Source organism: Halichoerus grypus, chromosome 5 (genome assembly GCF_964656455.1).
Source record: "Halichoerus grypus chromosome 5, mHalGry1.hap1.1, whole genome shotgun sequence".
Taxonomy (NCBI): Eukaryota; Metazoa; Chordata; class Mammalia; order Carnivora; family Phocidae; genus Halichoerus; species Halichoerus grypus.
Genome location: NC_135716.1, coordinates 71,089,820 through 71,161,908, shown reverse-complemented (window position 1 = coordinate 71,161,908; position 72,089 = coordinate 71,089,820). Strand labels below are relative to the sequence as shown.

Genomic DNA, 72,089 nt, shown 5'->3' with positions numbered 1-72,089 from the left:
GAGGGTATATCCATTGTGTACACAAACCTTTAATAAATTCCCTATTTTTTGGTCCCACTTCTTACTCCTGACATCTCTCAGATCTGATGCAGAGCCCAAAGAATCATCTATGTTCCCAAGGTGGATTGGTGCTCATTTCAGTGGCAGCACCCTGGGAGCATATTCTTGATGGTTGGTCCCTCGGCCATGTTTCATCTGACAATACACTCTAACCACTTTACATGGCCCACCAATTCATTGAAACTTCTCATATGCTGTTGCTACTTCTCATGCTTTTTGATATTATAGGATTTTCTTTTTCTTTATTTCTCTAATTTTATTTCATTGTGTTCCAAGAGGAATAAAAAAGACTTTCTTTTCATAAGTGTTCAATGGCAGCCAGTTTCAGATTATGCTCTGTTAGAGACTCAATCATGTCCCCCCCAAAATTCATAGGTTAAAACTCTAGTCCTCAGTGCTACCAAATTTGGAGATACAGCCTTTAAGAAAACAGTAATTAAGGTTAAATAAAGTCATGAGTGTGGGGCCCTAATCCGATTGGACTGGTGTCCTTATAAGTTGTGGAAGAGATACCAGGAATGCATATGCACAGAGTAAAGACCATGTGAGTATACAGTGAGAAGTTGACTGCAAGCCAAGGAAAGAGGCCGTAGAAGAAATTAAACTGACAACACCTTGATCTTGGGCTTTCTGCCTCCAGAATAGTGAGCAATACATTTCTGTTTAAGCTGTCCAGCCTATGGTATATTGTTATGGCAGCCCAGACTGATTAATACATGCTCCAAGAAAAGTACCCATAGTACAGGGAGTCTATATTACCAGGTATATGCTGGGCTTTCTATTTCAGCTGACACATTCCCATGAAAGCGAGGAGTCTAAGAAGGATGGATGCTTTATGGGAGAGAAGGCCATTATATTTCTACATGGCAGCAGGCTGAGGAAATTCCTAAAGCTGACTTCAGATATTTCTTAGAAATAGTTTAGGCTGTATATGAATGTGTGTGTGTGTGTGTGAGTATGCACACATGTACATACATGTATGTATGTATGTACTAGTCATGGGAAGGCTTTTGTTTTCTTTTTTTAAGTTTTTATTTAAATTCCAGTTAGTTTACATATAGTGTAATATTAGTGATTCAGTACTTCCATACAACACCCAGTGCTCAACAAAATAAGAGCACTCCTTAATTCCCATCACTTATTTCATCCATCTCCCCACCCACCTGCCCTCTGGTAACCATCAGTTTGTTCTCTAGAGTTAAGATTCTGTTTCTTGGTTTGCCCCTCTCTCCTTTTTTTCCCTCCTTTGCTCATTTGTTTCGTTTCTTAAATTTCACATGAGTGAAATCACATGGTATTTATCTTTCTCTGACTGACTTATTTCACTTAACATTATACTCTCTAGCTCCATCCATGTCATTGCAAGATTTCATTCTTTTTTATGGCTGAGTAACATTCTATTATGTACATATATATACCAATCACAACTCCTTTATCCATTCATCAACTGATGGACGCTTGGGCTGTTTCCATAACGTGGCTATTGTAGATAATGTTGTTATAAACATTGGGGTGTGTGTATCCCTTTGAATTAGTACTTTTGTATTCTTTGAGTAAATACCTAGTAGTACAATTGCTAGATCACAGGATAGTTCTATTTTTAACATTTTGAGGAACCTCCACATTGTTTTCCAGAGTGGCTGCACCAGTTTGCAGTTAATGGGAAGGCTTTTCTAAGGATTATGCTGAAAGCAAAACCCATAATTGGAGAAACGTGATCAACATAATCACACAAAAAGGTAAAAGTTGGGGACACCTGGGTGCCTCAGTTGGTTAAGCATCTGACTCTTGATTTCAGCTCAGGTCATGACCTCAGGGTTGTGAGATGGAGCCCTCCACACTGAGCATGGAGGCTGCTTAAGATTCTCTCTCTCCTGCTCCCTTTGCCCCTCCCCCTCTAAAAAAAAAAAAAAGGTAAAAGTTCCTTCCAGAAAAAAATCTGTCTTAAACAAGCTTAAGAGGTGAAAAGGTAAGGAAAATATCTGAACAATACATTTAAGACACATGAGCTCAATGTTTTTAAAAATGAAAAAGTTAAATATAATAGAAAACTGGACCAGAGATAAGAACTAGCAACTCACGAATTAAACATACAAATGTCCAAAATAGCCTTAAAAAGTTTATCTGGTTTGGTATACCTGTACCCCAAATTATACCACCTGGAATGGAACTGATTATAATGCTACTCGTCTTAGGATTATTCCCCACTAGCTATTCGTATTTATAAAACAGTCACTGTCTATGGTACAATTTCAGCTAAAACAAACTGAGGGTTCTAGAGAGGAGGGTGGTAGGGGGATGGGTTAGCCTGGTGATGGGTATTAAAGAGGGCATGGATTGAATAGAGCACTGGGGTGTTATACACAAACAACGAATCATGGAACACTGCATCAAAAACTAATGATGTACTGTATGGTGATTAACATAACATAATAAAATAAAATTTTTAAAAAAAAGCTAGAAACAGAATGGATCATATACTCAGACATGAACTTGGGCATACTATGCTGAACTTTAAACCAGTGAGTGCTATGCCAAATTAAATATAGTCTGCTAAATGTGATATTTATTGCTTCCCTCTTTGTTTTGTGTTTGAAAATATTTTTATCTATAATCGCTGAAAAAGTGTTGAACTATTCAAAGAATCAAGATGGAGCATCCCTCTGAATATTAAAATGCCAACTGCACAGCAGTTGCTTAAAGTACCTTTCAGGAAATATTTGAGGATATAGAATGTGTAATAGTCAGCTTTTAGGATGGATGTATTCGTATACCGTAGCTGTTATTAAAAAAAAAGTACTACAAACTTGGTGGCTTAAAACAACAGAAACATATTTGTCTACCATACTGGAGGGCAGAAGTCTGAAATATATAACTAAGCCAAATCAAGGTGTTTACAAGGCCACACTTCCTTTGGAGGCGCTAGGGGAGAATCCATTCCTTGCCTTTCCCAGTTTCTGGTGTTTTTCAGCATTCTTTGGCTTGTGGCCATATTTCCAAATCTATGAAAGATCCCTCCACCACTCTAATAAGGACACTTGTGATGGCATTTAGTAATGTCATTCACCTGGAATGTGCAGAATTATTTCCCCATCTCAGATTCCTTAACTTATTCACATCTGCAAAGACTTTGCCATACAAAGTAACAATCACAGTTCCCAGGAATTAGGACTTGATAATTTTTGTTGGGGGTGGGGGTGGAAGGGGGGAGAAAGGTCTAAGATTCTGACACCAATTACAGCGTGTGTGTGTGTGTGTGTGTGTGCGTGCGCGCGTGTGTTTTCCATGCCATCAAGCAATTCTTGAACACCAGCTAGGTGTCCTTTAATTCAACTCAATTCTGACACTATCTACCTGGAGATAGGGTCAGATCCCATAGGTTAAGGGCTTAGTATACAAACTGTCTGCACCTCCCACTTCAGATGCTAACTGCAAGCCCAGTTTGTTCCCTGTGCTCTGACCAACTGGCTATGGATTAGAGGTTCCAACAAGCACCTCCCTGGGTTCAGTCAATTTGCTAGAGCAGCTTGCAGAACTCAGAGAAACATTTTACTTACTAGATTATAAGGGGTTATACTGGGGTATTATAAAAAGATACACAGTAATTCACAAAAAGCCATTGGGCAAGGTATGGGGAAAGGGGCAGGAGCTTCCATGCTTTCTGAGTGGGCTGTTCCCCCAAATCTCCACGCATTAATCAACCTAGAAGTTCTCCAAACCCTGTCCTCTTGGGTTTTTATGGAGGTTTCATTACATAGGCATGATTGATGAAATCATTGGCCATTGGTGATTGACTTCAATCTCCAGTCCCTGTCCCTTCCTCAGATGTGTGTGTGGGGTTGGTGGGACTAGAAATTCCAACCCTCTAAACACATGGTTGCTTTCTCTGTTGACCAGTCCCCATCTTTAGGTTACCTAGGGCTTTCCAAAAGTCGCCTCATTAACGTAAAAAAGACACCGTATGGCTGTCATTACTTAAGAAATTTTGGGGTTTTAGGAGCTCTGTGTCAGGAATGGGGAAAAGACCAAATATATAGTCTTATTATAAATCACAATATCATAGGGGTGCATGATTATGCCTGCCACAATGTCCCAATAATCCCTATCTCCTAGCATTTCTCCTAATCTTGTTTGATTGTCTCCCATATTGAACAGGGATTTGGTCTATGTGACCAATAGCATACAGCAGAAATGATGGTATGATGCTTCTTAGATAAGGTTATGAAAGACTGAAGCTTTCATTTTATGTGTTCTTTCTTTCTCTCATTACTTATCATTTTGGAGGAGTTCAGCTGCCATGTCTTTTTTTTTTTTTTAAGATTTTATTTATTTATTTGAGAGAGAGAGAGAGAGAGAGTGGGCATGAACAGGGGAGAGGGACAGAGGGAAAGGGAGAAGCAGACTCCCCGCTGAGCAGAGAGCCCAATGTGGGACTTAATCCCAGGACCCTGGGATCATGACCTGAGCAGTCAGATACTTAACTGACTGAGCCACTCAGGCATCCCAGCTGCCATGTCTTGGAGACAGTCAGACAGCCCTTGGAGAGGCCCATGTGGTGAGGGAATAAGACTTCCAGCCAACAGCCAGGGAGGAACTGAGGACTCCAGATAATAACTGTGAGTGAGCCTCCTTGGAAATGGATCTTTCAGCCCCAGTTAGGGCTTCAGACCACTGAGTCCCAAGCTGACAGCTTGACTAAAACTTCATGAGAGACCCTGAGTCAGAACCACCCAATAAAACAGCTTTTACATTCCTCACACTCAGAAACCATGAGATAATAAATGTTTTAAACCACTAATTTTTTAAAAGATTTTATTTATTTATTTGAGAGAGAGGGGGGGTGCAGGGGTGGGGAGGAGCAGAGGGGGAGGAAGAGGGAAGGGGAAAGAATCTCAAGCAGACTCCACCCTGAATGTGGAACCTGTGGTGGGGCTCGACCCCATGACCCTGAGATCATGACCTCAGCTGAAATCCAATGTGCCGCTCAACCAACTGAGCCACCCAAGCACCCCACTAATTGTTTTTTAAAGTAGGCTCCATGCCCAATGTGGGGTTTGAACTCATAACCCCAAGATCAAGAATCACATGCTCTACCAACTGAGCCAGCCGGGTGCCTCTAAACCACTAAATTTTGAGAGTAATTTGTCAAGCAGCAGTAGATAACTAATACAGAAAGAGTAGGTTAGTGTGCAGCTAGGGATTGGTAGAAATTCATTAATATTGTAAGGGGCCTCATAAATATCACTGTAGTCTGTATTATTGTCCAACCATATAAAAGATAGCTAGAAGAGTTGTTGTAGAAAACTTGTCATGATAATGTGATTTTAAGCAACAAAAAGAACAATTGCCAATATATGATGCTGGGACTACATTGTCAGAGGAACTGTGCTATGATAACTCTGTATTGTCCAATTTCATTTGTGCTCCTATTTTCTGGAAGGCATTTTTTTGAATGAGTATACATGTAACCTAAAAAATGAAAATACAAAGAAAAATGAGGTACCATGTTTTATCTTTTTAATTTGCAAAGGTGAAGAAAATTAACATTTGATCTTGATTGAATGAAATTTCTGGTGGGAGTACAAACTAATACACTATTTCTCCTGGGCAATTTGATAATATGTATTGAAAACCTAAAAATATGCTTAATCAACAATTATATTTGTATATATTTTTCTTAATAATCTTAAAAATTAGGATTCAACTTATTTAATATAGCATTGTTTGTGCTTGAAATAATTTAATAATAAAAATAATCCAAATATCTAAACAAAAGGACTTCATTAAATACATTGTAACATATTATATTTAATGCTATAAATTTCCCTCTAGGCACTGCTTTCACTACATCCCCCAAATTTTGGTATGTCATATTTTCATTTTCTTTAGTTCAAAATATTTTAACATTTGGTTGAGAAAAAACTCCCTTTGAGTCATAGGTAATTTGAAGTGTGCTGTTTATTTGGGGATTTTTTTAGCTATCTTTCTGTTATATATATCTAGCTTAATTCTATTGTGGTTTAAGAATATATTTGGTATGATTTTTATATTTTAACTTTGTTGAGGTGTGTTTTATGGCCAGCATGTGGTCTATCTTGCTGTATATCCCCTGTGAACTTGAGAAGAATGTGTATTTTGTAGTTGTTGGATGTCAATTAAAGTAATTTGATTGATGGTGCTATTCAGATCATCTATATCATTACTGATTTCTGCTTGCTTGGTTTATTAATTACTAACAGAGGGGTGTTGAAGTTTCCAACTATAGCAGTGTTTTTATCCATTTCTTCTCCATTTTTAAAATTAGTTTTGCCTTGGGCGCCTGGGTGGCTCAGTCGGTTAAACAACTGCCTTCGGCTCAGGTCATGATCCCAGGGTCCTGGGATTGATTCCCGCTTCAGGCTCCCTGCTCAGCGGGGAGTCTGTTTCTCCCTCTGACCCTCCCCCCTCTCCTGCTTTCCCTCTCTCTCCCAAATAAGTAAATAAAATCTTTAAAAAAAATAAAATTAGTTTTGCCTTATATATTTCAATACTCTGTTGTTAGGAGTATACATGTTTAAGATTATTATGTCTTCTTGGATAATTATGTAACCTTGGGTAATTATGTAGCATTATGTAATGCCTCTTTATATTCATGATAATTTTCTTTGTTCTTAAGTTTTGTGTTTGTTCTTTGTTTCCTTTCTCTCTCTTTTTCTGCCTTCTCAAGTGTTAATTAAATATTTTATATGATCCTATTTTATCTTCTCCCTCAGTATGTTATTATACAACTTTTTAAAATATATTTCTTTAAAAAAGATTTATTTATTCATTTGAGAGAGAGAGTGTGGGGACTCGGGGCAGAGGGAGAGGGAGAGAGAAACTCAAGCAGGATTCTTCACTGAGTGTACAGAGCCCAACATGGGCCTTGATCCCCTGACCACGAGATCACGACCTGAGCTGAAACCAAGAGTCAAGCGCTCAACCAACTGTGCCACCCAGGTACCCCTCTTTTTAAAATATTCGTAATGGTTATCTTAGAGTTTAAAATGTAGATTTTAAATTAATATGAGTCCACTTTCAAATAACACTATTCTGCTTCATGTGTGGTACAGGTATCTTAGGACAGAGAATTCCCAATTCACCTCCCATCCTTTTTGACTTTGCTATCATTCATTTCACTGATCCATTAGGCAGAATTACCCAATCATTGTTATCATCATTACTTTGAACAGTTATATTTTAGATCAATTAAGAAGAATGAAAAAGAAATATTTTATTTTGCTTTATTTATTCTTTCTCTAGCACTCTTCCTTTATTTATATCTAAGTTTCTTTCTTTCTTTCTTTCTTTCTTTCTTTCTTTCTTTCTTTCTTTCTTCTTTCTTTCTTTCTTTCTTTCTTTCTCTCTCTCTCTCTCTCTCTCTCTCTCTTTCTTTCTTTCTTTCTTCTTCTTTCTTTTCTAAAAGTAATCTCTACACCCAATGTGGGGCTCAAACTTCCCAGTTTCTGATCTATATCATTTTCTTTTTTTTTTTTTTAAGATTTATTTGACACAGAGAGAGAGACAGCTAGAGAGGGAACACAAGCAGGGGGAGTGGAAGAGGGAGAAGCAGGCTCCTGGCTGAGCAGGGAGCCTGACGCGGGGCTCGATCCCAGGACCCAGGGATCATGACCTGAGCTGAAGGCAGCCGCTTAACGACTGAGCCACCCAGGCGCCCCTATATCATTTTCTTTTAAAAGAAGTAAAACTTCTTTTAAAGAAGTAGAACTTTCTTTTAAAAGAAGTAGAACTTCTTTTAACATTTCTTGAAAGACAGGTCTTGCTAACAATGAAGTCTTTCAGTTTTTGTTTCTCTGAGGAAGTCTTTATTTCTCCTTCACTTCTGAAGGATAATTTCCCTAAATATGGAATTCTAGGTTGGTGGACTTTTTTTTCTTTCAATATTTTACTCCACTTTTTTTTTTGTTTGCATGGTGTCTGAGAAAAAGACTGACAATTCTTATCCTTCCTCCTCTATAGCCAAGCTGCTCCCCTCTCCCCACCAGCTTCTTTTAAGATTTTCTCTATTTTTAAAAAAGATTTCATTTATTTATTTGAAAAAGAGCGCATGTGAGACAGAGAGAGCAGGAGAGGGGAGAGGGATAGAAGAAGAGGGAGAAGCAGACACCCTGCTGAGCAGGGAGCCCAATGCAGGACTCCATCCCAGGACTCTGGAATCATGACCTGAGCCGAAGGTAGATGCTAAACTGACCGAGCCACCCAGGCACCCAAGATTTTCTCTGTTTTTTGACTTTCTGTAGTTTGAATATGATATTCAAACTGAGGTGTTTTTGTTTTTTGTTTTAGTATTTATCCTGCTTTGTGTTATCTGGACTTCCTGGATTTGTGGTTTGGTGTTGGTCAGTAATTTTAGAAATGTCCAGTCATTTTTACTTTAAATTTTTCTTCTGCTCCTTTTTCTCTGTCTTCTAGTGTTCTGTTTTGTGTATGTTGCAACCCTTGAAATTTTCTACAGTTCTTGGATGCTCTGTTCTGTTCTTTTTCTCTCTCTTTTTTCTTTTGAATTTCAGTTTGGGAAGTTCCTAGTGACCTATCTTCAAACTCACTGATTCTCTCTTCAGCCTTGTATACTAATGAATTCATCAAAAGCATTTGTTTCATTTCTGTTACAGTGTTCTTACTTTCTGGCATTTCCTTTTGCTTCTTTCTTAGAATTTCCATGTCTCTGTTTACAATACTCATCTGTTCTTGCATATTGTCCACTTTTTCCCCTAGAAATTTTAGCATATTATCTTATCTATTTAAATTTCCAGGTCTGATAATTCCAAAGTTTCTACCATATCTGAATTTGGTTCTGATGCTTACCTTCTCTCTTCAGACTGTGTTTTTTTTTTTCTTTTGCCTTTTAGCATGCCTTGTAATTTCTTATCAAAAGCTGGACATGATATACTGGATAGGAGGAACTGAGGTATATAGGCCTTTAGTGTGGGGATTTATGTTAATCTGGCTAGGAGTTGGATTGTGTTTTATGTCTGTTGGTATACATACCAGAAATTTCAAATTTCTCTAGCGTCCTAAATTTTGTCTTCTTTCTTGACTTTGGGTTTCCCTATGTACTCTTCCTTGAGACTCTGTGTCTTTCATCCCTTTTAGCGGTAATGCACTGTTAGTATACTCGGGCTATGTTGGTGTGTGGGGAGGAGTAGCATTTAGTTTTAGAATAGGCCCATTTCTTAAGGCTATGAACTTCACAAGTGTTTCTCTCATGATATACTTTGTCCCCTGCTTACTATTTCCTTACTTGCTGCAGTGTTCCCATCTATTTCCTTGAAGCCCTGCCTCCTGTTGATTATCTTTCCCTTTAGGTGAATAGGAAAGTTAGAACTAGAGTTGGGATATGCTTCTAGAAAAGGAGACATTTTTTTCAAGGAGGAGCAAGATGTTAGCATTTCTCATTCTGCTCACAGCTATTTGTTGCTGAGGTAAGTCCTGAGTTAGTGTGATTGAGAGGTAGGAGCTCCCTTCTGTTGTCTATCCTCCATCATGGAATGTAGGCTTTACCTTTTGTACAGCAAACTTTGAAGTCTGGGACACCAATCATCTTTAGCCCAGCTCATGAGATTATGGTTACATACTGGGAAAGGAAAGCCAAAAAGACCTTTGTCAGCCCCCTTCCTCCCCCTGCCCCAGTGCTCAGCTTCTATAGTGAATGTGTTTCTCAGAGAGAAGCTTGCCATTATCACTACCCTCAGTTCCAGAGCCCTGACTTAGAGATTTTTGTCTGGCATGGAGAGGCAAGCTATAAAACAAATAGCTTCTAATCTTTTCCCAAAGGAACTAACTCCTTTTGCAATAGAGTATGGAAAAAGTCAAGTCCAGGGATGACCTCAAAAATAGTGGAGGTTGTGATGAAAGACAGAGGAGATTCAAGATACAAACTAAACTATAGACTGGCTAGTTTGAAGAAGAGAATCAGGGAATAAGTCAGCTGGCAAAAAACCTCTCATTATGGACTGAATGTTCGTGTTCTCCGAAAATTCATATGTTGAAGCCCTAACCACCAGTGTGAGGAGCTTAGGCCTTTGGGAAGTAATTAGGTTTAAATGAGGTCATGAGAGTGGAGATCCCATGATGAGCTTAGTGCCCTTGTAAGAGGAACCACCAGAGTGCTTGCCTCCTCTTTCTCTCTCTGCCATATTTGGATATAGTAAGAAGGCAGTTATCTACAAGTCAGGAAGATGGCCCTCACCAGGAGGTGAATCTACCTATGCCTTGATCGTGGACTTCCCAGCCTCCAGAATGCAGAGAAATAAATGTCAGTTGTTTTAGCCACCCAGTTTATGGCATTTTGTCATAACAGCCTGATTCAACTAAGACTCCTCCTGATGTCAGAGTGAATATCAAACACAGACCTCAGAAACTATTCTGAGAACCCATAATTTGATTGGATTTGTTTTCAAAGCAGTTTATGACCCAGGGCATTGTTGAAAACAATTGAACAATCAGCTGACAATTGGTGGAGATTGTCATTTGGATGTGGTCAAGAAAAAAGAAAAAAAGCCCTACCACGTACAACCGCTGTCATCCCAGGGTGATTATGGACATGATCAAGTCTGTGCCTCCCTGAGGAGAAGCAACAGAAACTTATAATGTGTGAAGGAGGAAAAGATTTCTCTAAAATCATCCAGACAGTCACTAAACAAATAAAGAAGCAAGTAGCAACAACAAATCTGGTGGTGGGGTGTGGCTAGTACCCAGAGTTACTATAATATGTTATCTAAAATATCTAATTTGCAACAAAAAATTTCAAAGTATAAAAAGAAACAGAAAAGCATGACCCATATACTGGGGGAAAAAAACAGTGACAAAAATTTTCTGTGAGAGTAACTAGATGTTGGATTTAGCAGGAAAAGATTTCAAAATAGCCCTTATTTAAACATGTTCATAGAATCATAGGACATCATGACTAAAGAAGTAAAGGAAGATATGATGACACTATCACATCAAATAGAGAATAGCAATAACCAAATGGAAATTAAAAAAAGAGCTGCATGGAAATTATGAAGCTGAAAAATAAAATAACTGAAATAAAAAATTCACTAGAAGACATATGCTTCAGCAATTGTGCTCCTTAGTATTTACCCAAATGAGTTGAAAACTTATATCCACACACACCTGCACACAAATGTTTATAGCAGTTTTGTTCATAATTATTCATAATTCTGCTCACAGTTCTAAACTTGGAAGCAACCAAGATGTCTTTCGGTAGGTGAATGTTTGGGCAAACTATGATACCACCATATAATGGAATATTATTCGGCAATTAAAAAATATGAGCTGTCAAGTCATATAAAGACATAGAGGACCGTAAATGCATATTGCTAAGTGAAAGAAGCCAATTTGATATTCTATATGATATTCTACAAAGACAAAACTCTAGAGGTGGTGAAAGATGAATGGATGCTAAGGCTTCAGCAGGAAGGGGCAAATAGAAGGAACAAGGGGATTTTTAGGATAGTGAAATAATTCTATATGATACAGTAATGGTAGATACATTATACGTTTGTCAAAAATATGGAAGTGTACAGCACAAAGAATGAACTTTAATGTGCACTATGAACTTCAGTTAATAGTAATGTGTGAGTATTGACTCATCAATTGCAGTAAATCTGCCACACTAATTCAGCATGTTATAGTAGAGAAGACGACTGAGGGAGAAAGCACATTTGGGAACTCTCTGTACTTTCTGTTCAATTTCTCTGTAGACCTAAAAGTGTTCTTAAAATAAGTCTATTAATTAAAAAGTATTCATTAGAGGGCTCACCAGTACATTTGAAGTGGCAGAAGGAAGAATACATGAACTGGAAGATAGATTGATACAGATTATTTAAGCTAAAGAACAGAAAGAATAAGGAATGAAGAAAAATGAAGAGACCCCCAGAGAAATGTGACACAATAAACAGCACCAATTCATACAACATTGGAAAGGAGAGGAAGGAGAGAAAGAAGGAGAAAAATGTTCAAAGAAATGGCTGAAATCTCCCCAAATTTAATTAAAAATCAATAATCTCCATATCCAGGAAGCTGAATAGAAATAGAAATAGAAACTCCAAGTAGGATAAATTGAAAGTGATCTACTAAGAGACACATTACAGTAAAAATTCTGAAAGTCAAAGACAAGGGAAAAATCTTAAAATCAGCAGGAGAAAAAGGACTCATTATTTACAAGGGACCCCAATAAGACTAACAGTTGACTTCTCAACAGAAACAATGGGATAACGTATTAAAAGTGTCGAAAGGGAAAAACCACTATCAGCCAAGAATCCTATTTTCAGCAAAGCTATCTTCCAAATGTAAAATAAAGGTGAAAGTGAAATAAAGACTTTACAAGTAAACAAAACCTGAGAGATCTGACTTACAAGGAATATTAGAAGTAGTTCTTCAAGCTGAAAACAAGTTACTTCAGATGGTAATTTGAATCCTCTCCCACACCCCAATAAAGAACACTGGTAAAGATAATTATGTTACTATGGAAGACAGTATAAATGCATATTTCCCTCCTTTTTCCTGTTAACAGACTTAAAAAGCAATTGCATAGAATAATATTATATAATATATTGCTGGGCCTATAACATAGAAATACAACACATGTGTAATATGTTTGTCAATAATAGCACAAAGGAGGTATGTGGGAGCAAAGCTGTGTTGGGCTAAGGAAATGACTATAGATAATAGAGTAATTAACAATGTATTGTTGGTTTGAAACATTAATAAGTGTAACAAGTATAGCAATGATAACATAAAAGAGTGGAAAGGGAATAGAGTAACATTTCTATATACTACTGGAATTAAGCCTATATAACTTTAAAGCTGACTTTGATACAGTAAACTGTAAACTCTGGGGCAACCACTGAAACCAATAAACAAACAAACAGACCAAAAATCCTTAAAAAATATAGTGAAAATAATCAGTAATGATATTAAAGTGTTACATTAGAAAATACTCATTTACTGCAAAAGAAAGCAGTAAAGGAAGTATAGAGGAATAAAAAAGTAAAAAAGTAAAAGGGCAGACATAAATCCAACTATATTAATATAGATTAAATCGGAAGGGAATAAATAATCCAATAAAAAAACCCAGTCCTTGTCAGACTGGATTAAAAAACATGATCTAACCATAAGTTGTCTGTAGGACATCCATTTTAGATTCAAAGATGCAAATAGATTGAAAATAAAAGGATGGAAAAATAATAAAAGGCTCAATCCATCTAGAAGATATAAGAATTATAAACTTACATTTACTTAATTACTGAGCAACAAAATAGTAAAGTAAAATGAACAGAAATGAAGGCAGATATAGATAGTTCAAGAACAAGAGTTGGAGATATCAATACCCCACTTTCAATAATGGATAGAACAATTAGAAAACCAAAAAAGAAACAACACTTGAACACATTATAAACCCAAATACCTAAAAGACATCTGTATAGAACCCCCACCCAGCAATCATAGAACATACAGTCTTCTTAAATGCAGGACATCATTAGTCTTCAGGGAAATGCACATCAAACACAGAAAGGCATACCAATTCATACCCACTAGGATATCTAGAATGGAGAAGTGAGAAAGCAACAAGTGTTGACAAGGATGTGGTGGAATCAGAACCTTCATACACTTCTGGTGAAAATGTAAAAGGGTGCAGCCATTTTGGAAAACAGTCTGATGGTTACTTAAATAAACACAGAGTTACCATATGACTCTGCAATTCCAGTCCTCGGTATATACCCAACAGAATTGAAAGCATGTCCACTCTGAAACTTGTACAAGAATATTTGTAGTCACTTTATTTATAATAGTCCAAAGTGGAAACAACCCAAATGTCCATCAACTGATGAATGGAAAAACAAAATATGAGAGATCCATACAATGGAATATTAGTTGGCCATAAAAGGGACTGAAGTACTAATAGATGCTACAACATGAACAAACAAAAATGGAAAGAAGTCTCTAATATATGATATTCATGTGAGATGTCTAGAACAGGGGAATCTGTAGAGACAGCAAGTAGATTAGTGGTTGTCTAGGGCTCCTGGGGGTAAGAGGCAGAGGGGAGTCTAGGGAGCTGGAAGTGTGCTAGCTAAAGCTTACAGGGTTTCTCTTTTGAGAACATTTTTAGAAAATGTTCTAAAATTGAATGTGGTGATGGTTGCACATATCTGTGAATATACTAAAATGTATTGAATTGTACACTTTATTTTTTAAAGATTTTGTTTATTTATTTATTTTAGAGAGAGAGAGAGGCACGAGTGCGGCAATGGGCCAATGGAGAGGGAGAGGCAGAGAATCTCAAGCAGACTCCGCACTGAGTGGATGGAGATCATGACTCAAGTGGAAACCAAGACTGGGACACTTAACTGACTGAGCCACCCAGGTGCCCCTGAATTGTACACTTTAAATAGATTATGTGGTATATGAACTATATCTTAATAAAGCCATTTTGAGAAGAATAGATTTTGGAAAAAAAAGAATAGATTTTGTAGATAAATATTTATTGACACTGGATGATGTTTAAAGGCAGAATGTAAAACAATATGCATGATCTTACTTAAAAAAAAAAAAAAACTTTCAGGGATGCCTGGGTGGCTCAGTTGGTTAAGCATCTGCCTTCAGCTCATGTCATAATCCCAGGGTCCTGGGATTGAGTCTCACATTGGGCTCCCTGCTCAGCGGGGAGCCTGCTTCTTCCTCTCCCTCTCCCACTCCCCTTGCTCCCTCTGCTTGTGTGTGCTCTCTCTCTCTGACAAATAAATAAATAAATAAAATCTTTAAAAAAATACTTTTATACACATAGAAAAATATATGTAAGGATAAGTGTTAAAAATGGTTATCCTTGTTATTGGGATTATGAATATTTTAATTTTACTCTTTCTGTCTATGGATAATATCTACAGTGAATATGTCTATATATATCTATCAACTTTGTGATGGAAAAAATCCTTCAAAATTACTTGATGTCTGCTATAACACAATCAAAATTGCAGGGAATGTGGTGGCAGCATTTTTATCTTGAAAAATTCTCAAAGAAATTTTAAGCAAACACCTACCCTTCATGAAGAAACAATCTCAGTAAAAGACTCAGAGAATCTTTATCTTTGAACACTATCACCTGGAGTACCCTTCAAGATTAACTGGCTGGGTAATGTATATCCTGGTAAGTGGGCAGTAGTTTACTCAATAGGGCAGTAGACTTCTAGCCCATTAAATGTGAAAACAGTATCTTCGAAAAGCACAACATTGACTTTGAAATAGTTTATCTGAAGCCTTTCTTTTTTATAGCAATTAGTTGTTTTTTTTTTTAAGAGCCACTCTTAGATTGGGACAGTAAGACTTTGCTATCTATGTTTGGATACATCTTATTTCTAACTGAGAGTGTTAGGTGGAGGAGTGGAGGGGAGAAATTGTATAGTTCATTAAAAAATATCATCAGATCTTGAAAAAATATTGAGGGACGTCTGGGTGGCTCAGTTGGTAGAGCAGCTGACTCTTGATTTCGGCTCATGTCATGATCTCACAGTCTTGGGATTGAGCCCCATGTTGGGCTCTGTGCTCAGTGGAGAGTCTGCTTGAGATTCTCTCTCTCCTTCTCCCTTTGCCTCTCCCCCACTTGCTTGCATGCACTCTCTTTCTAAAATAAACAAATAAATCTTTAAAAAAATATTGATATGAGTAAAGAAAATACTGTGCATCCTTATACTATAAACAGAATATAAGATATCTGTGGTGAGTATGTGGGAGAAATATAGCTATTTACACAATAGATTTTTTTTTTTTTTACAAATCTCTCAAACATCAGTTTCATCCATAGATGTATTATTACTGGAGTCAGAATATGGTTACCTAAAATTACCACCTATATGTCATCAACTTTTTTTTCTCTTTCTGTTGCTCATTCCAAACACAGGGGAATATTTAGAACTTATAACTGGAAGTGTTTTTTTTTTTTTAAATCATATCAGTGTAACAGAGCTTCCTTTTATTTTGAGGTGCCTCAGTTCCTATGATAATTTTTTTAAAGATTTATTTATTTATTTTAGAGAGAGAGAGAGATCGAAAGAGTGCAAGCAGGGGCAGGGCAGAGGGAGAGAGAGAGAGAGAGAGAATCTTAAGCAGGTTCCAAGCTCAGCATGGAACCTGACGTGGGGCTCAATCTCATGAGCCTGAGATCATGACCTGAGTCAAAATCAAGAATCAGACACTTAACCGACTGAGCCACCCAGGCACCCCAGTTCCTATGATATAAGGGCATTATTTAATGTCACAGTTTGAAGTACCATATTTTTATGGATTTCAAGTTATTTTACACATTTCTCTGTAAGCATATTAAATGTGAACTTTTCAAATGGATAGAAATGCAAATGAGCCTACTGAGAGTAAGAATCAGGAAGTAATTCAATTATAACATTATAGTTAGCATTTATTAAACCCCTACTATGTACCAGGCAGTCCTAGAGACTTTGCATGCACTATGTCTTTTAACCTGCACAGTAAGCTAATGAAGTAGGAAACTGAGGCCCAGAGTTTACACATCTTGTTTAACATGACCACACATTCAATAAGTGAGGCTTGAACCAGGTGTGTCCATCTCTAAAATCTAGGATTTATTTATAATAGTTTGAGAGAATGAAACAATACCTTTCTGATATTCTTATAGCCCTGGTTAATTTATGCATATATCTTTTGCACTAATATTGGACATTTAGCTAAGAATTTGGGCTCTAGAGTCAGATCTGGGTTCATGCTACTTACTCAATGTACAGTCTTGGGCAAGTCAACCAAGTGTAGCCAGGTTTCCTTTTCTGAGAGTGGGGTTGAATAATATTGACATCATAAGGTTTTTGTAAAGAGTAACTGTAATTACTATGTATGAATTCTTGACACTGCTAAGTAATTGTTAGCTCTTATCATGATAATGAGAAAATTGTCCTGTTGAATCCATAAAATAAGATTCCACCCCTTTGGTCATGCTGCGGTGTCCCTTGTAGGGAAAGGAAATTTCTATTGTAAGCCATGTTTGGAATTAGAATATTTTGGCCAGGAAATGAGCCATAGAGGTTGACTTTGAACTGGGGTAAGACACTTTTGCTTCTTTGGGAATATCTCTCAGGCGTGGACTCTGGGACATCTATGTTATTGAGGGCATTCTTGTATGGTGTAGAAACAATGGCTTCTTCCTTATGGAGGCAATCTGTGTTCTAAGCAAGGAGGCACATCCGCATTATGTTGGGATCTGAAGTACCTGAAATCTTGTGCCTGTAGGTTCCCAGAGCATCCATATCCAGTAGGTCATTGTAAATTACACTCTGGCTTGTAGTTTTCTTCTGTTATCATCAGGACTTTAATAAAAACTGATCACATACAATGGAATACTACTCAGCCATCAGAAAGGATGAATTCTTACCATTTACATCGACGTGGATAGAACTGGAGAGTTATGCTGAGCAAAATAAGTCAATCAGAGAAAGACAATTATCATATGGTTTCACTCATGTGTGGAATATAAGAAACAGTGCAAAGGATCATAGGGTAAGGGAGGGAAAACAGAATGGGAAGTCATCAGAAAGGGAGAAAAACCATGAAAGACTCTTTTTTTTTTTTTTTTTTTTTAAAGATTTTATTTATTTATTTGATGGAGAGAGACACAGCGAGAGAGGGAATACAAGCAGGGGGAGTGGGAGAGGGAGAAGCAGGCTTCCCGCTGAGCAGGGAGCCCGATGTGGGGCTCGATCCCAGGACCTGGAATCATGACCTGAGCCGAAGGCAGACGCTTAACGACTGAGCCACCCAGGCGCCCCAACCATGAAAGACTCTTAACTATAGGAAACAAGCTGAGGGATGCTGGAGGGGAGGTGGGTGGGGGGATGGGGTAACTGGGTGTTGGGCATTAAGGAGGGCACATGATGTGATGAGCACTGGGTGTTATATGCGATGATGAATTATTGAACAATACATCTGAAACTAATGATGTACTATATGCAGGCTAATTGAATTAAAAAAAAAAAAAAAAAAAAAAAAAAAAAACTGACCACATATTTCAGTCTGGTCTCAGCTCTGCTGTGGGAAACTGAGGAAAGGTTCTGTGTTCATGCTTTGGCCAGAGTGGTGAGAGCAAGTGCCATGGTTTAATAGTTTCAATTGTTACACATTTTAAATTCCTTTCTACATATATTTGTACTTTATTGAAACTGATAATCAAATGTGTTAGGTTGGTTTTCAACTCAAAATTTGTTCATGATACTGACACAGATAACACTGAAGTGAATCTATGAATTTTGTTCATTCTATTCATTCACTTATTCAACATATATATAGGGTCAACCAGTTATAAACCAGGGATTGTTCTAAATGTTGGGGACATAAAGCTGATCCTTGCCGCATGGAAGACAGATACATAACAGGGAGGGTGGTTACCACAGTAAATTACATATGGTGTGTAAGTGGTAAAATGTAGCAAGAAAAAAATTGAGAATCCAGTAGAAATAATTCTCTGGGATAAATACAGGTCTACAAACAATAGGATTCCTTCAAATAGCAATGGACTAGATATTGGGCATACCCCCAAAGACAAGTGTCCAATGTTACAACCCTTGAGGAAGATACTTATATTATTCCCATTTGACTTGTGAAGAACTGAGGTGTGGAGAAGGGTTTTTCCATACTACCCCAGTGAGCACAGATTTGGGGGCCAAAAGTTTGAGTAGAAGCAAGATTTGCCTAGTCTCAAGTTATCAGCCCCAAACATATTTATCCATTTCAGTGAGAAAGAGAGTAACTACAATGGAGAAACACACCAATCTAACCAAGTGTTCAAGGCAAATATAACCAATAAGGAGACATTACTTTGGAATTTTAGAAACAAAATATGAAATGCAAGTCATTAATAAAAAGATTACAATAAATTAAGAACATTTACTCATCAGGACACCTTAGAAAGAGTGAAAGGCAAGACACAAAATGGAAGATATTTACATCAATCATAAATGAAAAAGATCATCCCTGGGTCATATAAAGCACTCCAGAAATCAATATGAAAAAGACAATCCATTGAGAAACAGGTCAAAGACTTGAATAGGCTCTTTAAAAATGAAAAATCACAATGGTCATGAAGTATGTAAAAATATTCTTAACCACATTGTTAATCAGGGAAATGCCAGCTAAACCCAAATGAAATAGCATTACTACACCACAGACTGCCTAAAATAAATGTAAAAGAGATCTAACAGCAACTTTGGCCAGGATCTGGACCACCAGGAGTGCTCATATTGCTGGTGGAAGTGTAAATTTATACAACTGCTTTAGAAAACTTCCTGGCATAACCTAGTAAAATTGAAGAGATGCATCCTCCAAGACAGAGTGATTCTACTCCTATGTTTATATCCTCCGAAACACCTTCAGAATTGTATGTAAGATGCTCTAAAACACATAGATGAACACATTCATAGCAGCATTATTCATGAGATCCTTGGGGAAGCACCGAGATATTCACCTACAGCAGGATGCATTAATAATTCATGCAATGGAAGATAATATAGCAACAAAAATGAACTCATTAAACACCCTTCAAAGCAGATGAATCTTAAGAATCTATGTATGGTTAAGTGGAAAAAACCAGTCACCTAAGCACACACACATGCATACCCCACATACTCTGTGATTGCATTTAGGCAAAAGCAAAATATTTTACTTAGAGATACTTACTTTGAAGCTAAATTATAAACAAGAGGAAAGGGCAACCAGGACTCCTCTGGGGTCCCGAGAATGCTTTATTTTATAACTTAGGTATTGGTTACATAACTATTTTATAATTTTAAATTATACATTTATGCAAAAAAGGAAGAATATGATCGTCGTTCCGGCTTTCTTGGGCAAATCACAATTTCCTAGTGTCACAAAAATATATATTTGATAAACGATGCAGTACGCTTAAATACTTAATTTTTACAATCATGCATATTTAGGCTTTTCTGAACTTTGATAGGGTCATGCATTTTTTCTCATAAGGGTTGCAGACAGAAAAGATTCTTAACAAAATTTGTGACAATGACAATCTGTTTTATCAGATTTTGCAGAAAATGTGGGCCAATTTCTTTTATTGTAACCATATGTAATGTGAAACTAAAAGTCAAGATTTTCCTTAATTTACTCCATTTTCAGTAAATGCCCTCAGGCATAAGAGGGGGCTGAAGTGTCTACAAGTCAGATTGTAATAAAAACCTTCAGAAATGACACTTCTTCAACTAGTCCACTTGATGGCACTACGCTAACATCGAATGAAGGCTAACCCCCCATAGATGCTTGATGCATTAATGTGTTTTCATAATCTTAGACCCTGTGAATTCTAAAGGTCTTTTCTGGCTCAGAGTTTTGGATATATTCTGTAGGAAAAAAAAAGGATTAAAAATTCCCAAAGAATTAAAGCTGGTTTTAAGAATTAAAGAAAGATATATTAAAACTCTCTAGGACTAATAGAACTTTTCACATCCTCTTGCTTCTTGCTTCTTCCAAATTATGAACCCTAGGAAAATAGAGAACTTTGGCTCTAAGATTTTAGAAGATCAGGCTTGATATATATATATATTTATCATATGTATATTCAGTTAAAAATATCAATATATATTCCGTTAAAAATCTTGGGTGTATATACCCCGCAAGATTTTTAACTGAATTCTTTTGTGGGGAGAATGAAATGGAGAATATTTTGCCCGTGTGTCTTAGACCTAGGCTGAGTTGCTTAAACAACAAACCTTTATTTCTCACAGTTCTGGAGCCTGGAAGTCTGAGATCAAGATGCTGGTGGGTTAGAATGCGCTTCCTGATTTGCAGATGGATGTCTTCTTCCCATATCTTCACATGGCAGAGGCTGGAGAGAGGAAGCAGGCTCTCCTGGCTTTTCTTACAAGGACACTAATCCCACTCATGAGGGCTCCACTCTCATGACCTATTAACCTCCCAAAGGCCCTACCTCTTCCTACCACATCAGGGATTAGGATTTCAACATATGAATTTGTCAGGGTGGGGGGGGGGGACACAAATATTCAGTACATAATGCCATGTTTCATGCACTGCAGGAAGGGGCAGAACCTTCTGGCAGTGAGGATGCAGTCAAATTGACTTGTGTTCTGTAGTTTAAAGGGTGGGGGGAGGCTGCTTTCCTTCTTGGAGGAGAATCTTTGCTTAGATCTTAAAGCAGAGTAAGGCTTTCTTTGCTTTGATTCCTCATCTGTAAGCAATGGGCAGTGATTCTTGGCCAGTGAAGAGAATTGGTACACAGAAGAAATGGGAGAGGCTACCATTCTTTTTGGGTGCATTTACTGAAAATGGAGTAAATTAGGTAGCCTTGACTTCTAGCTTCACAGCACATATGGTATAAAGAAAGAAATTTTCCTATGCATCCTCTGAGTGAAATAATTTTGCTTTAATTGTATCAGGATTTGGAGTCACGAAACTATAGACAAACCTGTGGGTGTTACATGGAGTACCAGTAATGGTCATAAAAGAAAGCTACGAGGGTCTCTCTCCTTAGATTAACCTTAACGGACTCTTCCTGATTTGCCATCAAGTGAGATATTTCATCTAAATTCTTAAAATAAATCCTGCAAGGGTTTCCCTTTCTGTGTGAGGATTTCAGGGTGCTTTCTGCCTATCAATGGCCTCAGAAGGAGGGAAACTCTGTTTCCAAGGGGAGACAAAAAGCTTCCTGAGAGCAGACCCTGTGCTTTATTTTCATCTCTGTTCCTTATGGCAGAAAACCCAATGACTTAGAGAGATGGATATTCAATAAACATGAGGATGATGAATTGTAAATCTGTTCAATCTAAGACCTGATCTTATAAAATTTTCTTCCTTTCTGTGAGGATTTGGTTGTCTAGTATGTCCATATATAAATTAAGGTCACCACGTCTTAAAGGTAGAAACCCGGCTAGAAAATGAAATGCATTTTGTGCAGGGTTTTAAGTCTAAATGCTGTACTTTTAAAAATAAAGCACCACACTGTGCTCTCCTTACCACTTCCTTCCTCTCGCTGCAAAGGAGCATAGCTTTGTCCATAATTCAGATAATGCTTATTTCCCTCAAGAATTGAAAAAGTTTAAGTGAGCACTCCTTCGGCATTATTTAACAATATGAAACAATTGGAGTTGTGTATTATGTTTTAAAATGTTACTCATAAGAAACAAACAACAACAAAAAACGTATTACAATAGGTATTAAGAATAAGTAGACACATGTTTTGGACTTTGAAAAATAGAAAACATGAAAAAAATCCACATAGTAAAATCTGATCCTCAAAAAACTAAACACACACACACACACACATGAAATCTGATCCTTTTTTTATAATGTAGGATTCATTTCATCTTTATGTTTCTTGAATCATCAGCCATTTGTCAAAATGCCAAAAGCAATATTATATATAGGAGGGATATTAATTTTAACCTTAATTCAGCCAGGAAGAGCTGTGTGAGCCAAATTTGTATTTCATGCATCCCACACAAATTTTCTGAAATATTAGAACAATAGGAAAGCATTACAGTGTGGATTTCCTAAAATCGAACAAAAATACAGTTTAAAAGCTATGAATCAAGTCTCCCATCTTTAATGACAGTCTCTCCTAATACAGAAAAAAAAGTCTTCACAGGCAATATCAAATACTGCAATCATATGCTTTTATGAATATCTAAAATCTAAAATAATTTTATTATATAAGAAAAGAGGGGAATTGCTAAGATTTGATGGTTCACATGGGTCTTTCCTGACTGGGTCAAAAAATGTTTTCCTATTTTGAATCCAAATATTGTTTTTTTCTCTCCACATTTTTTTTTTAATACACAGAGGAGAAAATGTACTCATTGGCTGAGTCTATAACGAATATATGAATTTCTGGATGAAAACTGAAACACAGAATAAGCTCTAAACACTGGATTTAGTCAGACCAAAGTCTCCTGGTTTGGATGTGTGTCCTCAGTGCCTTAGCGCAGTGCCTGGAACATAGTAGGTGCTCAGTGAACGTTTATTGAAAGAAGGGACCACTGAACACTGTGGATCTACTTTCTCTTGAGTTTTTCCATTTGCCTCCATTCCAATGTCACTTTCTTAGTTCTGGTCCTCATCACCTCTGGTCTATTTACTAGATGAGCCTACTAAATTGTCTCTCTGGTTACAGTAATGTTTTCTCTTATTCATTCTTTATACTATAACCTTGATTTTTTTTTAAGTGAAACTAGACCATAATGAAATTCTTGCAATAACAGTAATAAGAAGGCTTTATTGTTCCTGATTCTAGAGATGAGTAAACTAAGGCACAGAGAGGTGGGGTTGATGAGCTAAAGTCAGCTTGGCTATTGGTGTTTATCTTTAAGTGATATTACACCACCTGGTGTGTTAGGATGACTAATGATCTCAGTTTTCCTGTAACTGTCTTAATTTAGCACTGAAAGTCTGGTATCATAGGAAACCTCACAGTGAAGCTGAGATAGTTGGTCACCCTACAGGTAATATAAGAACTTTATGATAATCTACTTTCCTTTCTCCCCTCCCAACTTTAGTGCTATTTTCTTTTTCTTTTACCTTACTATTTCTATACATTTTACTTTTCCATATGTGATAAGCCCCATACTATATTGCTGATATTTTTGTTTAAACAGCCAATTATTCTTAAAAGAGATTTAAATAATGGAAAAATCTTATATATTTTTTATGCTCATCAATCCTTTGTGTAGATCCAGATTTCCATCTGGTATTCTTTTTGTTCTGCCTAAAGGATTTCCTTTAATATTTTTTATAGTGTGAGTTTGCTGGTAATGATTATTTCAGCTTTTACATATCTGAAATGTCTTTATTTTTATTTCATTTTTGAAAGAAAGAGAAATTGAAAGAAATAAAATTACAGAATTACAGTTTTTAATTTTATTATTTTAAAACCTCTGCTCTATAGAATTCTTGCTTGCATCATTTCTTTTTTTATCCAGTTTTATTGCGATAAAATTGACATAAAACTTTGTATTAGTGCAAACTATAAAATATAATGATTTCATATATGTATAAATTGCAAAATGATTACCATGGTAAGTTTAGTTAACACCAATCACTTCACATAGTTCAATTTTTATTTCTTTTGATGTGAACTTTTAAAATCCATTCTTAGCATCTTTCAGATATGTAGTACAGTATTGTTAACTGTAGTCATCATTCTGTACATTATATCCACAGAAGTTATTTATCTTTTAACTGGAAATTTGTACCTTTTGATCAACTTCATCCATTCCTTACTCTGCCACCTCTGGCAAATATGAGTTCTTCTTTTTTTTAAATGCCACATACTGTGAGATCATACAGTATCTGTCTTATTTTATCTGACTTTTTCACTGAACATAATGCTTTTGAGGTCCATCCATGTTGTTGTAAATGGCAGGATTTCCTCCTTTTTCATGGCTGAATAATATTTCTTTCTCCATTCATCTGTTGTACACTCAGGCTGTTTCCATGTCTTGGCTATTGTAAATAATGCTGCAATGAATACAGGGGTCCAGGTATCTTTTTGAGATGGTGTTTTCATTTTCTTCAGATAAATACCCAGAGGTGGAATTACTGGATCATATGGTATTTTATTTTTAATTTTTTGCAGAAACTTGTTTTCCATACTTGTTGCACCAATTTACACTCCAACTAGCAGTGCGTAAGAGTTCCCTTTTCTTTTCTTTTTTTTTTAAAGATTTTATTTATTTATTTGACAGAGAGATAGAGAGCACAAGTAGGCAGAGTGGCAGGCAGAAGGAGAGGGAGAAGCAGGCTTCCTGCTGAGCAGGGAGCCCGATGCGGAGCTCCATCCCAGGACCCTGGGATCATGACCTGAGCCGAAGATAGACATTTAAATGACTGAGCCACCCAGCCGCCCCAAGAGTTCCCTTTTCTCCATCCTTTCCCACACGTGCTATTTCTTGTCTTTTTGATGATAACCATTATAATAGGTGGAGGTGGTATATCTCACTGTGGTTTTGATTTGCATTTCTCTACTGATGTTGAGCACCTCTTTGCGTACCTGATGGCCATTTGTATGTCTTTGGAAAATGTCTATTCAAGTCTTCTGCTCATGTTTCTATTGGATTCTTTTATTTTTTTTAAATTGAGTTGTTTTAGTTCTTTATCTATTTTGGATGTTAACAGTGTTATCATATATACAATTTGCAAATATTTTCTCTTATCCCGTAGGTTGTCTTTTCATTTTGTTGCTGGTTTTCTTTGCTGTCCAGAAGCTTTTTAGTTTGATGTAGTCCCATTTGTTTATTTTTACTTTTGTTAGCTTTGCTTTTAATATCAAGTCCAAAAAAAAAAAAATCATTACCATGACCAATGTGTAGGAGCTTACCCTCTATGTTTTTTTCTAGGAGTTCTATGGTTTCAGATCTTATGTTCAAGTCTTTAATCTATTTTGAGTTGGTTTTTGTGTATGATGTAAGATAGGGGTTCAGTTTCATGCTTTTGCATGTAGCTGTCCAGTTTTTCCAACACTGGTTATTGAAAAGACTCTCCTTTCTCCATTCTATATTGGCTCTTTTGTTGTCAATTAATTGACCATATATGCATGGGTTTATTTCTGGTCTCTTTATTCTATTCCATTGATCTCTGTGTGTTTTATGCTAGCACCAACTCTTTTCATTACTGTAGCTTTGTAATATAACTTGAAATTAGAGTGTGATGCCTCCAGCTTTGTTCTTTTTCTCAAGATTGCTTTGGCTATTTGGGATCTTTTGTGGCTCTATACAAATTTTAGGATTGTTTGTTTTAGTCCTGTGGAAAAAAAATGCCATTGGAATTTTGATAGGGACTGCATTGAATCTGCAAGTAACTTTTGATTAGATGGATAATATCGCAAATTTTTCTTTCTTGGGTGCTGGTTTTCTTGAATTCTTATACATATTCTTGAATTGTTTGTTTGTTTTTTCTGGATCACTGTTAAGTTACTTGTAAACAGATTGATCCTTTCAGATCTTGCTTTTAATGTCTGTCAGGTAGGATTAGAGCTGTGCTCAGTTCAGTGATAATTTTTCCCCACTACTGAGGCAAGACTCTTCTAGGTACTCTACTCAAAGTTCCATGAATTATAAAGTTTTCCTGTCTGGCTGGTGGGAACAGGCACTATTCTTGGCCCACTGTAAATGCTGGACACTATTACCTCTGATCTTTTGAATGGTTCTTTTCCCAGCCCCTGATAGTTTCCCTTTTTTGCATGTCCTGATTTGAACTCAGCTGGATATGTAAATGGGACTCTCTATAGATCTCTCTTTGTGTAGCTTTCTCTTCTCCAGTATTGTTCTGTGAACACCAGCTGCCTCGGTCTCCCTAGACTTTCAGTTTCATCTCCTCAACCCAGCAAGTCCTCTGAGTTCTACCAGATGCACCCCTTCCCTCCGCCCCGCCCCCCCCCCCCCCCCAAGCATCACTACTGCCTGGAAACTCTCTCAAGGTGCTATGCTGGGGCCATTGTAGGGCTGACCTCATTTTTTTGTTTTTCTCAAGATGCTAGTGTCTTATGAGCCATTATTTCACATAGATTTGTTTGTTGGCTGTTTCAGGTGAAGGGTAAGTTTGGTCCCTGCTCCTATATTTTCGCTATAAGTGTGAGTCCAACATGTGTTGTATAAATACTCCACATATTAGCACAGAAATTCAGTGTGACTATTCACATGTTTCTGAACTTAATCCAGAATTGTTTTAACTTAGGCTATGAAACTTATGTTTTTGCTCATGTAGATGTGACATAAATAAAAGAACTAAAAATGAAACGATTAACTACAAAGACTAGCTACTTAACAGGATTGAGATACACAAAATAGTTCTCTGTTTGCTTATTTATGTCCATTTTACCAGTAGCTTCACTGGCATTTTGAAATAACTAGATTTAATTGTGCAAAAACATTTTAGACCATCTGTCTAAGTGAGATCTAGTTAGATAATAAAATAATAACTCTTCTGAATGGCTAATGTCCATTTACATGGATAGAATTTTATGACCTGAGTAATTCAACTTATCTGAGTTCAACCAACATTTACTAGGTGCATTCTATGTGCTAGACACTGAGTTAACTCTAGAGATACAGATGAATAATAAATAGCCTCTGCCCTAGAGGAGCTCACAGGGAGGCAGAACTGATAAGTGAGTTGACAATGTGATAAGTGCTACGATTACACTAATTGTGAGTTGCCATGAGAGCCCTGAAGTGGAGCAACTCACACAGCTCAGGAAGGCCTAAGGGTCGGTTGTATTTGAGAAGGTATAGCTGATGCAATGGGTTACCTGCTCTTTTCTCCTTCTTCCTTGCTGGAAGAGTCCTGATTTAATGATGGTATTCACTCTCCCTCTCCCTGCTGGATGCAGGAAGTGAATGTTCACAAGTCTAAGCCAATCATTGTCAAACACTGTACTTCTGTGCTTATGCTTACTATCTTTTTTTTTTTTAAAGATTTTATTTATTTATTTATTTGAGAGAGAAACAGAGAGAGCACAAGAGGGGAAAGGGGCAAGGGGAGAGGGAGAAGCAGACTCCAGGCTGTGCATGGAGCCCCACTCAACACTTGATCCCAGGACCTTGAGATCATGACCTGAGCCAAAGTCAGGAGCTTAACCAATTGAGCCACCCGGTGCCCCTATGTTTACTTTCAATATTGGTTTAGATGAGGGCATGTGACACAACCCTGGAGAGGGAGGTGTAAAGATAATTCTACAGATGCAACTCTAAATAGATTTTTCTCTTGATAGAAGGAGACATGCCAGGAGAAACTTCTTTCCTGGCTTTGATCACAACTGTGTGACAACATAATATCTAAAAGGTGACATCCATGTTGTGATGATGAAAGGACAGCCTGAGAATGTGAGCTCTAACAGGCTGAGGATAGAAGGGCAGAGATAGGAAAGTTGGGTCTTTGTTACATATATACATATAATGTAGTGTTGCTGAGTTACAAACCTGGATTCTTCTATATCTATCATTTTTTTCTTTTTGTTATATGAGATAGTAAGTCCTTATTATTTAAGCCACTTTCAGCTATTTCATAACATGGAGTCAAAAGTATCCTATCTGATGTAAAGAAGTGAAGCTTGAGTAGTCTTTAAGGACCAAAGATACTCATCCCTGAGAGTTAGCTGGAGGCAGGAGAGTGAGAGAAGGCCACCCCAGGCAGACGGAAGGGCTTATGGAAAATCTTAGAAACTCAAAGGGACATGGGGTGCTTGAGAAAGTGTAGGCAGTTCTGTATTAGATGGTTGTGCTAATTCAGATTTTTTTCCTTTGGGTAGACTGTCTTTTGCACATAGTCAGTATCCAGTTACTATTTGTTGCATGACTGCTTTTACAATTGTTTTAAATTACACGAAATTCAGCCAAGAATGCCTATTAATGCGCCAGGGATTTTTCAGGCACATCTGGTAGAATCTGACTCTTGTTTGTGGCGATACCCATCCCAACTCCCTTCTAAGATGCTAACAATGAAAAACTATACTTTCGGACTCTCTTGAGAAGGTTATGCTTTATTTTCCACCACCGACATAAAATGACTCAAGACTTCATCTTAAAAAGGCATCCTGGTGGGGAAAGAAGCCGAATATGAGGCCTTGGTGTTCCATGTGTGAATGCGGCACCAGTGATGTGTGCACAGATCTGGCCGCTCCAGCGTCTCCCAGGTTGTGGGAGAGGCAGCCGTCATCTGGGTGGCTCACAACAACGGTGCTGTAGTAGGAGTTATTCCTGGAAGCTCAGCTGGAGTCTGTTTCTTCAGCCCTCCCCTAAATGTTGTGTCATGTATATTCCGTATTCAATTCTCTTTGTATAAGCTAGCTAAAGTGGGTTCCATGACTGCATTTAGGAACCCTGGCTGACAGGACATGGGTGACACAGTGCTGCAGCTCAAAGACCTTAGGGACCGGTGGAGCAGATCAGAATCATTTTGCTCAGGGATTATAGGATTACAATTTGTATTACAATTAATACTTTCTACAGCACTTTTAAAGGGCTTCTGCAACATTTATAGGGCTTTTATTATGTGTTCTTTTGACAGTTGAGGAAATTGAGGCACCTGGGAAGCTCAGTGAGACAGAAATAAAGTTAGTGATCACTGAGACTAGAATTCAGGTCTTATAACCCCTGGTCTAGTGCTTTTTTCCCCTCAGTGGTCATTTGGAAAATGGGCTGTTCTACAGGGAACCTACTGGAACTATGCTTTTGCATTACTGAGAAATTGTCATACGTCAGACTTTCCTAACGGAAATGCTGGCCCCACTGACACATAGGTGAAAAGCTCTGTGGCCCATTACTCGTCCTTTGAACCATCTCGTTTCACTTTAATAGCATGTTTAATGGAAACCCATCAGCTAATGAGAAGTATGTCAAGCATTACCATCACTTCCTCCACTACCTTCTTCGAGATTACGTGGCTCCATAAGTGTAATGGAAACATTTATATTGACAAAGAAAAATGAAAAGTTGCTCTAAAAGTTCAAACAAATTCTTAATGTATGTTTGATGAGGATATACAAAAGCTGTGATAATAAAGTTTCTAATTGCACACCATCCTAATGCAAATTTTCAAGAAAAAACATGCCTCTATTTTTCATATTGTTTTGCTTCTTCAACAAAGAGGTATTAAATGTTTTTCTTACAATTGCTAGAGGTGCTAAAGATAGCTATAATAAATGTTGACAATAGGAAAAAGATGTGAGCTACATAAAAACAGACTATGCAGGCCTGTGCTATCTGAATTAAGCAGGCCAATCTGGGGCTCTGCCAACTGACCACACTTACCTATTCCGACAATAGGTATTGCAGAAAGATGTCTTTTAGCTGGAAAGTAAACACTATATACTTGACTGAGCCTTTTCTATTAAAAGGCAGATTAGGAAGACTGGCAACTGATTTCCCCCTTCCCCGCTATGCTATCAGCTTCTCCACTTTCTACCACTTCCTACCATTTCTTCTTCCTGCCCCCTCTTCCACATATGAGATTCATGCATGATGAATGAAGTACAACTCTTGCTCAGGGCAGGTTACAAATACTGCCGAGACTCTAATAGTCACATATATATGAAAATATGAGAGGGTGCTTGGGTGGCTCAGTGGGTTAAGCATCTGCCTTCGGCTCAGGCCATGGTCCCAGGGTCCTGGGATTGAGTCCCACATCAGGCTTCCTGCTCAGCAGAGAGTCTGCTTCTCCCTCTCCCCTCTCCCCCTTCCTTTTGCCCCTCCCCACTGCTCTTGCTCTCCCTCTCTTGAGTGAACTCTCTCTCTCTCTCTCAAATAAATAAATAAATAAAATCTTTAAAAAAATATGAGAAGTCAAGGCGATATCATTATGTGCATAAATTAAGTGCATGTCTCTGTGTCTTCTGACCTTCGCTACAAGCAACATTTTTAGTGTGGTGGGTTATGAAGTAATAGTTAGCATATATTGAGACTCACCATAGTTCAGATACTGTATGTACTAAGTATGCATTTTCTCAGTAACTTCTGTGACAGTTACTGTCATTATCACTATTATTTTACATATGAAGAATCTATGGATTCTTGACTTGTGATCTCACGACTGAGATCATAAAATTAGATAGGGGCTCCAGAGTTGCGGAGTCTCCATATCTGTGCTCTTTGTCACAAAACTGTACTTACTGTGCTAAGCTTACTAACAAATTGGCTCCAAATGAATTCAGTAAAGTTGCAGGATACAAAATCAACATTACAAAAATCCATTGTGTTTCTATATACTAATAAAAACTATCTGAAAGTGAAATAGAGGAAGCAATCCCATTTATAATAGTGTCAAAAGCAATAAAATACTTAGGAAACAATTTAACCAAGGAGGTGAAAGACCTGTATACTATAAGACACCACACCAATGAACGAAGTGGAAGAAGACACAAATAAATGGAAAGATATTCCCAGGTCTCGACTGGAAAAGTTAATATTGTGAAAATGCTGATATTCCCCGACATGATCTACAAATTCAGTGCAATCCCTATCAAAATTCCAATGGTCTTTTTCACAGAAGTGGAATAAACAATCCTAAAATTTGTATGGAATGACAAAAGACCTCAAGTAACCAAAGCAATCTTCAGAAAAAGAACAAAGCTGGACGTATCACACTTTCTGATTTCAAACTATATTACAAAGCTATAGTAATCAAATGATATGGTACTATATGAAAAACAGGCACATAGACCAGTGGAACACATTAGAAGGCCCAGAAATAAACCTACATATATATGGTCAATTAATTTTTAAGAAGGACTCCAAGAACACACAATGGCGAAAGGATAGTCTCTTCAACAAGTGGTGTTGGGAAAAGTGGAGAGCCACATGAGAAAGCATTAAACTGCATCCCTATCTTATTCCACTTACAAAACTTAACTTGAAGTGGATTAAAGGCAAATGTAAGACCTGAAACCATAAAACTCCTAGAAGAAAACATAAGGAAAGAGCTCTTTAACATTGGTCTTGGCAATTACTTCCTGGATTAGATACCCAAAACACAGGCAACAAGAGCTAGAATAAACAAGTGAAGCTACATCAAACTACAGAGCTTCTGCACAGCAAAGGAAACAATAAATTGAAAAGACAACCTACTGAATGGGGAAAAATATTTGCAAACCATATATCTGATAAGGGGTTAATATCTAAAATATATAAAGAACTCATACAAACCTCAATAGCAAAAAAGCAAAAGAAGTCATTTTGAAAAATGAGTTAAAGGACCTGAATAAATGTTTTTTCTAAAGAAGACATACAGATGACCAAAGATACATGAAAAGGCACTGAACACCACTAAGCATCAGAGAAATACAAATCAAATCACATCACAATGAGGTATCACGTCACACCTGTTAGGATGGTCATTGTCAAAAAGACAAGAGGTAACAAATGTTGGCAAGGATGTGGAGAAATTGCTGGTGAGAATGTAAATTGGTACAGCCATTATGGAAAACAGTATGGCAGTTCCTCAAAAAATTAAAAATGTAATTACCATATGATCCAACAATCCCACTCCTGGGTATATATCTGAAGGAAACGAAATCAGTATCTTGAGATATCTGCACTCTCATGCTCACTGCAACATTATTCACAATAGCCAAGATACAGAAACAACCTAAATGCCCTTTGATGAATGAATAAAGAAAATGTGAAACACACTCCCCCTCCCACACACACAGGAATATTATTTAGCTTTAAAAAAGAAGAAAATCCTCCCATTTGCAACCACATGGATGGAAGGCTTTATGCTGGAAATGAGATAAGTCAGACAAAGAAAGACAAATACTGTATGGTATCACTTATATGTGGATTTAAAAAAAAAAGTCAATCTCATAGAAACAGAGAATAGAATGGTGATTGCTAGGAGGTTTGGGGGAGGGGGTATATGGGGAGATGTAGGTCAAAGGGTATAAACTTTCAGTTATAAGAAGAATAAATTCTGAGACTCTAATGTACAGCACGGTGACTATCAATAATAGAGCATTATATACTAGAAATTTGCTGAGAGCAGATCTTAAGTGTCCTCACCACAAACGAACCAACCAACCAACAAACAAACAAACAAAATAACAAAACTATGTGAGGTGATGGATGTGTTAATTATCTTGGTCTTGGTAATCATTCCACAATGTATATGTATATCAAATCATCATGTTGTACAACTTTAAATATCTACAATTATATTTGTCCATTATTGCTCAATAAACTTGGGAAAGAAAAATTAAAAAAAACAACAAATTGTCTCCAATTAACTCCTTATTAATCAGTAATAAGTGCCATTCCTGGGGAGGAGTAAAAGACACAAAGGGTGCCAATGTGATTCAAATATTGTAAAGCATGCATTCATTTATTGGTTTCTCAAATATTGTCTCCTGAATGCCTGTGTCATAGATCCACAGAAGGAAAGACATAGCTCCTGCAGGTAAGGAATTAGTTAGCCTGAGGAGATGGGTGTGTGACTCAACAGTTAACAATGAGAGCATTGCCCTTGCTTCCCTTGCCTTTGGCGATGTTTCTAGGAAGAAGTTGCTGCGGCTGAGGTCGAAGAGGTTGCTGCCTGTGTTCTCCTTTAGGATTTTGATGGACTCCTGTCTCACATTGAGGTCTTTCAACCATTTGGAGTCTATTTTTGTGTGTGGTGTAAGGAAATGGTCCAGTTTCATTCTTCTGCATGTGGCTGTCCAATTTTCCCAACACCATTTGTTGAAGAGACTGTCTTTTTTCCATTGGACATTCTTTCCTGCTTTGTCAAAGATTAGTTGACCATAGAGTTGAGGGTCCATTTCTGGGCTCTCTATTCTGTTCCATTGATCTATGTGTCTGTTTTTGTGCCAGTACCATACTGTCTTGATGATGACAGCTTTGTAGTAGAGCTGGAAGTCTGGAATTGTGATGCCGCCAGCTTTGCTTTTCTTTTTCAACATTCCTCTGGCTATGCGGGGTCTTTTCTGGTTCCATACAAATTTTAGGATTATTTGTTCCATTTCTTTGAAGAAAGTGGATGGTATTTTGATGGGAATTGCATTGAATGTGTAGATTGCTCTAGGTAGGATTGACATCTTCACAATATTTGTTCTTCCAATCCATGAGCATGGAATGTTTTTCCATTTCTTTGTGTCTTCCTCAATTTCTTTCATGAGTATTTTATAGTTTTCTGAGTACAGATCCTTTGCCTCTTTGGTTAGATTTATTCCTAGGTATCTTATGGTTTTGGGTGCAATTGTAAATGGGATCGACTCCTTAATTTCTCTTTCTTCTGACTTATTGTTGGTGTATAGGAATGCCACTGACTTCTGTGCATTGATTTTATATCCTGCCACTTTACTGAATTCCTGTATGAGTTCTAGCAGTTTTGGGGTGGAGTCTTTCATCAAGATAAAAAGCTTTTGCACAGCAAAGGAAACAGTCAACAAAACCAAAAGACAACTGACAGAATGGGAGAAGATATTTGCAAATGACATATCAGATAAAGGGCTAGTATCCAAAATCTATAAAGAACTCATCAAACTCAACACCAAAAGAACAAAGAATCCAATCAAGAAATGGGCAGAAGACATGAACAGACATTTTTCCAAAGAAGACATCCAAATGGCCAACAGACACATGAAAAAGTGTTCAATATTGCTCGGCATCAGGGAAATCCAAATCAAAACCTCAATGAGATACCACCTCACACCAGTCAGAATGGCTAAAATTAACAAGTCAGGAAATGACAGATGTTGGCGGGGATGCGGAGAAAGGGGAACCCTCCTACACTGTTGGTGGGAATGCAAGCTGGTGCAGCCACTCTGGAAAACAGTATGGAGGTTCCTCAAAAAGTTGAAAATAGAGCTACCATATGATCCAGCAATTGCACTACTGGGTATTTACCCCAAAGATACAAAAGTAGGGACCCGAAAGGCTACGTGCACCCCGATGTTTATAGCAGCAATGTCCACAATAGCCAAACTGTGGAAAGAGCCAAGATGTCCATCAACAGATGAATGGATAAAGAAGGTGTGGTATATATATACAATGGAATATTATGCAGCCATCAAAAGGAATGAGATCTTGCCATTTGCAACGACGTGGATGGAACTGGAGGGTATTATGCTGAGCGAAATAAGTCAAACAGAGAAAGACATGTATCATATGACCTCACTGATATGAGGAATTCTTAATCTCAGGAAACAAACTGAGGGTTGCTGGAGTGGGGGGTGGGGTGGGAGGGATGGGGTGACTGGGTGATGGACACTGGGGAGGGTATGTGTTCTGGTAAGCGCTGTGAATTGTGCAAGACTGTTGAATCTCAGATCTGTACCTCTGAAACAAATAATGCAATATATGTTAAGAAAAAAAAAAGAAGAAGAAGAATGTAGCAGGAGGGGAAGAATGAAGGGGGGGAAATCGGAGGGGGAGAAGAACCATGAGAGACGATGGACTCTGAAAAACAAACTGAGGGTTCTAGAGGGTAGGGGGTTGGGAGGATGGGTTAGCCTGGTGATGGGTATTGAGGAGGGCACGTTCTGCATGGAGCACTGGGTGTTATGCACAAACAATGAATCATGGAACACTATATCTAAAACTAATGATGTAATGTATGGGGATTAACATAACAATAAAAAAATTAAAAAAAAAAATGTAATGGAAAAACAGTTAGAAAAATCCACCTGTTTTCAATCAATCCAGGTACTAAAGTGATTTGTAAAAACATGATTACATATGTATTGAAATTGGTAATGGTTTCTGGAAATACCTGTCCTTTCATTAAAATAACACAAATATCTCTCTCTCTTAATTTCCATGGCATATAATAATAAACTGTTTAGCTACCTTCAAAAAAAAAAAAAAAAAAAAACAATGAGAGCATTGCTACGGGAGATGCATGTTAGGTATAATGGGAGATTAGAGGTGCTTGTAGGAGACAGGAAGGACCTCATAGAGATGGCCACATCTGAGCAAGATTTGAAAGAAAAGTAGAATGTTGTCAGTGGATATGACAAAAGAAAGCATGGCCTATGTTCTGGGAACCACAATTACTTTAGCACTGTGAGGAGTCAGGCAGTAGTTGGGCAGGGGTATGGGGTGAAACAAGGCTGGATAGGTATTTAAGGGCCAGATCATAAAAGGGATACAAAGGAGTATGCTTCTTCTTCTTCTTCTTTTTTTTTGACAAGTTTTTATTACGGTAACATACACATAATACAAGATTTACCATCTTAACCATTTTTAAGTGCATAGTTCAGTGGTATTAAGTGTATTTATAATGTTGTGCAACTGTCACCACCATCCACCTCCAGAACTTTCATCTTACAAAACTGAGACTCTATACCTATTAAACACTAACACCCCATTCTCCCTTCATCCCCTGACAACCACCATTCTACTTTTAGTTTCTAATGATTTAGACTACTTTCAACACTTCATGTAAGTGTAATCATATTGTATTTGTCCTTTTTGTGACTGGCTTATTTCACTTAGCATAATGTCTTCAAGTTTCATCCATGTTGTAGCATATGTAAGAATTTCCTTCCTTTTTAAGGCTGAGTAATATTCCATTGTTTATGTATAAAACATTTTGTTTATCCATTCATCCATCAATCAACAGTTGGGCTGCTTTCATATCCCACTGTGAATAATGCGGCTATGAACATGGGTGTACAAATATCTCTTCAAGATCCTTCTTTCAATCCTCTTGGGAATATACCCAGATGTGGAACTGCTGGATCATAAGGTAATTCTCTTTGTAATTTTTTGAGGAACCGTCATGCTGTTTTTCACAGTGGTTGCACCATTTCATGTTCTCACCAATAGTGCACAAGGGTAAGGAGTATACATTTTCATCTCATCTTTGAAGGGGTCAAATAAAAAACTGTGACTAGAATAGAATTAGGGTCATGTTTATATGTTGTCAGGGACTGATGGTGGAAAATGCAGTAGAAGGAGAAGATCAGAGACAGGGAGACGAATGCTGGGGATATCTGAACTAGGTAGGAGCAGTGGGGATGGGGAGCATAGGACTTTTTTGAGTGCTATTTAGGCTGTAATTTCTAGGACTGAGTGTTTAATTGATGAGTAAAAGAGAGTGGGAAGAATCTGGAATGACTCCAAGGGTTCTAACTCTGACAAGTGGTTTAATGGTGTGTTGATGCCATCAACAAAGAGAGGCAAAATAGGGTGAGGAGAAGGTTTGGGGGCCGGTGAGTTCAGAGTTTAAAATGTTGTGCATGAAGATCCAGATGGATATCCAGGAAGTAACACCTGGCCCACAGTTAGGTAACCCTAAGATACCATTCACTCACCATTTCTAATGTCCTCTCTACTTCAGCATATTCTGAATGAGACTGCTTTTTGTTAGACTGCTAGACTGTTTAACAGAGTGTCTTGTTAACTGTTGTAAATATCACGTCTAACAAACAATAGATGCTCAACGATTATTTGTTGAATAAATATATGACCTTGAACATAAGAATGTGGTCTAAGGTGAATATGAACCTTTGAAAGTCAGCAAGTTGTTGGCAAATGAAGCTTTTTGTATCAGTGAGGTTCACAGCAAGAAGCAAATGGGCTTCACTGAATATAATTCAATCATTTACGAAGGTGTGAGCATGGTTAGGGAAGCCAAGCTGAACAGACTCTTAGGCCCCAAGGAGCAGAGAGAGGAAATAGTTTTACCAGAGCTAGAAGGGCTGGAGTGGTAGAGGAGGGGGGTCTGGCAAGAGATAGAATTATAAAGATAATGACCCAACCAGCACTGGAGCACCAAAACAGAGCACAAGAAGGGAGAGAAATATTCCAGCCTCTCTTTTCTCTTGTCCTCTGATATCCTGCTGAGGTCATCTCTTCTTGGAATCCATTGGAGGGCAAGGAAATATCAGTGATAGAGTCCATAGAAGTCACTCTCTCTGTGAAGCATGCAATGTAGGAAGGAGCATGCCATAGTAGAGCCTACTTGTCCATGGTGACATTTTCCTTAGTACCCAGAGAAGACAATGGTTGGTTTAGTTTCTGAACACTTACTTAGGATAATTAGCCCTGGATTCCCATAAGCAGCCAACTTCTGGAAGACACTTCCATTTTGGAGCAGTCTCCTTTTGAGCATGGAAAACATCCTTTCTTGCGGCACCATTGTCTTGTTCATGTCTTCATATCTCTGACCTCAGCAGATAGGAGCCAAGACAAGGACATCCCCTTAGATGTTTGACCCCCTGGGAGAGAAGTACCACATTCCTCTTTCCTGATGAATTTTTTTTTTAGAACCAATTGTCCCTCATAGGGGTAGATTCTGATTTCAAACACTTCTCCCCCATGCTAGATGCACCTTGGGCTAAACAGCCAAGGCTTCCCCAGCACATGACTGGGGCAAGGCCTAGGATCAGACCCAGTTCTGTTCATAAATCTGTCCACTCAGGAATTTGAGAAAACCCATTTCTGGTACTTTTTCTGTCCCTTCATCTTTTCCAATTCTTTCTCCCTCTGGATGGTAAGTAACAAGAATTTGAAATCAGGACATCAGAGCACGTTCAATTTTTGGCTAATTATTGAGTTGATGTCAGTGCTCAGATTGGCTTTTCATATCTCAGGGATAATAAATGTTTGTCACCATCCTCCTCTTACAACAGCAACTGAACAATCTCAGGAGAAAGCCTTCCATTGTTATTGTGCTCCTTTCCCCTCCTAAATTGTTCACTGTTTCAGACATTTCCCTGGGAACAATAACGGAGCCGCTCTGTAATAAGGCAATTCTTAGGAAGGTTATTATACCAGATTATACAGCCACCTCTCACTCAGATTAATTTTGTAGTTATTCAACACTGAAGAGAAATTTCCTGATCCTCTTTCATATTGATTAAGCATAGCATAATTAAGGGAGAATAAAAGATAGCTGACTTACCCGATTTATACATTTAATTTTATCTAAACTACACATTCGCAATGGTAAGATAAAACAGAAGATGAAAGTGTATATATACGTGTGTGTGTGTGTGTGTGTGTGTGTGTGTATAAAGAAAGTACAACAACAACAAAAAGAATAATACTTTGGAGTACCAGTCCTGAGGCTTAACTCATTCTTTCCTCAAGAGCCCATCTAACAAAGTAGGATAGGCAATGGAATTCAATCACATTGAGTGAGTTTAGAGTGTGCCTCTATACCCTCTTTCCATACTGGGTTTAGATACTGTTTGATTGACTGCCTGTCCTGTGGAAGGAAGATGCTATTAGATTTCACTCCTCTAAAGATATGCTCCTTCTTTATCACAAGTTCCAAGGTTCACTTTTTACTATGTCTTCTGGAGCAATGGTAGAATGTCATTTCCATCTCTGATGGCTTCTCTGCATGAGTATAATATGACAAAGAACACCAAAGAGATTCACCCTGTGCCCTTAGTTTATCATGGACAGCACAATTATAAAGCAGTGGGAGAAGAATTCATTGAGCTCTTGCCCAAAACTCCTTCTGGGCCAAGGAAAGAAGAGTTGCTGGTATGTTACCTTTTATTTCTTTTTTACACTTGGCCTTTTCCAGATAGCCATGACTTTGCTCTGCTGGCCCAGCTGTCCTCAAGGACATTGTGAGTCACAGCAAACATTTTTTGGGGTGAGTTCTCTCATTTCTCTGCCACACGCCCAGTGGTGGCAGTAAATACATGTGGGGCATTTTGACATACCTTTAAAACAATCCAATTTTTCCATAATGGGAAATGACAGAAAAACAAGGAAGAGTGTTATGCTCAGCCCTAAGGCATTTTTTTCTAAATCAGCTTTATCAGCAGGGAACTAGTTCCATTGAGAACTATCTTTTTTTAAAAAAAGATTTTATTTATTTATTTGACAGAGAGATAGAGAGCACAAGTAGGCAGAGAGGCAGGCAGAGGGAGAGGGAGAAGCAGGCTCCCCGCCGAGCAGGGAGCCCAATGTGGGGCTCAATCCCAGGACCCTGGGATCATGACCTGAGCTGAAGGCAGACGCTTAACCACTGAGCCACCCAGGTGCCCCGAGAACTATCTTGAATCAGAAAAATTTTCTAGGAAATATGTTTAATCGATTTTCCTACTGAAAGTTGGAAATCTAGAGCAAAAGACAACTAGTATCAGTCAGAAACTTGGAGTTGATAAGCCAAAACTCAGTAACGCTTCTGATTCGCTCACATGTTTTGCGGGATGAGAACACGCACATCTACAAAGCTTCGGAGATCAACCACTTTCAGGGTTAATTGTAGCACAGTTGTTTATATCAACACATAATTCACCAATTCCAATTATCAAAATAATTGGGCCACAATATGGTCAGCCCAGATAATTTTAGCATTCATATCAAATTGACCTCTAACTAGTGATTTGAGGACTCTGTGATCAGCTTCTATGGCAAAGAAGGAAAACACTACCGAACTGTGATATATTCGGTCCAGCTTCATAAGCAGTGTGGTGAAGTGCTGTTAAAAAATGCCTATTTGCAGAAAGGCACAAATGTTGGCAATTGTCCATATTAGCCCTGCTCAAGTGCAGAGCATTACATAGTTTCCTTCAAAACCATTAGGACTATGATCTCTTTCTTAATTAAAATAAACCCTTACTTGAGACATATTCTCTTTTTTTAAAAAAATTTTTTAATTTTATTACGTTACATTGATCACCACACATTACATCATTAGTTTTTGATGTAGTGTTCCATGATTCATTGTTTGCGTATAACACCCAGTGCTCCATGCAGAACGTGCCCTCTTTAATGCCCATCACCAGGCTAACCCATCCCCCCAACCCCTCCCCTCTAGAACTTTCAGTTTGTTTCTCAGAGTCCATAGTCTCTCACGGTTCATCTCCCCCTCTGATTCCCCCCCTTCATTTTTCCCTTCCTGCTGTCTTCTTCTTCTTCTTCTTCTTCTTCTTTTTTTAACATATAATGTATTATTTGTTTCAGAGGTACAGGTCTGTGATAAAGATAATGACCCAACCAGCACTGGAGCACCAAAACAGAGCACAAGAAGGGAGAGAAATATTCCAGCCTCTCTTTTCTCTTGTCCTCTGATATCCTGCTGAGGTCATCTCTTCTTGGAATCCATTGGAGGGCAAGAAAATATCAGTGATAGAGTCCATAGAAGTCACTCTCTCTGTGAAGCATGCAATGTAGGAAGGAGCATGCCATAGTAGAGCCTACTTGTCCATGGTGACATTTTCCTTAGTACCCAGAGAAGACAATGGTTGGTTTAGTTTCTGAATACTTACTTAGGATAATTAGCCCTGGATTCCCATAAGCAGCCAACTTCTGGAAGACACTTCCATTTTGGAGCAGTCTCCTTTTGAGCATGGAAAACATCCAACAGTCTTAAACAATTCACAGTGCTCACCATAGCACATACCCTCCCCAATGTCTATCACCCAGCCACCCCATCTCTCCGACCCCTTACCACTCCAGCAACCCTTAGTTTGTTTCCTGAGATTAAGAATTCCTCATATCAGTGAGATCATATGATACATGTCTTTCTCTGATTGACTTATTTCACTCAGCATAATACCCTCTAGTTCCATCCACGTCGTTGCAAATGGCAAGATTTCATTCCTTTTGATGGCTGCATAATATTCCATTGTATATATACCACATCTTCTTTATCGAGACATATTCTCTTTCTCAGTTTCTCTTTGTTTTTCAGTCAATTAAGTCAGGTTTTTAACATCTAAATTTCCCACAAACTTTCTCTACTGAGTTTCATTTTTATTCTGCTTTTACAAATTCAGATATAAAAGGCATGCATATTATTAGTATCCTTTTCAAAAAAAAATTATACTTTGGTTCATTTTGAATGGCTATACATTTTCCCCTAAGTTTGGGTGGAATCTTTCTGCATCTGGATTGTAACAAAGATCAAATAAAATCAGTGTGTAAAAAAGAAAAAAATAGAATAAAATCAGTGTGTATGAACACACTGCCATAGCTGGTCAAAAATGCTGCTACCTCCATCACCATCATCATACTCCTTACCATTCATTACAAGAGAGTAAAAAAATTCCTAAGTAAATTGAACTTACTCTTTCACACATATAAGCACACTCAAGACCTAGATTTTGTATGCTTTTGAAAAACCTACTCCCATCAGAATGATTTCATATTACGTTCTCCTTTTCTGCAAAATTACCTATAGCCAATCTTACCAGTGAGGCATGCACAAGACCACTGCAATCCTTCTCATGTATAATATTGTTTGGTTATATTTTAATTGTGTTATCTATTTTTTGGAGGAGGAGGAGGAGGAGGGAGGCTATATGAAATTTTATTTTTAGATTATAACATTTGTTCAGGGTTTTATTTTTCTATTTCTATTTCTATACTTTTCATATGAAGTATAACATTGTGAGAACCACATTTCCTGATTCTATTCCAGCCCTGATAATATTTCATCTAAGATATAGGACAGCTTTTTCTGTCTCTTGGGGACGATGTGAACCATGAATAATAAACTACTTAGTGGTTCTGGAAGGGTAAGTGCTTCTTTCTAGTTCTGCTGTACAGCATAGGTTCTGTCTCTTGTGGAGAGGTGAAATAGGGTAAAGAATGAAAAGTTTTATTTTTTTATTTTTTCTCATTTTTAAAAATTTAAATTCAATTACTTAACATATAATGAATTATTAGTTTCAGAGGTAAGAATGAAAAATTTTAAAGCAGTGACATGGAAAATCCTCAGCATTCTCTTCCTGAGTATCCCACAAGCTCAACATCTCTCAGGAATTTAGCATCTGTCAGCATTTTGACAACCAAGAGCACATTTGAATCCAAACCTTTGATATTTTAATATTCCTGCCGTCAGATTCTTCACTCACCCCCTCCCAAAGTAAGCAAACCATCTTCCATGAATGCATCAATCCTGACGCTGATCTAGATGGATTTTATATTTTCTATCATCATGATATTAAGGTCATTTTAATAAATGCACAAACCTGGGGGTGCCTGGGTGGCACAGTCGGTTAAGCATCCGACTCTTGGTTTTGACTCAGGTCATGATCTCAAGGTCATGAGATCGAGCCCCACATTGGGCTCTGGGCTCAGTGTGGAGTCTGCTTGAGAGTCTCTCTCTCTCCCTCTGCCCCTCCCACTCATGCTGGTTCTCTCTCTCTCAAATAAATAAATAAAATCTTAAAAAAAAATGCACAAACCCGTAGCACAAAACCCCACAAATGCAGATAAAGAATGCGATCTATTTCTTAATGAGATCAAATCATAAAATTTCCTGTTCATAATCAGAGATTGCCAGAATACCATGTGTTTGTGCTACCTCTGATCTGGACCAACACAGGCAACGGCCTTTAGAACTCTTACCTTCAGTTCTCACCTGCAAGGTAGCCTGGCCTTGGGGATAGGAATAGCTCCACTAAGAATTGTCTCGAAGCAGGACAATATGTCTATTTTGAGTGGGTGCCATTTTCCAAATGTATAAATTGTAATTATGTAATCCTCAAGGCAACACAAGGAAAGATACTTCACTGGAGTTGATGGGCCTCAGTGCCCACAGGAGGATAGTCCCTCCGCGGAGGTCTGCAGGAATCAGAGCACTGCTGTGTTCTGAAGTCAGATCTCACATAGCAGCTTCTAGAAGCTTCTCTTGGGGCAGCCAAGCCAAAGGGCAAATGGCAAGGGGTGGTGCCATCCCATGCTTGGTTAAGTCACCGATTTTTTACAGGACAAGCCAGGCCAACTTAGTAAAGCTATTTGAGTATATCAGCAGTGGTTTTCAGAAAGTATTGTTACCACAGATGTTACTGCAAGATAATCAAAAGAACACATCTAATTTGGGGATGTAGAGTACTTATTTCTGTTGCTGATTCTATCATTTGAAGCTTTCAAAGCTGAAGCCTTTCATGATTAAGCACATATTATTCTCCTGGAAGATATTTCTTTTTTGGCAGATAAGATAATGGAACAGATCCACTGTTTGTCAAGAGGAGTTACTATGTCATTAAAAAGCCTTTAACACAATGTTTTTCTCTTTTCCATGCTGGTTGAAAAGATTTGAATGCAAAAGCACAGATATAACAATAACAGCACAAAACCTAAATTGTCCATGGAAAAGCTTAAACCAACTTAAAATTTTCCATTTGCCAAATGCTCTTCAGGCAATTTAAATGTAATTCGAAACAGGCACTCAGTAGCCACAGATGTGTGGTGCCTCAGAATGTTCTTTGTCTTGGTTGCATACATCCAATTTCTTTCTAAAAATTGTCTCTATTCCAGCAGGAGAAGAAAAAATACCCAAATTCAATTACAAAATTTGTATGATTAAAATCCTTTTTTTTTTTTCTTATGAGTCCTGAAAAAGTATTATCATTTACCTCAAAAAATCCCTGTTCTTTAAAACTTAAGAACAGGGGTGCCTGGGTGGCTTAGTTGGTGAAGTGTCTGCCTTCAGCTTAGGTCATGATCCCAGGGTTCTGGGATAGAGCCCTGCATCGGGCTCCCTGCTCTGAGGGAAGCCTGCTTCTCCCTCTCCCTCTGCCCCTGCTTGTGTTCCTTCTCTCGCTGTCTCTCTCTCTGTCAAATAAATAAATAAAATCTAAAAAACAAAAAACAAAAAACAAAAAAACTTAAGAACAATGCCAGAAGGGCTTTTTGCAGTATAATATGAGTTTATTGAATATCTAGGGCTCGGAATTCAAGGAAATGATCTAAAACACAGCTAGCCCTGGGCATAGATACAGAGGGACTTCTTTTCTTGCTCATTTGTACAATGAGGCCATCATCACATTTTGTGTCCTCTAGAGGACAAAAAATGCACCCCAAATATCTGTCAGAAGATGACTCAGTACTGCTTGGTACCACCTCCGGATGTCTGCTCCCTCAAACACTGCCGTGTTTGGATGAATTTAGTTTAGAAGACACTTGATTAGAGGAAGTTATAAAGGATTTCTGGGGACCTTTTGGAAGTGAATAAAGGTTCCTGATTGTCACAGACCAAAATATGTTACTCTAAGACCTTCTTCTGCCATTTTTGATCTGGGCCTAGCCAGGTACTATATTTTCTAGAACTCATTAATGTGAATTCTCCTTAGAAAAGTGGGCTGGTATTTGCAGGTGCTACCCCACCCAAAGAATGGTCTAGAAAGGGAACTCGCTCTCTGGGGAGGTTTCTCTTTGGCAGCTTCTGGGTCCTCTGGAGAACAAAGAGCTCCTGAGGCTTCTCAGCCACCTCGTTCTACAGTCCTCTGCCCTGACTGGGAGAGGGTGCTGACTGAGATTCCAGACTTCCATCCAGTCTGGCAGCATGGACATGTATGGTGTATGTAACTTCTCTAAGCCTCAGTTCCTCAGAAGTGGTAGAAGATCAGCAGTCCCCACCTCACAGGGCTGTAAGAATGAAATGAGATATTACACATAAATGCTCAGTGCCGGCCACGCAGTAAGCGCTCAGCAGCAACACTGATGGTAGCAGTGTCAATTCCAAACTCTGGAAGGGAATGCCTGACATTGTGAGAGTTTGGTTCTGGAAAATGCTTAGCAAAACACTCATGGAAGGTACCAGTACACTGTCTTTTCTGTCCTGACTGGCATGCAAGCCCACTGTGATTCAGTCTGACTTGTCAAAGCCAAGGCTGGACAAAAATCATCAAGTCCACCCTGTAGCTCCTACCTCTGTTTTAGAGTCTGTCTCACGTTGAGTAATGGAAAGCCAATTGATAAAGCAGTAAGTTTGCAATCCGTTCTCTTCCAATGGGACCTCTTTGTCATCTTTGTGTAAACACGCTAATGGCAGACCTGGAAAACAAGCTAAATGGTTTTGAGGATGTATTATCTGTTTAAGATGCCTAGTGGTAAACAAACCTGGAATCTATGGCTATACGGGACATGACCCCTGGACTCCCTCATGGAAGCTACACAACCCTGAGCGTTAGATGGAAGAACTTCATGCCTTCACATGTTAGTGATGTGAACACATGCAGAGCTTAGAGATCTTTCATGTTAAGGAGCCAGAGCATGCCCACTAAGGCAGGGAAAACCCCGAGAGGCCCATGAGGTTGGCAGGCCTCTTCCTGCTTTGCCTGTGCCTCATGATGACCTGTATCCTTGAAATTATTAGTACAGTTTGGTACTGGGTGAGATCTCTGATCAATGCGCCTCTTCACGCATCGTCTGATCCTATGTGCTGTCATGTAGCAAGATGAGCTCTGTGGGCACTTCAATTCTGAAATCACTCAAAACACTACGAGAGAAGGACAATGCCGGGTATATAAAAATGCCCCCCTGCCCCCCAGTATTTGTTGCAAAAATGGATGAACCAATGAGAGTAAATGGACAAATGAATGAATGGGACCTATTCTTCCTACAATCATATGAAACTCATCCGAAGACTTTAAAAGAAATAAAACACCAAAGACTGATTCTTTAATAGTAGATTTCCAGGCATCGTGATTGGTTGAAAGGGAGGTAAGAGGATCGGGGCCTCTGGAGCTCTTCAGCCCTAGAACTTAATTTGTTCACAAGTTGGTCTTGTATGGATTTGGGTGATGGGGGAGGGAAAGTTGGGTCATTAGTTTTTTTAAAGAATGTACCAAAAGGAAATTGTCTGGATTTAAGTCAAGGAATGATTTGGCTAATTATGCTTTAGCTTGAGCCTCTAGGACTTTTGTTGATTGGCTTGACTGCAAAAAACCTTTAAAGGGACACAATGTGGAACAAAACAGCTTATTACAGTGGTTCACAGAGAGACCTCTTAGGAGAAATTTTAGGACTTAGAAATGCACGAATCAGCTAAGATCTACAGAATATGTTTTGGACTTACAAATTCCTGGCAGTGTGTACAGTAAGCCAAATCTTTATACCAAAATTCCTTTTTTTGCTTAGAGTGGATTCTGCATTCTATGCAAATCAAAGCAGATGTTAATGAATGGGATCTTGTCCTAGTAATTGAAATAGACTTGTTGTCCTGGAGGAGAATTTTCAAAAGCCCTGCGTACTTTCTACCTGATAGAGTCAAGCATACGTGATGCTTTCAAGCTCGTAGGCTGCAAGAGAGGGAGACGTCCACCACAGACCTCACTAAGGGTTTATGAAAGGTTTATAATGTTATATTTGGCATTACAAGGAAACCAAAGCTAAGTTGACAAAGTTCTTTATAAATTAGACGTAAACAAAGCAACTGAAAACCCCCAAAGAAGAAAACTCCATCCCTGTAGGTTATGTTCACGTTTGTTTTATTCACCTTTGTACTGTAGCCCTACTGTCTGGCACAGTACTTGCTTTATAGGTAGGACTCGATAAATGTTTCTCGAATGAATGTACGGAATGATCAACCTACTGACCTTTCCTCTGTTGCCTTACACTTCAAAATGTTAATGTGACCATCAGAAACTCACTACATCCAGTCATTCCTTCTGTCTTTGGGCCCTAGTATTTGAGAGCAAAAATGGGATGACACACTTGTTCACTATTAGTGCTGTATTTGCAAAAATTTTCACAAGGGCACACAGGATTCTGGGGTCTGCTGTGGGAGCTATAGGCTAGCTAATTTCAGAGTAAGATTTTTAAGGAAAGCAATCCTGTAATTATGTTAGCAAAGATTTGTAAATAGACAAAAGCTAGCCTGCCAAAGTATTTTTAAGAAGAGACATATTGTTGATTTGTTTCATATTTAACAACTAATATAAACAAAAAAATTCCTGCCTTTTGTCATGTGTCAGACATTCTGTCCTCTAGAATAACAGAAACTTCTTTGGAAAACACATCTGGTTTCTGAGCCCAGCCCTGTCCATCAATAAAACAGATGGTTTTGAAAGAGAGACCAGAAGGCGGGACCGGGGATTAAGCTACAGGCATTTTTCCAAGTAGAATTTCCTTCTTGGTAATTTGAAGCTTGAGATATTCCCTGAATATCGAAACTATTTCACGAGTCTATAATGTGATGTCAAATACTAAAATTTAGAAATAGGAGTGATGGTGAGAACACAGATTGGTTGCCCACATTAAATCCTTAAATGTATAATTTGGGTTGCTTAATTTGTGATGCTAGTGGTATGCTAGAAGACAAGAAAAATGTCATGAAAAACATGGGTCAAAAATTACACTTTGGTTTCCACCTTTGGGCAAATGGCTTAACACCTCTAGTCTTTGTATCCTCACCTTTGAAGTAAAAGGTTAAGCAGGTGATTCCCAAGATTCTGATATTAGCCTAGAATTCTATGACTTATACACACTCTGTTGGAATTCTGAACTGCTACAACCTTTCTGAAGGACCACATATATCAAATATATTAAAAGCCCTAAAGATGATAAGATATTTTGACTCTGCCATTCCGCTTTCATAAACATATCCTAAGGAAATAAATGGACACCTATGCAAATTTGTACTTAAAAGGCTGCTTATCACAGAGTAGTTTAGGATAACACTATTTTGGAAGCAACAAAAATAATCATCCATAAATGATTAATATATAAATGCATTTTGTATATCCATAAACTTGAAAAAACAGAAGATTTTCTATGTCAGTTTTGGCAATATATGCTTCTTAGTAAATGGCATGGCCAGAAAGAAAGAAAGAAAGAAGGAAAGAAAGAAAGAAAGAAAGAAAGAAAGAAAGAAAGAAAGAAAGAAAGAAAGAAAGAAAGAAAGAAAGCTGAACTCTCTTGGACATTAAGTATTTGGGAAATGACATTCATGGTGAGCAGTCTATGACTAAAGCTTTGGCTCTGGTCTTTCAGAACTTCTCCATACCTGGGACCTTTAGCAAAGGAGCCATCAAGGTGGGACATTGCTCTAGTTGTTATATTTTGGGATTCTGTGTTGAGGCAGGAATATAAGGAAGGGACTATGGCGTCTGTCATGTGATTGACTCCCTGGGCTGCCATTAGTACTTGGGAGTGGCCTGGGTAAAAGTGGAGATTCAGATAGGCACAGTGTGGTATCTAAAGAATTTAGCATGAAGTCAGTTTCTGTCAACAGGCAGCACCAAAGGAAACAGTTGTGTCTTCTCAGATGGGCAGAGTATAGACAATGATGGGCAACCCAGTCTGGTGTACAGGGAAGAGGTATATCTAGAGAGGTCTTTCAGTTGGTAGCAGGGGTCCAGTATGGGTGGGATTCAGGAACAAGGAAGAAGTTGTCAAGGCAGAGAAAGAGATTAGAGAAAGATGGGTCACTATATTATTATCTGAGATGGGGTAGAGAGGTGTGTATGGGAAATTGACTTTGGAAATCAAGCATTAAAGCCACCTTTTCAGAACCAGGTAAGGGGTAAGTGAGTGACAACTAAGACTCAATTCAGAAACATCATTGTCTGGATCCAAGTTCTCATTGGTTTAACCAGGAGGGCATCTCCAAACTGTGTCCCTGATAGAAGCTCTCATTGATGGGGAAGCCTGATAGGCTGGGGTGGGGGTGGGGGTGATGAGAGAGGGGTAATACTATGATCCTGTGGTACCACCTCTGTCATCTTTGCTGCTGCCATTATGGGGAGCAGGCTGATGCTCTAGCTTTGGCTAAGTTCATACCAGGGAGCCCTGGCACAAGAAGTCCAAGGACATAAATGGAGCCAAGAGAAGCTGGTGAGATTATGAATTTGATAGCCCATCTTTAAACACCACCATTTTTTTCAGTCCAACGAGGTTTTTCATTTTCCAGTTGTTTTTGGACTGTCATAGAGCAGCAATGTATCTTCATAAGTATTTCCCAAATAGATTTCCTTCTGCAGTTTAATGATTTGTTTAATTCAACAGACATTTGGTGAATATCCATGTGCCATGGACTATACCATGCCCCAGAAAATAAAGATGAGACTCACGTAGCCCTTGCATGTGAGGTGCTCTTTCTTTACTCCATGAATGACAGGTTGACTGTAAGCTCCTAGAGGGCAGAGACCATCTTTTCTGCTGTCTTTTCTCAAAGTGTATTCTGAACTATCTATTGATCTTGCACTTTGCCTCATCTACCATTTCTCATGTTCCCTGAGGCAGGAACTTAACAGACTTAAATATGTGGCCCAGCACTATAATAAATGCTAACAGTTACATAGGACTTATGATATTCTGGACCCTTTCCTACGATTTTATGTTATTAAATCACAACCCAACAAAGCAGGTACTTTGATTATTCCTGAGTCACAGGGGCTAAGCAATTTGTTCAAGATCATAGTTACTAAGTAGGAGCAGTACCATTTCAGAGTACAAGCACTTAACAATTTGCTATGTCCTATCAGTGGTGGGTAGAAGAAAGGTATAGTATCTACCACTGGGGAATTTACAATCTGCTTGACGACGATGATGCTAAATTGCTGGGATCTACAGTGGATGATAGAGCTTTGAATGTATGCTGCAGGCTATAAAAGCTGTAGAGTTTGAAAGGGGTGAGTTCAATAGTAGAGAAAGGTTTATTGGAGAGTGTCTTGGAAAGTGGATAGGATCTGGGGAGATAGAAGTGCACAGAGTGTGCTTGGTGGAATGGCAGGGAGTCACGTGTGTGTGGGAACATAGCTCAGCACCCTCTCCAGACCAGATCTCAGTACCAGGCATTGGGTCCTGGAGGAGGGTTGCAGGGAAAGCTAGAATGTAGTTTCTCCTTTTTGCCCTTGAAGACAAAAATGTTTCAGACTGACATCTTTTATTCATGTGGTACTATTTCTGAAAAGCTAAAAGTAACCTTATCAATTTTAAGGGTCTTATCAATTTTAGAAAAGAAAATCGTTTCTGCAGAATTTTCAGAAACTGGTAGGACTATTCAAAATTTTAAGTATTTGGGTTTTCAAAAATGTAATTGCTGCCCATAATATGCTTAATATTTTTTTAATCTCTCTTGATCTGTAAAAAATTATTCAACAGTCAGAACCAAAATAACTACCATCACTGGGACAGTACTTATTTAAAAAATTCCAAACCTGATCTCTCCTTTATTTTAAACATAAATAAGAGATACTTAGTTGTGTGAAAGGAAGATAAAGTCTGTGTTGTGATGATGCTGGAGCATTCAATAAATCAATTTGATTCACTGAGGGGAAAACAGGCCAAAACTAGCGTCATAACATTAAAAAAAAAAAAAAGGAAAATGAACATTTATAAAGTGTTCCCACATGCTAGGATTTCTATTAATTTTTCATGCACTGCCTACTTTAATATTCACAAAAATTCTATGAGAAAGATAATTTATATTCCTATTGTATAGATAAGAAAAATGAGGTTTGGAAAGGTTATTTTCTCCAAATCACACGTGTGGTAAGGAGAGAGCACAGACTTGAATCCAGGCTTTCTGCTTCATTGCCCCCATGCTCTTAAGAACCACATTTGGTGTAGTCCCCGAATGCAGTCTGCTGTTACTCATGATGACAAGATGGCTGCCTTCCAGGTCAGCACCGAGATCCCCTTGGGTTCAGCTTCTCTCCAGGTCCTCCTTCTGCAGTGCAAATATGAGTGTTTCAGGGCAGTAAGGAAGCCTGTGGTGATGTGTGGATGAAATATCTGACAGACTGGCTATAATTTTCAACAATCCCTTGTATTCTTGTTATTGTACCAAAATGTTTAACTGCTTATTGAAGTTTTAGATAGAAAACCCAGGTCTTTTCCTTCAGCAAGAGCTCTGCCTCCTCATGTGTTGGACCCTCTCATTGGATCTAAGTAAAGCTCATTTCAAGAAGGGACCTGCAGACAAACAGGACAAACTGAAAAGAACACCTCTAATAAGATAGATAAGTCCTATATGTAGTGAGAACCGGTTGGCTGTGCCTTGTGTCTATGACCCTCCACATGGCAGGAGCAGGCTCCCTGCCAGTCACAGGTCTGTGAATTCAGAAATTTTGTTGTGTTTCATATGGGCCAAATGTATTTTGATATCTTGGAGAAAGAATTTAGGACATCTTGGACAATGAGAAATTAGAGATTGATGGCAAAAGAAAAGCATAAATTGGGATTAGTCACTAGGACTTCAAAATGGAAGGATCTCCCAGATTAACTTGAGATGATGGTTCTTTCTAAAGGGAACTTCTACTTATAACAAGACACTTCAGCCCCCAAAACAAACAATCCAATTAAAAAAAATGGGCAGAAGAAATGAACAGACATCTCTCCAAAGAAGACATCTGGATGGCCAACAGACACATGAAAAGATGCTTGACATCACTCATCATCAGGGAAATGCAAATCAAAACTACAATGAGATGTCACCTCACACCTGCCAGAATGGTTAAAATAAAAAACACAAGAAACAACAAGTGTTGGCGAGGATGTGGAGAAAAACGAACACTCGTGCGCTGTTGATGGGAAGGCAAACTGGTGCAGCCAAGGTGGAAAACAGCATGGAGGTTCCTCAAAAAGTTAAAAATAGAACCACCCTATGATCCAGTAATTGCACTACAAAAATACAAAAACACTAATTCAAAGGGAAATATTCACCCCTATGTTTATAGCAGCATTATTTATAATAGCCAGTTATGGAAGCAGCCCAAGTGTCCATCAGTAGAGAAATGAATAAAGAACTTGTGGTTTGTATACATATATGTGGTATGTGTGTGTGTGTATATATATATATATATATATATATATATATATATATATATATATACATTGAATATCACTCAGCCATAAAAAAATGAAATCATGCCATTTGCAATGTGTGGATGGATCTAGAGAGTATTATGCTAAGTGAAATAAGTCAGTCACAGAAAGACAAATAACATGATTTCATTCATATGTGGAATTTAAGAAACAAAACAAATGAGCAAAGGGAAAAAAGAGAGAGAAAGACAAACCAAAAAGCAGACTCTTTTAACTCTAGAGAACAAACTGATAGTTATGAGAGGGGAGGTGGATGGAGGGATGGGGGAAATAGGTGATGGGGATAAAGGAGGGCACTTGTCGTAATGAGCACTGAGAAATGTGTGGAAGTGTTGAATCACTACATTGTACACCTGAAACTAATATAACACTGTATGTTAACTCTATTGGAATAAAAATATAAACAAACAAACAAAAATTAAAAAAAGACATTTCAGGGGAAAATTATTTATTTATTTATTAAAAATATATTTTAATGTACATGCACTTCCATTCCCTAGGGGGCATTTTGACACTTGGGGCTCTGAAGGTCAGTCTGCCAGAGTTTAGATCCTGGTGTCTCTTTTCTAGTTATAAGATAGAAATTTAAAAAGATCAGGCAAATGGTAAATATTATCCCCTAATTACTCACCCTAAGTATCGGTTTCTGCAAAATGGAAACAATAATAATAGCTACCTCATATTTTTTTCAGCCATCAAAAGGAATGAAATCTTGCCATTTGCAATGACGTGGATGGAACTGGAGGGTATTATGCTGAGCGAAATAAGTCAATCAGAGAAAGACATGTATCATATGATCTCACTGATACGAGGAATTCTTAATCACAGGAAACAAACTGAGGGTTGCTGGAGTGGTGGGGGGTGGGAGGGATGGGGTGGCTGGGTGATAGACATTGGGGAGGGTATGTGCTATGGTGAGCGCTGTGAATTGTGTAAGACTGTTGAATCACAGACCTGTATCTCTGAAACAAATAATACATTATATGTTAAAAAAAAAAAAGAAGAAGAAGAAGAAGAAGATAGCAGGAAGGGAAAAATGAAGGGGGGGACTCAGAGGGGGAGATGAACCATGAGAGACTATGGACTCTGAGAAACAAACTGGGGGTTCCAGAGGGGAGGGCGGTGGGGGGATGGGTTAGTCTGGTGATGGGTATTAATGAGGGCATGTACTGAATGGAGCACTGGGTGTTATACGCAAACAATGAATCATGGAACACTACATCAAAAACTAATGATGTAATGTATGGTGATTAACATAACATAAAAAAAGGAATTAAGTTTAAAAATCCATATGTAAAGATGCTTATGTAACACATTGCCTTATTGCTTAGCACATAGTAAAAAAATTCATAATAAATGAAGACCTCATTAACAATATTATGTTGTGACCATTAAAAAATGGGTATGTCTTGATCCCTTTAGTAAATGAGATCCAATCTCTAAACCTTGAGTAACTATACCCTGTGTCTCCCTTGCTGTTAAGATCCAGGCTTGGGAATTTTGTGGTTCAGGATCAAGGCTTGTGTCCATTATGATTCTGCTGGGAGCTAACATCCCTTGGCTGGGGCCCAAAGCATAGGAGTTAGCTGAATTTTATACAAGTCTGGGGGCATTCTTTTTGGTATTCACATATGAGGCTCTTAGGCTAGTTTTAAAATTTTTTATTTTGACTTTACTTTTCTCTTTTTAAATGACTTTATCCATGATTGTAGAACAGATTGAAACAATTTGGTTATCATAAAATCATCAGTGCTAAATAGTCTATCTTCTTCTGCATGATATGATTGCCCTTGGGGAACTGAACTGATCTTAAATTTGGGGCTTACCTTTGCTTTTCCCATTCTGTGTCAATTTAATCATGAGAAACCCCACAAAACCTCCCTTATCTCAGATGCTAATTGTAAAGGTTTATTTTCTTTTAACCATGATCTAAAAGCATGGTTTTGCTACTTTATCATAGCTCTAATATTATAAGAAATGGAAAATTCATGCATGCAGATATTGTTTATGAATATGGGGCAGCTCTAGATGCATTTTTTATGAACATGGAACATTTGGCTTTGCATCTGGTAGCATGGAGAAAAACACATCCAGCTCTGCACCCTAGGAGACATCCAGATTACTTTATTATTACAATGGTTTCAATAACTCTAGGCACTTTTCAGGCACCTGGATCTTCATAAATGGTTCAAACCTCACTGATGGCATTTTATTCATATGACGTTCAGAAGCTAGAGATCATTTGAGCTAGCTGGGTTTCTAAAAACATATGGGAAATAAACGCAAGGAAAGTCTTAGAAAGCAAATTTGTACTTTATTTCACTGTTGCTACATTTTTAAGAGGCGAGTCACATCTTGGGAGTTTGTTGGCCACCATGAAACCTAAGATTTCTCCTTGGAACACATCACTGGTGCCGTTTGTGTTGGTCTCACGTTACCTTCTTGATTTTGGGGGGGATAAATGTAACCCTTCTGTAGAACTTAATGTATAAATTGATTAATCCAAATGAGTCTTTCATGGTTTTTGAAGTAGCTCATAATTATATCTAACATTTATGTTTTCTAAGTGTCTCTTAGAAATCGCCTATCTGCTTTCAATCTTGCGGAGGCACTCTATTGTTTGAAAGGAACTGGATGGAAAAAGATGACTTGGCTTTTAGTACAAAAGCTATCAGAGAGCCTTTGGGCAGTTCATTTATGCACTTGTATCTTTTGACACTCACTCAGTAGGTGAACTTACACGGAAGAGAGCCGTGTCTAATAGGACTGTCTGATTCTATTTATTTTTGTGATCATCTTGCAGGGCTGTTTTTGGCATGTGCTTATTTAAGTCACCAGTCTCCAAAAAACTGGGCAATCCTGTGCAGGTCATTTCAAGTTTGCCTCAGACACTTAAACACTGACATTTTCTCCACACTAATTTGGGTTTAAGCCTTTGAGAACAACTAGAAAGTTAAGGAGAGGTGCCTCTCTTTTAGTAAGTAATTTAAATGCCTTTAGGTTTTATTCAGTTTTATTACTATTTATGCGATATTTACTCCTTTGCCAAAAATGAATTTTGCACATTTTAATTTAGGTCTTAATGTGTGTGTGTGTGTGTGTGTGTGTGTGTGTGCTTTATACAAGCCAAATGATAGTGATTTTATGTGTGTTTTTGGCTGAGAAGTTGGAGGCAGATACTGTCTAAGGATTCTAGATTCTGCTTTCTGGAACCCCAAAAGACTACCCTTAAAACAGTTGTTTGGAAGATTTTGATCTTAAAACTTTATTGATAAAATATTTAGTCCTCATCCCAATATATATTTACATACTTATGATCCAATAGCTTTCAAGTTGGCTGAGAGATGCTGGAATGCTCTCCCCAGAACGTGCAAAGCTGCATGCTTTAGCCCCTCTTATGCTCTGACCTCCTTGTTGAGTGAGTGAATTTATATATGTGCCACTGTAATATTAGAGTTTTGTGTTATAAATCACAGACAAGGGGCACCTGAGTGGCTCAGTCAGTTGAGTGTCCAACTTGTGATTTCGGCTCAGGTCATGATCTCAGGGTCGTGGGATCCAGCCCCAAGTCAGGCTCCATGCTCAGCGGGGAGTCTGCTGGAGATTCTCTCTGTCTCCCTCTCTCTCTGTCCCTCCCCCAGCTCATGTTCTCTCTCTCTATCTCAAATAAATAAATAAATCTTAAAAAAAATCACAGACAAAAGTTAAAAAGATGGAGTGACCACAATGAGATACCACCTCATACCCATTAGGATGGCTGCTATCAAAAAAACAGAAAATAAAGTGAAGATGTAGATAAATTGGAATCTTTGTGCACTGTTGGTGGGTAAAATTGTGCAGCTGCTGTGGAGAACAGTGTGGAGGTTCCTCAAAATTTAAAATAGCGTTGCCATATAATCCAGCAATCTTACTTCTTGTCATATATTCAAAAGAACTGAAAGCAGGGACTCAGAGATTTGTACACCCATATTCATTGCAGAATTATTCACAACAGTCAAGAAGTAAAAGCAGCCCAAGGGTCCATTAATGGATTAATGAATAAACAGAGTATGGTAGATACATAGGATGGAATATTTTTCAGCCTTTAAAAGGAAGGAAATTCTGGCGCACCTGGGTGACTCAGTCAGTTAAGCGTCTGCCTTCAGCTTAAGCCATGATTCCAGAGTCCCAGGATCAAGCCCCATGTCGGGCTCCCTTGCTCAGTGGGGAGTATGCTTCTGCCCCTGCCCCTGCTCTCTCTCTCTCTCTCGCTCACTCTCTTTCTCTCTCTCAAATAAATAAATAAAACCTTTAAAAGAAAAGGAAGGAAATTCTAACACAGGCCACAATCTGGATGAACCTGGAAGACAATATGTTAAGTGAACTGAGTCAGTCACAAACAGACAAATATATGATTCCCAGCTATATGAGGTACCCAGAATAGTCAAATTCATAGAAACAGAAAGTAAAAGGGTGGTTGCCAGGAGATAGGAGAAAAGGAGAATAGTAGGTTGTTTGATGGGTATAGAGTTTCAGTTTTCTAAGATAAAAATTTCTGGAGAGTGGTTGTACAATGATGTGAATATATGTAACGCTACTGAACTGTACCATTAAAAATGCTTAAGATGATAAATGTTATGTGCCTTTTACCGTAATTTAAAAAAAAATGAGGTAAAAGATAAATGTGAGTCTATTATTTTCTTGCCTGCAGTGGATAACTTTGACTTACCTCATTCTGGAGACCATCGGTTTTAACGTATGTCGACAGGCAGCACGTGATGGACACAGATCCACACCCCCGGCTCTCCCTTCAAGGAAGGACGTGCTGCCAAGCTGTAGAGAGTGTGGTCAGCAAAAGATCCAGCAGTCAGCTGCTCTGGGAGCTACCTAGCTGCAGAGAGCCACCGGGCTGAGGTGACATCCTTCCTGGGGCAGCCAGCATCCATGACTGAGCATGATGGGGTGGAAGGGGGAATGAAAGCCTGGCCCTTTCAGCCTGACATGGGACAGTCTGATGGTCAGCCCTCGTTCTGGACTTCCCTGGAAGGGTGGCTGAGGCTTTGTCAGGGCTGCGTTGAGGTTCTACGTTCTCTGCCCAAACCTACTTCCACTCCCTTCCCTTTACAGTTGTGGATTCCTAATAAAATTTTTGCAGCCAGACTCCATCTCAGTATCTGATTCTGGAAAATGGAAATGGCGACGCAGCTCAAGAGACTATCAAAACAAATGTAACCAGGTTCTCTAATGTCTCAACAAGAATGAACTAATGTTTAAGTTACTTAGTGAAATGATGAAGGCCATTACATTTGAAGAATAGAACAAGTTAGAGTTCTGAATAGGTACATTAAGGCCTTTTGGGATTAAGAAACACAGGGGCGCCTGGGTGGCTCAGTCGTTAAGCGTCTGCCTTCGGCTCGGGTCATGATCTCAGGGTCCTGGGATCGAGCCCCACATGGGGCTCCCTGCTCAGCGGGAGGCCTGCTTCTCCCTCTCTCACTCCCCCTGCTTGTGTTCCCTCTCTCGCTGTTTCTATCAAATAAATAAAATCTTAAAAAAAAAAAAGAAAAGAAACACACACACACATACGCAAGAACCAAACTCACATTAAAAATTATGCCACAAAACGAATAGAAAGTTTTGCTGTAAAAGTTGCAGTGTTTGTATGCAGGTAAACCTATTTCATATAAAGCAGGTATGATTTGTATGTTTGTATGCTTCCCCCAGGAACATCCTCTCATACTGTGAATGTACACAGAGATCTAAATGGGCTTACAAGAAGAAAAATTGTGCATAAATATCCTAAGACAATAAATAGGTTAATCCATCATCAGACCAGTCCATAGTTACTTGGAAAGTGAGATAAAATGTGCTAACAGGCCAACATGGGAGCTTCCAGGTAACTGAATAGTTACCTTTTAAATATAGATATTCTCTTTTGAGTAGTTGTAGTTGTAACTCTGATTCTTCTGCCTGCCCCCTTGAAAGCTTCTGGAATCTTTGAATTTCTCTGAAAAATTCTGCACATCTGAGGAATCTTTCCAAACATCACAGTCTCTGTTAATGTATTTTGAGGCCGTGTTTACACCCAGAAGAGAATTAAGGAAATTATAATACAATTTAATTTCTACCTTATTTTGGCTTTAATTATATCTAATACTATAGGACCTTTCACATGTGGAACATTCTTAAACATAAATATATTTAAAACCTTCAAAACAGGCAGAAGTCAGTTGTTTGTGATCATGGAAGGAAGGAGAGAAACGGAAATGTGAAATAATTTGTAACACCAAATTAATTATATTTCCATCTGGCTATTGAATGAGGTAAAAATAAATTAAATCTCCCAGGTTTTTCTAAACTGTGATGATGATAGTTAATAGTTATTGAACGCATGCAATGTGCCATGTGTGCTTTACTAGGATTATCTCAGTATTTCCTCAAAACAACCTGCCAAGAAGGAATTATTAGAATACCCATTTTACAATAAGGAAATATACAGCATAGGGTAAATTTAGACCACTTGTCTAAAGTTCAATGGGGAGGAAGTGAAAGAAATAGGAGGGACCCCAAGTGGCTTGCTCCAGAAGGAGAGCTCATAATGACCCTGCCTAATCCATGCGGATGTAACCAGCCAGTTCATCAATTAACTGTTTAATTAATGGTTTACATTGTAGGAACTGGTGGTTTAATTAAATGTTCTGAATCACGGAATTGTGTTACTTAGGACTGACAGACTTTAGTCAGAAAATGACAAGACACTTCAATCAAGTTTTAAGATTTTCTTCTATTAAAAATATATTTGCAGGCTTATTTAAGGAAGAAAATATCCAGACAAGTCATAATGAATGAATAGTTTGTTGGATGACTCACCTAAAGAGGACAATGGTGGGGCATCAAATAAACTATCTGATAATCTAATATAATTTACTAGGGAGATAATGGTTCTAATTTCCCGGACTTTGAAATTTACACAACACAAGTCTCATTGCCAGAAACATCATTGTGCGACACAGATATCGCAGATGTGTGCCATATGTCCTGCTCGTCACCCTTGCTCTGCCTGTGGCAGACAGTACTAATAGATCCCAGAACCCACAGAGCCCAGATGTGGTCAGGAATCCATTTCAGCGGGGTCCACAGGCAGTCATTACCAGATGACTGGACTAAAACCTTTTAGTGGGAACAAAACTTTTTTTAGTCTTTAGCACATCAGTGGCTGGAGGAAAGAAGTTCAAGGTGCAGCTCTTTAGAACATTTATAATCAGTGAATTTTTTTTCAACTCCCTGAACAGTCCCAGTTTTCTTCTAAAATTTCTAATCAGGGCTTGTGGCATTAAGGAAGAGAGGTTTTAGGACAAGAGCCATTATTCTCCCCTCTTCTCTTGAGTCCTTATTAAGTAACTGAACAGTTAAAATGATAATATAACCTCACTTAGATTAAAAAGAGCTTAATATATTGGTCTTCCGGTGAATAAATGTGCGATATTAAAGAATCTTTTTTTTCTCCATTCATATGTTATAAACATTTATGTACCAGACATGTGTTAGATGATTTCAGAATCATCTAAACTCGATCTTGGAAACACACTAAGTGCAATGTTGGTTACTTCATAGTGCTCAACGGGCTAAAGGGGATAGTTATTTCAGGACAAACCTTTTGGCAAACCTCAGATAACAACTCATCAGATGTCCCTTTGCGTATAAGTAGGAATGAACTGTGGCTTACAACTAAATAGAAATAAATGTGCTCAGCAGGGAAGAGTCATTACCAATTTAATGAACCAGAGTTCTGTTTATAGCTCTATGAAGGATCATAATGTGTAAATTTAAATAAAACACCATGGCTTTGGTTTTAAGTGCTAATATGTGAAATATTACTTTCCTCCTAATTTTAAAAGTAGAATCTGTAAAAATCTGAACATGTCTATCAAGTTCATTGACAGGCAATACACAATGCAAACCCCAATACAAATGCAAACAGGACTCTAAGCAACAACATTGCAGGATCTCGGGTCCACATTGGTCAGTTATGTTGTCTAGTACAGGACTAGTGGCTTTAATCAGCAAATTACATTTAAACATGTATTTATATACACTTGAATAAGACATGTCTTTTCTTTAAGCTGTAAACCAAAGCAATGAAAATGTCCTTTTCATTTCCTTGGACATTTTCAATGTGGGGATAGCTGGAAATTTATTGAAAATCCTCTTCTTGAAGCTCTTTCTCTAGGATTCTTTGGTCACATCAATCCTCTTTATGTCTCTGGCATTTTCCATTGACCACAAACTTCTGGCATGTGGGGACGTGTTGGCCTTGTTCACTGCTGTCTTCTGAGGGTCTGGTTCCATGCCTGGTCCATTCTTGGTGCTCAAGGAGTATTTGTTAATGAATGAATGGCTTTTTGAAAGGTATCACAATTCAACAAAAGCTCTTGTGTTAGGACTTCTTTTCCCATAATTAATAAGTTTAAGTTCTTGAACAACCGATTTCTTTTTAATTTTTATTTATGTAAGTATGTATGTATTTATTTATTTTAAAAGATTTATTTATTTATTTATTTATTTATTTATTTATTTATTTAACAGAGAGAGAGACAGTGAGAGGGGGAACACAGGAGGGGGAGTGGGAGAGGGAGAAGCAGGTTTCCCGCTGAGCAGGGAGCCTGATGCAGGGCTCGATCCCAGGACCCTGAGATCATGACCTGAGCCAAAGGCAGATGCTTAACGACTGAGACACCCAGGCGCCCCTAAATTTTTTTTTAAATTAGTGAATTCTGTTGTCTGATCTCTGAGGCAGTTCTACTTTAGATGAACTGAGATAGTCATTTTCATAATCAAATCCAAGAACTTCTGTGTATGGGAAAGATTTTCCAAGTGGTCCATAGACAAAAACACTTTAAAGGGATCAATATTTAGATCTTCAACTTCCACATATACTTTTTTCCTAAAACCAGTTTTCCTGAGAACACACATGCAAACCACCTTCACTATTGTTACGTATTCCTTCCACTTTATACAAGAAAGGCATGTTTTTCACTCAGTATAGATCTTACTATGGTGTGTTGCCTGGAGTAGAGAAATTCAGGTGACCATAAAACTTATCATCCAAACAGGGGCATTCTTGAGAGTGAAAGTAGGTTCTGTAAACAATTAACTTGGGACAATATAATATTGACAAAGGTATTTTGAAAATAACACTATTGTAATTCCTCTCCCCCCTTCTGCATATACTGGGTTAAAAAAATTGCCTTTCTAGTACTTCCAGTGAACGAATAAGAGGTAAATTAATAATTGCTTGCTAAATGTTGGTAAAATTTTTAAGGTTCTTCCCAGGTATTGATAAAGTGAATGAATCTGATAGTGATTTCCAAAACTTTGGTAAAATAAAAAAGAGGAGCTTATTGAATTGTCAGCTGATGGATCAAAAGTGATGTACAAAAATGTTTAGAGCAGCATTATTCGTAATAGCCCAAAGAGCAATTAACCCACATCTTCATCCACAGTAGAATGGATAAGTAAATTGTGATATAGTCATACAGGGGAATTATACATATCAATGAAAAAGAACAATCTATGTCTATATATAACAACATGGCTGACTTTCGCAGACACAATTTAAGTGAGTACATACTCTATGATTTCTTTTTTATGAAGTTCATGAACAGACAAAACTGATTTATGGAATTACAGATTAAAATCATGCTGCCTTTGAGTGGGTTGTAGGCTGGGTCAGAGCATAAGGGAGACCTCAAGAGAGTTGAAAATATTTTATATTTTGATCTGGGTAGTGTTTGCATGGGTCTATTTATATTTAAAATTTTCTTGAGGTGAACACTTGAGATTTGTAACCTTTAGTGAAGTTATATATTACTAAAAAAGAAAAATTGACTGGTTTAATCAGTAAAGGTCTGCTTGTGTGCAATGCTAGATGCTGGTGATACAATAATGAACAAGATCTCAAGAAGCTTATAGATAGGACAACCATATCCTAGTTAAGCCCTTGCTTTGCCATTATTATTAACACCTACCTGCCTCCCACCAAATAGCTTGGTTTTGGTGATAAATTATACTATCGCCCTATGTTTATCAATCACTATGTAACAAATCACTCCCAAACCTTGGTGGCTTGAAAGAACAGTAATTTTAACATAGTGCACAGTATTGTGGGTAAGGAATTCATGTAGGCCTCTGCTGGGCAATTCTTCTACCTCTACTGGCCTTGAACACAGCCAGCTGGGTGGTACTTAGCTCCCAGGTGGGCTGTTCTGGGGGGCTCAAGACAGCTTTTTTCACAGACTCTGGGGCTTGGGTGAGGATAGCTGGAAGACCCGGCTTTTCTGGGACTATTGACAGGAGCACCCCCACGTGGCTTCTCCAGATGGTGGTCTCAAGGTAGTCAGACCAGTAGTGCAGTGGCAGGCCATGGAAGCCGCGTGCCCTTTTATGACCTATGCTTGGAATCACACAGTTTCTTTTCTGACTTACTCTGCTCAGGTTCAAGACAAAGGGACATAGACCCCATCTCCAGTGGGAGGAATGTTAAAGAATTCACAGCCATTGTTTTTAAAAACCATAAGAGCAGATCCAAAGAGACTTTTGCCAATTCTACATTTTCAGTATCTTCTGCATCCTTCTGCTCCTCCCCATCCTCATGTGACTTTGTTAGCTTGGATTCTCACAATTGCTCATCTGGACCATTAGATAATACTCTTAATTGATCTCTTGTTCCTAGTTTCTCTCTCCTTCATTTTATCTTGCTGTTTGCTAACTAATGACCAGTTCTGTGTCTGTCAAACTTTTGCTTAAAAAAAAAAAAAAGTAACAAAGTCCTCTTTATTTGCTAAAATCTAAACTCCTTTACCTGCCATTCAAAGTCCTTTATCGCCTACCGCTAACATAACTTCCCAAGCTTATCTTCCATAGCCTCTTTCTTGTGCTTTAATGTTCAGCCAAGTACCCCTACTTTGTTTCCTTTCTGGGATCCACCATTCACAGCCTCAGTGAGTGAACTCACAGAATTTCTTCTGTCTGAAATATATGTCCTCCCTGCTCTTCCCTGCCGCTTTTAACTCCCGACCCTGGCCCAAATCTAAGAGTTCTGTAAGGTCATCATGAAATGCTTTCTCCAGCATGTTCATTCAACAATCATTTATGGTAGAGCCAATTGTCAGGCTCTGTTTTAGGCCCTGGAAACACAGGGTGGACAGGCAGACAAGAGCCCCATCCTCAGAGACCTCACAAGTATTTGGAAATAACCTTGGCCCTTGATGTCTCGAGAAAATCCAGTGGTCCTTTTCTTTCTTTCTTTTTTTTTTTTTTAAGATTTTTATTTATTTATTTGACAGAGAGAGACACAGCGAGAGAGGGAACACAAGCAGGGGGAGTGGGAGAGGGAGAAGCAGGCTTCCCTTGGAGCTGGGAGCCCGATGCGGGGCTTGATCCCAGGACCCTGCGACCATGACCTGAGCCAAAGGCAGATGCTTAACGACACCCACCCAGGAGCCCTACAGTGGTCCTTTTCTTATGCTACTTTTAGAGTGAGTATAAGTAGAGTAGCTAAACACTAAGATCCTGAACCTGTGACCTTGAGAAAGTTCCTGATCTTTGGGCAGAGATGTTTGAGTCCAGCTCTGTATCTCATTAACTGTTAGCCTTGGGCAGGTTACCTTTCTGTACCATATTTTTTCATTTAAATTCTGAATAATAATGCCTCACAGAGTTGTCATAGCAATTTAATGAGGTAGTATTTGTAAATTGTCTAGATTAATATCTGATACATAATATGTGCCCCCCAAATGTTGATATTGATAATGATGATGATAATAAGCATAATGATGGTGATAAAATTATAACTCTGACAATTCCTACACCCTCTCTTCTTTTTTTTTAAGATTTTATTTATTTATTTGAGAGAGAGAGAGAGCACAAGCAGGCGGAATGGAAGAGGGAGAAGCAGGCTCCCCACTGAGCAGGGAGCCAAATGGGGGACTCGATCCCAGGGTCCTGGGATTATGACCTGAGCCGAAGGCAGATGCTTAACCAACTGAGCCACCCAGGCGCCCCTAGAACCATCTCTTCTTACTGTGGTACGTAATAAAGTAAATATCCTTTTGGACATTCTAATGCTTTTATAAATATCATTTGCTCTAATTTAAGATTATACTATGCTTAATTAATCTCCTTTTATCATTTACTGTAAATAGATGTCTTTAAATTTCAGCCCATATAGTTTTGCCTCATCTTTTTAAATGATTACATAGCATTTCTTTATATATGTGTGCCATAATTTATTTAATCAGTTCCTTATAAATGAATATTCAAGTGTTTCCAATTTTCCCCATTAAACGCCACACTATAATCAAATGGAAATTATATATACACATTTACCCCCTATCTTATTATTTCTTTAAGAGAAATGATTTGAAGTAAAATTACTTGGATCAGAGAAATATACTTACAGATTTTATGCATACTGCTGGATTGCCCTCCTGGCTGGTTGCGCCTACCCTTACTCTTACCAATGGGCACCATTCCTGTTGACACGTCTTTGCCAACACTAGACTTTGATCAAGACTTTACATCTTTCTCAAGATTTATTTTTTTCATCTATCCTTTTAACTTATCAATATATCCCTAGTAACACAACCTTTTAAAAAAATGTATCTGTTTTTACTTCCTGTAGACTATGGGCTTTTTGAAGGAAACAACCTTCATTCATTTTGGTAGTGTCCATTAGTCAGTGGTCCATTCTATTGGAATCTAGAGCAGACACATCTCTTTTCTTAACAATTCTTTTTTTTTTTAAGATTTTATTTATTTATTTGACAGAGAGAGACACAGCAAGAGAGGGAACACAAGCAGGGGAGTGGGAGAGGGAGAAGCAAGCTTCCCGCCAAGCAGGGAGCCCGCATTGGGCTCGATCCCAGGACCCTGGGATCATGACCTGAGCAGAAAGCAGACGCTTAGCCACTGAGCCACCCAGGCGCCCCTCCTTAGCAATTCTTGCTGCTTTAAAGTAGATCCAAGCTTTAAACAAAGTCATCTGTTTACTTGCTAACGAGTGGTTGGAGACAGAGATGGTTTCAAGTAGCTAGAAATGAAAATTTACATTTACAATTTCCTTTCCTTTCAACTGTAACTTTTTTTTTTTGTATTTCCTGTTGGCATTTCCAGAGTATGATAGATTTAGAGCAGCAAATGCTGCACCCACAGCTAAAGAGGATAGAGGTGGGATGAGGAGGGGAGCATAAGATGTCGCCAGCAAGCACGGAGGTGATTTCCAGCAAGCTGTCCCACTATACCTCCCCCTATTGCACTTCATTGTCCCCCACAGCCGGAGAAGCCCTCTGCCCAATCAGCGTGACACAAAAGACTTTGGCAGGGGTGAGGGGGGCGATTCCAAGTGAGAGAAGCTGGCTGGCAGTTACTGCTGGAAGGTCTGGAGGTTCACATGGGAGAGACACGGTGGTGGCATACATACTTTATTATGTGCTGCCCCTCAAATGACAGTGGTCTAGCAGATGATGTAGAAGACAGTACAGGAATTAGAAAGTTTCCATATGAAAAGAATGAAAAGTTAAAAAAAAAAACCTCACTGTATTCTAAAGCAATCATATGCCACTTTAAATGAGTTCAGATCTCATTATCCCAAAGAATGGCATCTTAACTAATAATAATGGTGCTTAACATTTATATACAGTGCAGAGTTGCAACCTGGAGGCCCCTGAGCTACATTTAGCCTCCAGATAGGATTTGTTTGGCTCATGCAGCATTGGCCAGGTAGTGTCTGTAAAAATTTTTAGTGGTTTACCTAGATTTAAAATCACAGACAGGCTGGCAATTCAGCAAATGACTTCTGCTCCTTCCTGGGCACACAGCTTGATTCATTTCTCAGGCTTCATTGCAGTAATGTATGTCCATGTCACCGAGTTTTTTTTTTTTTTTTTTTTTTTTTGAAGATTTTATTTATTCATTTGACAGATTGAGAGAGAGAGAGAGCACAAGCAAGGGGAGCAGCACGCAGAGGGAGAAGGAGAAGCAGGCCCCCTGCTGAGCAGAAAGCCTGACATGGGGCTCGATCCCAGGACCCTGGGATCGTGACCCGAGCTGAAGGCAGATGTTTAACCAACTGAGCCACCCAGGTGCCCCGTGTCATTGAGTTTTAGTCAATGAGATATGAATGAAAGTTATGGGCACCTCCTCTACATCTGGCCCATAAAAACCAACCATGAATGAACAACCCTCCCAGCTCTTTGCTCTTCCCTTGGCTGTATGTAAATAACCAGGGCAAAGCTGTTAAAGATAATAGCAACCTGGTTGTCTGTTTCCCTGAATGAAAGTGTGGAGCAGACCTCCTTATCCACCCTTCCCTCTTCCCACAACCCTGAGTCAATGTGGAACAAGATTCTGTGAGCAAGAAACAATCTCTGTTATGTTTGATCCAGTCAATGGTTATGTTGAGGTCTATCTGGTACAAGAGTTACCTGACTCTAATTAATGTGTTCTGTAATAAGGATCACAAAATCTCTAGTGTGGCGTGATCCACTCCATATTAACTCTTACAGTCCTAAGGTGTCACCCATTTATGTTTTCTGCTAGGCTCCCCTAGGCACCTACAATTTGAAATTCTTTGTATGGTGCTGTATAGTTTACTGGGTATGCCCACGTTCATCATATCTTGAATCTTTCAACAACTCTCTGAGTTGTTGGCAAACTAGATAGCATCATCCCTCCTTCAGTAAGATCAGTTTCGTTTGAGTAAACAGTTGCTGAGTGCCTACCACAAACCAGGCACTGTGCTGGGCCCAGGTGATACAAAGATGAGATATGAAGAATCTAAAACTTAGAAAGCTTTTACTTACATAATCATACCCTTGCTGCATCACAAGCTACAGAAAGAAATGGTGGAGGTGATTATGGAACTACCAGGAATCATCTTGATCTGGAATATTGCCAGAAAAGAAGACATGGACCAAAGTTTGGATTTTTGAAAGGAAAATAAGGTGTCTTCTTGAAACTGCAAGCCAGTATATATTTAATGTTTAATGTTGATACCATGAAAAACTCTAGAAATCATTATTTAATTGTTGTTTTACAAGCACTTAGATAAGAGGGTTTGTTCCTGGAAGTCAGAGTCAGTTCATGAAAAGAAGATCTTGCTGAACCTAATTTGCTCCCTTTCTGAATAGGGTTGTTATTCTGTGAGCTATGGAGAATGTTACAGAGGTGGCCGTCTTAGTTGGCTTGGGCTGCCATAACAAAATATCATGGACTGGGTGGAATAAGCAACAGAAATTTGTTTTCTAGATGCTAGAGGTACACAACAAAGGTGCGAGTCACTTCAGTTCCTTGTGAGAACTCCCTTCTTGCCTTGCAGATGGCTGCCTCCTCACTGTATCCTCACATGGCCTCTCTGGTTTATGCATGTGGATAGTGAGCCATCTCTCTCTTCCTTTTCTTATAAGGCCACCAGTACCACTGGATTAGGAAACCATCTTCAGAACCTCATTTAATCTTTTTTTTTTTTTAAATATATATATATATTTTTATTTATTCATTTGAAGCACAGAGATACAGAGAGAGAGAGAGAAAGCATGAGCAGGGGGAGAGACAGAGGGAGAGGGAGAAGCAAGCTCCCAGCTGAGCAAGGAGCCCAATGTGGGGCTCGATCCCAGGACCCTGGGATCATGACCTGAGCCGAAGGCAGACGCTTAACCATCTGAGCCACCCAGGCGTCCCAGAACCTCATTTAATCTTAATTACCCCCTAAAAACTCTATTCCCAAATACAATCACATTGGGCATTAGGGCTTCAACATATGAATTTGGGAGTTCATAATTCAGTCCATAGCAATGGTGAAATTGATTTTAACAAGATACCTGACAAAAATATCTTTATGCTATCACTACAGGCCAACTAAAGACATACTCTAGAAAATGGTAAATTTAGGTAGATGCAGTTTTTTTGGAATCAAAATATATGGATTAATGGCTAATTGTCGAACTCGAGAGAGGCCACTGGAGGCATGCTCTAGGTTCTGGCCATTAACATCTGTATCAAGAGCATGGTTATAAACATAGAATATATGCCCACTGAATATGCAGCTCATATATTGGACGATAAAATCGAGATTCAAAATGATCTCAAGGGGCTAGATTTATAGGCTTAACCATGAAACATCACCCAGCAGAATAAATGTACTGTACTTTAAGGAAGATAAAGAAATTATGTAAGAAAGGATGAAGGTTTGAAAAGAATTCTGGGAAAAAATGTTACTACAACCTAGGCTGTTTTCCTCAAAGTTTAGTGTTCAGGTCAAGGTGACAGTCGCGGACCCTTGGTGCTAATCAGACCATGTTGGGTCCAGTTCTGGGAACCATATTTAAGGAGAACAGCCACTGATAAACTGGAAAGGATCCAGGAGGATGACCAGAATGGCTTGGTACCTATTTCAACTCAATTGTTACCATTCTATGTGATATTGGCTCAGGGCCTGGGGAGAGTGAACTCCGAGATATGAAGACCTGGGGGAGAATAAGAACTGTCTTTAACCATAAGGAAAGTTGTCATAAAATGGTTGTGTTTAGGTGGTGGGATTATATAATTTTTCATTTTCTTCTTTCTGCTTTTTATTTAAAATATCCACCTTATTTAGACTGCTTACAGTGCCACCAGGCACTGTGTCAAACACCTCACAAATGTCACTTGTTTTATTCCTTAGAAAAATCTGGTGAGAAAATAGTCTTGTTCCCATATTATTGATGGGGGAACTGAGGGCCAGGAAGGGTAAGTGGCTTTTCTAATTTCACACAGCTAGTAGGGGAAAGGACTGAGGTTTGAACCCAGCTCTGTGAGATGTTAGAGCCTACAATCTTGGCCATTACACTTTATTGCCTTCCACCCCCATTCTTTCCAAATATTGTCTAGTAAACAAAAACATGATATGTATATCTAAGGAAAACATCTTTTTAAAAGGAAACCAATGAGCAGAAGGGCAAAGAGGCAGAGTGAGGACTATGGATGGATTTGAGGCAGTTAGATTTAGGTCAGTATCTGGAAGAACCACAGTGATACATTTTCATGGGTGGAATGGACTGGGTTGGCTTGATGGTTCTAGATGGTGATTTGTCAAGTCGATTGAGAAGAAAGAGAACATTAGATTCTTTAGTCTCTGGAGATGTTCTATACCCTGTCTTAAGAAATTCTTTCATTCTTTCACCCAGCACATAATCATTGAGCACCCACTATGTTGTAAGACACTGATCTAGGCTCCAGAGACACAGTGAACAAGTCTCCGCTGTCATGGAGTTTATATGCTAATGTGGGGAGATAAGCAAATGAGAATATATATCCAATATACCAGGTGATGATAAGTACCATGAAGAAGGAGCAAGCAGGGTAAAGGGATGGAGAATGATGTTGGAGAGAGGGAAGGTTGTATTTTATATAAACTGTTAGTAAGAACACATAGATAATTCTCTTAAAGTAGAAATCATACCAAGTTGTTTCTTGGTGTGACCCTCAGCAGCTTGAAATATTAAAATACCCCCAGTGGCTTCTCATTTCACTCAGAGTAAAACCTAAAGTCCTTATAATCCCTACCATTTCCTACATAATTGGCTCCCACTACCACCATGACCTCTCTACTGCTCCACCCACGTCGACTTGGCCCAAGTCACAGTGGTCTCCCGAGCAGCTCCTGCCACAGGGCCTTTGCATTTGCTCTTTTCACTGTCTGGAACGCTCTTACCCCAGGTACCTGCATGGCTCAGTCTCCCTTCTTTGGACTCTGCTCCAGAGTCATCTTATCAGAGAAGCCCTCACAGACAACACTAAATAAACCAGAGCTCCTTCCTCCATTGCTTTCTTTCTCCTGACCCAAGGACCAATTATATACTTTGTGGAGCCTAGCATAAAATGAAAATGTGGGATCCCTCCTTCAAAAAACCTGGGGGAAAATGTAATGTTAAAGGTACTAAAGTAGGAAGCTTTTCCCTTTCTTTCATGACCTCTCTGTCAACCTGTCACGTTGTTTGTTTGCTATTTAATGTTATGCTCCCTAAGTCATGGGGATGCTTGTGGACTGAGGGCACATCCTCAGAAGTAGGTGGGGTTGCCTGTCCACAGTGTGGTGGGCTTGTAGCAAGGTGACATGTCTGGCTCGACTTCTCTTGCCTCATCTGGGCACAGCATGGCAGCCAGGCAGCCAGTGGGAGGGGGAATCTGGCAGCCTGTGAGCTGCACGCAGGCACCAGGGGGGATTACAAGTTCAGTGCCATGATGCACTACATACCTGGATCAGGGGCAGGAGAGAGGCTCACCCTCAATGAGTCACCCACCCAATGACCATGGCACCCCAAATCCAGTGATGGGGACAACCACTGTCATGCCCTGCCCTAAGATGCCACAGGGCACACATGTCCAACCCTGACCTTTGCCATGCCTGTGTCCAGGGCCCCACTGGGGCCAAAGGGTGGTGGTGGTCATGCTGTGGTGGCATAGATGGGAAGTCCAGGTGGGGCCTGGAGTGTCAGAGGTAGGGAGAGGCAGCTGAGAGCTTGTCTTGGCGAGGGCGGGAGGCAGGATCTGGCTGAAGCTTCAAACCCCCTCTGCATGCTTCGTTGTCCCATTAGACTTCACTTGTTAAACCAAAAGTCAAAAATATGATTATTAAGAATTTCAAGCCAGTGACCACAGGGCATTATAATCACTAAGTGTGAGGCAATTATGAGCATGGGCACGTGTATAGCTTGCACAGGTTTGTAAGCCTGTAGCTGGCCTTTCCTGACTGTTATTCTGCTCAGCTTTGTCCCCACCATATATTTATTTGACTGTTTGTTTATTATTTGTCTTCCTTCACCAGAAGTAAGCTCCACTGGAGCAGGTGCTTTGCTTCCTTCCTTTGGTGTCTTCCAGTGTCTCAGGATAAACATGGTAGTCTTCAACATCCTGAGGGGAATGGATCTGATAAATAGGGGTTTTTTAAATAAACCCAGAATGCCAATATACAAAACTTGAGAAACACTGCTTTATATCTAATGGAAGGGTACATGCCTTCACAAAGTGAGTCTTGGGATGTGGTTGGAATACCCATATGAGGGTAGGAAAAGTTAAAAGTCCAAGAGGGTTGAGGTAATTGTAGGGAGGACAATGTCCATGTAACTCAGAAATTTTTTTTTTTTTAAGATTTTATTTATTTGACAGAGAAATAGAGAGAGCACAAGTAGGCAGAGCAGCAGAGAGAGAGAGAGAGGGAGGCTCCCTGCCGAGCAAGGAGCCAGATGCAGGACTCAATCTCAGGATCCTGGGATCATGACCTGAGCTGAAGGCAGACGTTTAACCGACTGAGTTACCCAGGTGCCCAACTCAGAAATTTTTAAGCAAAGTAGAGATGTTTAAGGTCTTAAAACACCAGACTTTCAAAATAAACTGCCAACAGTGTCAAAAGCTCCAGGGGCCACTGCCAGAAGCATCATCCTGGGTGGGTGACCACAATTGGTCAAGAGTGGTTTTCTTTTATCATCTTTTTCTTGTGCTTTATTTCAGCGTATGGCTTTGCTCCCTGGGCCAGGTGCTCTGAGAATGTACAACAGAAATATAAAATATGAATCCATCCACAGGTAACCTTTAATCAATCTCTGAGGAGATGAGCTAATACAGAAGTCATTTCTTACTGAAATATCCAAAGGTAGCTTTGTAGAGCACCTGAAGCAGGGCCAGAGTTGCAGAATTAATGCTGTGTCCCAGAAGGAAGAGAGTAAAGCATTCAGTGACAGGCAGGGCAGTGGTCCCAATGCGAACAGACAGGAGACACCTATCCAAGCATCCCTGGGGGAAGGAAAAGGGCAGGCATCCCTGCCATATTATCTAGCCCATGATTTGGTGAGTGAGTCTGAGATTGCAGCAGTGAAAATATTCAAAACCTTATTGAGCGTGGGTATGAAATGAAATCAGTTCCTAATATTGACTTTTAGTTGGTGTCTCAGTTTCTAAAAGTCCCCAGATGTCATG

The 72,089-nt window shown here is 38.7% G+C and overlaps 1 long non-coding RNA gene across 1 annotated transcript; it reads left to right on the top strand.

Moving 5' to 3' along the window:
- Nucleotides 1-23,530: 23,530 nt before the first annotated feature.
- LOC144381738 (uncharacterized) lies at nucleotides 23,531-57,239 on the top strand. Its single transcript, XR_013447520.1, has 2 exons — nucleotides 23,531-23,585; nucleotides 56,791-57,239. It is a non-coding gene; the product is annotated as an uncharacterized LOC144381738 (long non-coding RNA).
- Nucleotides 57,240-72,089: the final 14,850 nt, after the last annotated feature.